Source organism: Gracilinanus agilis, chromosome 1 (assembly GCF_016433145.1).
Source record: "Gracilinanus agilis isolate LMUSP501 chromosome 1, AgileGrace, whole genome shotgun sequence".
Lineage (NCBI taxonomy): Eukaryota > Metazoa > Chordata > Mammalia > Didelphimorphia > Didelphidae > Gracilinanus > Gracilinanus agilis.
In genome coordinates this window covers 120,063,161-120,135,249 of record NC_058130.1, presented here as the reverse complement: position 1 = coordinate 120,135,249, position 72,089 = coordinate 120,063,161, and the positions used below count along the sequence as shown (strand labels likewise).

Sequence of the window (72,089 nt, the reverse complement as noted above, 5' to 3'; positions counted from 1 at the left end):
CTCCAATATAATTATTTCTCCAATATATTTCTCCAATATAATTATTTTGAAAACAGTCTAGAGATGATTTGTAGAATCCACAATAAAGGGTTATGACTAACAATTTAACATAAGAATATAAAATAATGGTATTGCATGAATCTAAGTGAGAACAGTTCTGTCTATTAAATTTTGTCAATATTTTAAGCACACATTTAACAAGATAAAATTTAGTAGAGAAAAATATAAAAATTATACATAGTTTCAGAAAAATTAGATATAGAAGTTACAAAGAAAGACTTCGTAAGAAAAGTATAAATATAAGTTAATAGGAAAATAAGACTTGATATATTGAACTTTATTTCATGGGTAAAACTTCAGAAATAGAAAACCTTCATATATCAATGGATAAAAATATATTCATCAAATCCAAGGAATAACAATTGCATAGTTAGTTTATTAAGCACTAACTAAAAACCATAGAGTTTTGTATAGCCTTATAATCTATTTCTTCTGAAACTGATGAAGAACACATACTCTGAGCCAGTAATTTAAATTCATTAATTTAAATCTAAAGAGATAAAGTCTTCAAAGGTAAAGCAAAGGAATACTGTTCAAAGTGTTGCATTAATAAGACATTTTTAAAGTATCACTTTGAAAATTCTAGATGCAATTCTTTTGGGAGAGTGCTTTTTCTTTTATTTTGGAAACCAGATTTAAAAAGAAAACTGTAACTCATTTATCATGAATGATATGTCTTCTAATTCCATAATATGACATTCATTTCCCTAAATATTATAGGCTTCCAAAGACTATTATACTTGAGTGTTTCATATCCACAAGTATATACAAACTTTCATAACAACGAGAGCAAGATAGTCAGCAAGTTGAATGGAGTCTCTGCATTTGTGGAAGTATAGGAGAACAGTTATAAGACTGACGGATAAGAATGGGTTGTAATCTACACTTTTAGGAATACCCACATTAATAACATCACAATTCTATCAAAATATACAAACATGAAAGCAAATGGAATAAAACTCCATTAATTGAAATAATTGAGACTAAGACCTAGATAGATTAAGATATCCAAATTATTTGATTAATGTGTTTAGAGTTTTTATACTTTAAAGCACTAAACAGAAACTCTGATCTCAATGGTGAGCACTTTCTCCCCAATGATGCTTATCATAATTCATGATCCTGTTTATTTTATCCAATTCTTATCCATTTCATCCCAGAAGTTTACTACAAGGTGTCCATTGACCTTTCTCCTGACATTGCAAGGATATAAGGAACACAGAAACTGTCCACTGCTTATCTCTCACTTGCAACATATGATTTTCCAATATTAATTTTTAATCATGCATTTCTAAAGACTGGCTTTAAAAAAAACTATTTTATGTGTTGTAGTGGCTTCACAACTACCACGTACCTCCCCATTCCTATAAATGATTCTGATTTTTAATTTTGCAAATACTTTAGTGTTCTATTTCTCATGGTCATATAACACCACCATCAGAATAAAACGATGGACCATTGTTTCTGGGAGAAATTTGGGGGCATTTGAGGAATATATTAGGCAATAATATGAATTAATAATGAGGAAAGAAGCTCAACCATATTATGTTTAGTGAATAAATAAGAATAAATCATTGTGAATATAGTGAAACTCTATATACAAAGATCATACTTTAAAATTTGGTCTACTTAGTAAGCTGACTATTTGCCTTTGATCTTACAATATTAATTTGCTGATAAAACCCATTTTTTCATGCATAACAGGGGATAAATTTCCCCTTAATTATATTTTAATTATAGAAGACTATATTTTAATTTTACTTTAAGAATATTGTTGATTTGCCAAAGTTAGTAGAAAAAATGTCTTGGCCTTAGTTCACTGCCATGATTTGAACGGTAATCCTTAAAGTTACCAAGTCCAATTTATAGTCAGTTCTTAAAGATATGGATTTCAACATCCTTCTAGAAGTTGTATCCATGAATTTTCTTCCATATAACCAATTCTCCAGATTTCTTTGCTGAATAGCATTCTTCCCTTCACTAGGCTTTTTCATTCTCGTCTCTATTAAAAAATAATAATATCATCTCAATTTTATAAGGATCCTCTAACGTAATCTACTTAGTCTTTTCCTGAGGAAGAAACTCCTCTATGGATTCCATGAAAATGGTCCTCTGATTACAATAATTCCAAGAACATTGCCAATTTTTCTATCAAACAATGGTGGGGAAGGAATGGGAAGGACATATATTTATTAAGATTATTTAGGCTTGAGTAAGAATGACCTGAAGATATTTAACCTGATAACCCTCTTAGAGTTTATAAAGACAGAGAAAAGCAAGATGAAAGGCGATTAGGTTATGTTATTTTTTCATATTTCTTCTAATTCTAAATTTCTAATGCCAAATTTCTACTAGAAATTCATTGTTTCTTAGGGCACGAGCACACAAATCTAGTAGAAATGCATATTTGCTTTATCATAATACATTTTTATTTTCTGTATTATATGGCAATACAATTTTTAATATTCATTTTCTGATATTTTGAAATCCATGTTCCCTCTTAACTTTTCTCTCTCCCCAAGAAAGCATGATAATATGATATAGATTGTATGTAAATTATTATACAGTATGTATTTGTATATGTGTTATGTTGTTAAAAAGACACATTGTTTACACTAAAGAAAACTTCATGGAAGGAATAAAGTAAAGAATTGAATGTTTCAATTTGCATTCTGACTATTCTTTCTAGAGCAGTAGAAAGCATTTTTTTGTCATGAAACTTTTGGAGTTGTCCTGGATCCTTGCGTTTTTGGTAATAATTAAGTCAATCACAGTTGATCATCACACATTATTGTTATTGTGTACACCATTCTAGTTCCATTCACTTGACTTTGCATCATTTCATTTGTCTTTTTAGAGCTTTTGATGATCATCCTTGTGTGTCATTTCATATAGCACAATAATATTACATGACAAGCATATACCACAGCTTGTTTGGCCATCCCTCAATTGATGAACATTCCTTTAGTTTCCAGTTCTTTGCCACCACAAAAAGAGCTGCTATCTTTGTTCTTTTTGAAATACAGACCTAGTAGTAGTATTCCTGGGTCAAAGAGTATGCACAGTTTGATGGCCCTTTGGGAATGGTTCCAGATTGTTCTCCATAATGGTTGTGTAAGTTCACAGCTCTATCAGCAGTATACTATTATTTTGTCCATATCCCTTGAACATTTACCATTGTCTTTTCTGTCCTATTAACTTGTCTGATGGGTGGGAGGTAGTACCTCAGAATTGTTTTCATTTCTCCAATCAATAGTGATTTGAACCATTTTTTAATATGGCTAAAGATACTTTTAATTTTTTCATCTGAGAATTGCCTGCTAATATCCTTTGATCTTTTGTCCTTTGGTAAATGCTTTGTATTCTTGCAGATCTGACTCAGTTCTCTACATATTTGTGAAATGAAGTCTTTGTCAGATAGACTTGGAAAAGTATATTTTCAGTTTAAGCAAATATATATTAAGCACTCACTATTCTAGATGCCATGGATACAAAAATAAAAATGAAAGAATCATTAAGAGTTTATATTTTGGTAGTGGTGGCATGGAGATATGTCACATGCCCATATAAATAAGAACAAGGTAACTTGAAGAAAAGTGGAGTTTTCCTGTATCAAAAAGTTTCTGAATTCAGGAAGAAGTCCTACATGAGTTGAAGTTTGAGACAGATCAAAATTTTCATATCCACAAGGGAAACTAGATGGCTCAGTGAGTTGAGAGCCAAGCTTAGAGATGGGAGGTTCTGGGTTCAAATTTAGCCTTGGATACTTCCTAACTATATGGGCAAATCACTTAACCCCCATTGCCCAGCCCTTACTGCTCTTCCATCTCAGAACAAGTACAGAGGATTGATTGTAAGAGGTAAGGTAAGGGTTTAAAAAAAAGATTTTCAAGAAACTTCTAGGGATGGAGCCAAGGTGGAGGAGTAAATAAGGCAAAAGTACACCATTTCACCATGAAAATCTTCTCTGAGGAAGAGTTAAATGTCACCAAAAAATGAATATAGGCATGAAAGAACCAACAGAGACATAAGGTAAAAACTTTCAAAAAAGAAAAACCCAAAAGGTAGTCAGAGATCATCTGGGGAACTGAGGTGAGAGAGGAGCAGGCTAACAGTAGGCATAGTTGGAAGTAAAGAGCAAGCCAAGAGAAAACCACACCCCTCACTGCACCACACATCTGCTCTCACTGGTTCCAAACTTAAGAACAAACTAAGTCAGATCCTGCGATCCTGCTGGACAATTAGTGGTCCAAGTCAGTTAACACCCTTTGAAATTGCAAAACTGTGGAGAAGTCCAGAGTCCCAGTCCAAGGCAATCTGGGATAAAGAGGGCCAATTCACATAGACCCAGAGCAAAGCCAGGAATCTCAGTCTGGGTTTGGGGTGAGGACATAATACATTGTTTGGGGTTAGGACACAGTTCTCAGGGGAAGCCTCCCCAGGATCTTTTTTCCCAAAACTAAGGGTGGAACTCCAGGACAGGGCAATCAGGGGTATGCATGATTGAATCCCAAACACCTTAAGTCCAAAAAAATAACCCAAAAAAACTTAACCCTAAGCCTGGGGCTAGAATCTAATCAGAACCTGACCTAATTAAGTTCAGACTGAGATCAAAAGCTTATACCCAAGCCTAAGGAAAGTCTTTAAGCTATAAGCACCTCAAGGGCCAATTGAATTAGCCAAGGAAGGGGACTCTCTGAGCTCTCAGCCATCAGACCATCAGATAACAACCCAGAAAATCAGCTGAAAATAACATCAAGGGAGGATTTAAACTTAAGAGAGTACCCCAACTCCCCAGAAAACAGAGCCTACTTATAATTAGATAGGAAAAATGAGCAAACAATCAAAAAAGCACCTAATTCTAAAGACTTTTTTTAATTTTGAAAATTTGTATTTAAATAATTTAGAATATTTTTCCATGGTTACATGGTCCATGTTCTTTCTCTCCCCTCCAACACTTCCCCCTGTAGCCAATGTGCACTTCTACCAGGTTTTACATGTATCATTGGTCAAGACATATTTCCATATTATTAATATTTGCACTAGGGTAATCATTTAGAGCAGTGATTCCCAAAGTGGGTTCTACCACCCCATGGTGGGTGCTACAGCGATCCAGGAGAATGGTGATGGTCACAGGTACATTTTTCTTTTCTATTAATTGCTGTTAACATTTTTAAAAAATTAATTTCCAGGGGGCTAAGTAATATTTTTTTCTGGAAAGGGGGCAGTAGGCCAAAAAAGTTTGGGAACCACTGGTTTAGAATCTACATCCCCAATCATATCTCCACCAACCTGTGTGCTCAAGCACTTGCTTTTCTTCTGTGTTTCTACTCCCATAGTTCTTCCTCTGAATCTAGATACCATTCTTTCTCATAAGTTGTCCTGGATCATTGCATTGCTGCTAGTAGAAAAGTCCATTACATTCAATTGTACCACAGTGTATCTGTCTCCTCATACAATGTTCTTTTGACTCTGCTCCTTTCACTCTGCATCAATTCCTGGAGGTCATTCAAGTTCACATGGAATTTATCCAGTTTATTATTTCTTTAATCACAATAGTATTGCATCACCAACAGATGCCACAATTTGTTCAGCCATTCCCCAATTGAAGAACATCCCTTCACTTTCTAATTTTTTGCCACCACAAAGAGTATAGCTATAAACATTTTTGTTCAAGTGTTTAAAGAATTTTTATGGAGACAAAGAGCAAAGTGCAGACACAGAAGGAGACAGCAAAAGCAAATGAAAAACACCCAAAGTACAAAAGAAAAATATGGTTTGGACACAGACTCTGGAAGAGATCACAAAAGACTTCAAAAAGTAATTATAAGAGGTAGAGGAAACGTGGGGAAGAGAAATCAAAGTGATTCAAAAAGAAATGGGTCAATTAAAAAAGGAGAACCACTGACAGAGGAAAATCAGGCCTTAAAAATCAGAAGTGACCATCTAGAAACTAATGATTTCATGAGAAATCAAGAAACAATAAAGCAGAATAAAAGGAATGAAAAAAGAGGAAAATATCAAATGTCTTATTGAAAAACCAACTGACCTAGAAAACAGGTCTAGGAGAGACAATCTGAGAATTATTGGATTACCTGAAAGCCATGAAGAAGAAAAAAAACCTTTGATATCATATTACGAGAAATTGTCAAAGTAAATTGCCCAGAGGTCCTTGAACAAAAAAATAAAATTGAAATTGAAAGAATTCATAGATTTCCTCCAGAAAGAAATCCTCAACTGGCAACATCCAGGAATATAATAGCCAAATTCAAGAGCCACCAAGTCAAGGAAACAATACTACAAGCAGCCAGAAAGAAACCATTCAAATACCATGGAGTTACAATCAGGATCACTCAGTACCTAGCAACTTCTACAATAAAGAATCAGAAGGCATGGAATATGATATTCAGAAAGGCAAAAGATTTGGGTTTACAACACAGAGTCACCTATTGAGCAAAACTGAGTATACTCTTTCAGGGAAAAAAATAATCATTCAATAAGATAGAAAATTTCCAAGTATTCTTTAGGAATAAACAAGACCTAAACGAAAAATTTTGAAGGTCAAATATGAGATACAATAGAAGCCTAGAAAAGTAAATAAGGAAGAGAAAATTTAAGGGATTCATTAAGGTAAAAATATTTATATGCCTACATGGAAAGAGGATTTCTATAATTCTCAAAAATTACTCTCAGTAGTAGAAAAGATAGAAAAAATTTACTCAGAAAGAGGGTGGAAAAGTAAGCTGATTATGATAATATGATGTATATGATGATATATGATGATATATATATAAATGTGATGATTTGTAATGATATATTTGTTTAATATGATATGTATGAATATGAATTACATTTAAAAAATGAATCAAGGGCTGAAATAGAAAGGGTTGCACTGAGAGAAAAGGGAAGAGAGAGATAGAATGGCATAAATTTTATAACATAAAGAGGTGAGAAAATTCAGTAGAGAGGGGAGGAAAAGGGTGGTGACAGGCAATGCTTAAACTTTATTCTCTTTGTAACCAGCTAAGAGAGATCAGAGAGAAAAAACGAGTATACTCAGTGGGGTATAGAATTCTATCGTATCCTATAGAGAAGTAGAAGAACAAGACAAGGAAAGCAGGAGGTAATAGAAAAGATGGGGAACTGAGGGGTGACAAAAAGCAAAATATTGGTGAGAAGGAATAGAGTAAAATGGAATAGAGCTGGATCTAAAGGGGGTAATATGATGGAGGGCACTACATAGTAATCATAAAGCTTAATGTGAATGGGATGAACCCACCTATTAAATGGAAATGGATAGTAGAGTGGATTAAATACCAGAATGCTACTATATGTTGTTTATAAGAAACACATTTGAGGCATGGTGACACACACAGATTCAAGGTTAAAAGTTGGAGCATAATATATTATGCATCATCTAAAGTAAAAAAAAAAAAAAAAAAAAAAAAGCAGGAGTAGCAATCATGATACCAGACAAAGCCAAAGTAGAAATTGATCTGTTTAAAAGAGATATTATAGGGGCAGCTGGGTAGCTCAGTGGATTGAGAATCAGGCCTAGAGATGGGAGGTCCTAGGTTCAAATCTGGCCTCAGATACTTCCCAGCTGTGTGACGCTGGGCAAGTCACTTGACCCCCATTTACTACCCTTACCAATCTTCTGCCTAGGAGTCAATACACAGAAGTTAAGGGTTTAAAATAAAAAAATTCAAAAAAAATAAAATATATTTTGTAAAAAGGTACTATAAACAATGAAGTAATATCATTACTAAATATCTTTGCACAAAATGATATAGCATGTAGATTTCTAAAGAAAAAATTGAAGAAGCTCAAGGAGGAAATAGATAGTAAGACCATACTACTGAGTAGGGGATCTTAACCTTCCCCTCTAAGAACTAGATAAATCAAACCAAAAAATAAATAAGAAAGAAGTAAGGGAATAAATGAAATGCTAGAAAAATTAGAATTAATAGATATCTGGAGTAAACTGAACAAGGATAAAAAAGAATATAACTTCTTCTCAGCAGTATGTGGTATACATACAATGATTGACAATGTACTAGATAATAGAAATATTGTAAACAAATGCATAAAAAGTAAATGCCACTTTTTCAGATCATAATATGGTATAAATTGTAATTAGTAAGGGTCCATGGAAAGGCAAATTTAAAGTTAATTGGAAATTAAATAATCTAATTCTTTAAAACAGGTGAGTCAAAGAAGAAATCATAGAACCAATTATAGATTTCATTAAAGAGAATGACAATGAGGAGACATCATATCAAAACCTATGGTATACAGCCAAATCAATACTCAGGAAAATTTATAACAGAGTGCATGTATCAACAAAATAGAGAGAGCAGAGATCAATGAATTGAGCTTGCAACTTAAAAAATTAGAAAAAGAACAAATTAAAAATGGCCAGATAAGCACTAAAGTGGAAATCCTAAAAATTAAAGGAGAAAATAATCAAATTGAAAGTAAAAGAACTATTGAACTAATAAATAAGACTAGGAGCTGGTACTTTGATAAAACAACTAAAATAGATAAAGTACTAGTCAATCTAATTTTAAAAAAAAGAAAGAAGAAAATCAAATTAACAGTATCAAAAATGATAGAAGCAATCTCAGCTCTGAGGAAATCAAATCAATTATTAAAATAACATGGCAATAAATATGATAATCTAGGTGAAATGAGTGTATATTTGCAAAAATGTAAATTTCCCAGATTAACAAAAGAGAAAAGAGAATTCTTAAACAATCCCACCTCAGAAAAAGAAATTGAACAAGCCATCAAGGAACTTCCTAAGAAAAAATGCCCATGGCCGGATGGATTCACAAATAAATTTTATTAAACATTTAAAGAACAACTAATTCCAATACTATACGAATTATTTGCCAAAATAAGCAAAGAAGGACTTTTACCAAATTCTTTTTATGACACATATATGGTGCTGATTCCAAAGCCAGGCAGACCAAAAACAGAGAAAGAAAACTATAGACGAATCTCCTTAATGAATATAGATGCAAAAATCTTAAATATAACACTAGCAAAGAGACTCCAGCAAGTAATTAAGAAGATCATCCACCATGATCAGGTGGGATTTGTACCAGGAATTCAAGGATAGTTTAATATTAGGAAAACCACCCACATAATTGACAATATCAACAAACAAACCAACAGAAATCACATGATTATTTCAGTGGATGCTGAAAAAGCCTTTGACAAAATATGACACTCATTCCTATTGAAAATACTAGAAATCATAGGAATAGAAGGGCCTTTCCTAAAAATAATAAACAGTATATATTTATAACCATCAGGAAACATCATCTGCAATAGGGATAGATTAGAAGCCTTCCCAATAAGATCAGGAGTGAAACAAAGATATCAATTATTACCTAGAGGAAAACCACTAGTGCCAAGAGAAAAAAATTAAATTTAAATAAATTAAAAAAAAGACTTTTCAGATTCTGAAAAGAAGGAGTGCATTCTAGACATTAAGGAGACATGATGCAGAGCAAGGCGGAGGTAGGATAGAGTGGAATTGGAGCAAACTGGAAGATGACCAATCACATCATAGGATTTAAGTAAGGTAGAGTTGCACAAAGTTGTCAGCCTAATTCTCTCTTCCTGAGTCACTGAAGTCCAATGACAAGAAAAAAAAAGTCAGGATGAGCAGTGATGGCCCAGAATGGAGTGGATGACCTTGGTTTCTTTGATTTGACCAAATTTCAAGCATGCCATAGAGCCTGCTTCAGGTCCCATCATGGCCAGCCATTGGAACAAATTATTCTCATCTTCCCATTTTACTGGAGGATCTTCACACACTTGGGGTAGACATCCCCTAAATCATCAATGTAGTTGAGGCTTGTCAGTTACCATTGACCTAATTTAGTCAGTTTGCTGAGTTGGTTTTACCTGAGTTTGATCACTGCATATGCTACAGCTTCAAAGCTATAGGGATAGGCTAGAGAATGGAATTGAAGCAATAACACTGATATAGAAGATGGAATAAGTCTAGGGAATAAGCCCAATTTGGTTGGCATATAGAGTGTCTGAAGAGTACTAAGGTATAATAAACCATCAAAGGTAGGTTGAAGTCTGATTGTAAAGGACCTTAAATGCCAGAATGAGGCATTTGCATTTAATATAGAAATAATGAGGAAGCAATGAGATTTTTAAGCAGGAGAGGGCAATGGAGTGTGTGGTGGCACCTTCCAAATTAAGTTTTAGGAAGATTATTTTGGTAGCTATCTGAAGAATAGATGGGAGATAGAGAATAGAATCAAGGAAATTGTAACAGTAGTACATGTGAGAAGCAATTTAGATTCAATAGAAAGAAAAAACGTTCCCTAAAAATTATTGCTGTTTCAAATAAAAATGGTCTGCTTTATGACTGGAAGTCTTCAAGAAGAGACTGCATCATCATTTTAGGTGACTATTATAGTATATTAAGGCAAAAGTTGTACTTAACAAATTCTAAGGTCCATTACAACTGTAAGGTTCTGTTTGTTTTTTATCACCACTATTTTTGGGTGAGGGAGGAGTCTGGCAAACATAATTTTATTGATGTAAGAAACTAAAACACTAAAACACACAGAATATTCTTGGTTTTCTATTGGTACTAAGCATTGACTATACTTTTAGCACATAAAAATAAATTGATGTATTCAATAAAGGCATTTTAAATTTTAATTCTATATACCACTTTTTTTCTCTGTACATCACAAAAATAATATTTGGTCTCCAGAATTGCAAATCCAGTGTTTTTGACTATCAATCTGACACTTCAAATCCAACTCGCACTTGCTTCCCACTTTGTAGTCAGTTAAATTTAACAAATATTTATTAGGAGTCTATTGTGTACAGAACATTGTGGAGAAGCAATTGTGAAGTTACAAGATATAGATAACGTCCAGTGCCCTCATGGAACTTCTAGTCTAATAGAGAGATAAGATAGCAATTCTCTTACCTATAATTGTGTCATTGCTATATATCCCAGCAGCTTTGAAGACACATAGAAAGTAATATGTTTGAGAAATATAACATAATTTGTATTTTATTCATATTTTTCTAATTGTTAAATTAGAAGTAATTTTCAAGTAAACATAATTAAAATACTCACAACTCTGAATATTTTTCGTAAAAAAAGACATATTGCTTATAGCAGGCACTGAAAATGTGAGAAGAAACTACCTGATAAACTTTCAGGTTAGAGAAGTGTAAATTACTTATTCTCACAATGCATGACACAACAATTCAAAAACATGTCTGTTTTTCATTTATTTCAGGAATTGAATCCTTTGAGAATTAAGAAGCTAGGAAAATGTTTGCGCAAAATAATGATTTCTTCCAACAAAATTAGATTCCTCTTTCATCTATGATTTTTTTTTTTGTTGGCAGACATTTGCTTATCTCACTTAACACCAGGAATGTTTGTATAAAAAAAATCAGTGTGCCATTTGTTTTGTTTTATAACACACAGGGTCTATAACTATATATACACAGATAGTTGCATATATATGTATTCATATCAGATTAGATTATGAAGCCTTTTGAAAATCTGAATTAAAAACAAGCTGTTTCAAAAACAAAAGATGAACAAAGTTTATAAAATGAGGCATTGGATTTTGTTGGCTATATATAAAGATGGAGTTTCCTGAATTACTTTTTATACCTGCCTCCATTCAGATTACTAATCCTTTATTTTTTACTATAAAACAACAAGAACTCAGCTGACCTTTTTTGCATAGTACATGGGTTCACTTTCCAAAAAGACAGATATTGCATTCTTGCTATTCAATGGTATTAAATTGGGAAAGTGTAACAGGAATAAGGATTCTAGAGAAAAGAAATGACAGGAGTTACCTTGAAGTTGGGAAGTCCCTTAAACTCTAGGGATCGCCTTGACCTCATATAAGAATTAGGAATGGAGGAATCATGCAATTTAGAGCTGTGGACTTCACAGTTCATCTCCTTTATTCCCTTCATTTCACAAATGAAGAAATCCAGGTTACAATCCTCAGATGAATGAATTCCTTCCAAAGTAATATAGAGAATACAGGAAGGAGAGCCAGAGTCTAGGGGTTCTTTCACTGGGCTGTATATGTTGCCCTGATAAATGAGACTAGATTTTCTCTAAGATTCTTTCTAGCTCTGAAATTTTAGTATTCTATGATATCCATTCCGAAATGACACCACTTCAATACAAACATAGGAATTCCCAAAAGGGGTGTTAAAATTGCTTCTGTGTATAAAAGGGGAGGATATTTTTATGCCTTGAAAAAGTTTGGGCAGAAGTATAAGTTGTGATTGGGGGAAAGGCAAGCATTTATCCTGATACTTTTCTTTCTGTTCCCTAATTCCACTAAGGTTATTTTTCTCATTTTTTATTGGCTTGTCTCTCTATTTTTATTTTTGCCTGTTTTTTGCTTCTCATTACTCATGTTCCTGATAATTTTCATTTTATCTCAAAAATCTCATATTAAAAAGCCCCTTTTTGTGACCTACATGTTTCATAAAACATATCTTAGACTATCAGCAACTGAAGAATCATTTCTATTATCAATAATATTATTTTGAAAATTTAGAACAAATTTCTAAAAAAATACAAAGCAATTAAAAACAAAAAGGTCATTTTATTAATCCCTCAATAGTCCCTCATTTATGGCACAAAATTGATTTTCAAATCAAAATATTTCAAATCATTATGAAATATTTTGGTGTTTCTCTGTTATTTGTAATTCCATTATTGGCTTTCCCCCATAATTATATGTTGTAGGTAAAATAAAAACCTCTTGCAATACAGCATCTAGGTCATATTAAGACCCTGATATAGCACAGTTATTGTATAAAGAGATAATTTCATTACTAGCAATACAAGTGGAAATACAATGAATATTAAGCTGTATCAACTCATATAGCATTATTCTAGGAGGTAAAAATAAAACAAAGGTAGAAGCTCTTATTCTGACATTCACTGTGTATGCAAGTAACGTCCATTTTTTAGATCCTCAATTTCTTCGTCTATAGTATGTAGAGGATAATACTTACCAGATATATTTGTTGTGAAAAGGATAGTTAGGAAAATGACAAGATGTGATATTATTTAAAATTTCCACAAAGCAAAGTTTAGTGTACCTCACAGTATAATCTAAATTCTCCAACTCAGATATAACTACAAAATATCACAGGAATACTAATGATAATTTTTATATAATATTTAAAGTTTTAAAGTGATGTCCCCAAAACAAAGCTGATATAATCAAATCCAAAGATCTCAAGTAGCCAGTTTCTATTTCTAAATGAAGTTACAAATTTTATTTACTTATTCAACCAAAGTTTAATCATTAATTGTAGATCCCTCCTCCTCAAGTAAACATTAAACCTAAGCAATACACCTAATACAGAATCATGGAATGTCAGAGCACGAATATTAGAGATAATTTGGTCTAACCTCTCCATTTCTGCTCACAGTCACATCCTACCAAGTGACAGAGCTAGGCCATGAATCCAGATCTCCTGACTCGTCATACAGTAAAACTATTCAATGCATCTTGATGATTAACTCCCCTGATGTAAAAATTAGTAAAAGAGTTTTAATTTCAATGCATTTTTCTATTTAGAGATGTATGTAAATTTTACATGATATCAGGGTGAAACAAGAAATCTGATATGCAAATATTATTTTCCATGCATATGTGTCAAAGAAGAAGGAAATCATCCCCAAAATTTGACTTTTGGGGACAGTGTTTTAGGATCAGAGATAGAATATGGAAAGGAAGACGGGTATCAAAAATGGGAACTGTTTTATTTGATTCATTCAGACTGCTACAAATCCGAAAGCCTGATAATCAATATGTTTATCAAAAAACATATGCTAACCCCACCATCATGTCAAACAAAATCCAAATCATTATGTAAAAAGTCTATAGAAAGTATTATAAAATAAACATAATATTTTAAGGTATCAAAATATTTTTGTCAGCTTAAATATGAGACTCCCCAAAGAAAAAAAAAGACATGAGGCAGGCATTATTAATTCCTACAAAGCTATTAAAATGCTGACAAATGAAGAAAGAAGTCAGATTTTAAGCCATAAATATTAAAGAAATCAATGATTAAATACTCTTCTGATGAAAATGAGAAAAATAATCGTGATACATTTTACTTGCTTATTTCATCTTCTTACCATGAAATTAATTTTAAACATATCAATAGCTCCTAGGGTAAGCCAAATTGTTTTATGAGAAGAATTAATTATATTCACTGGCAATATCACATATGTAAAATTGTCAGTAGGTATACAAATACTTCATTTGTTTTCTGTGTATGACAACATTTGTTTAGCAATGCCTTAATATCCATCAAAATACTTACGGGCTAATTGAAAATGCTTGATATTAAACTTTGTCTCCCTCACTCCCAAGGAAACTCCCAAATTGCAGGCAAATTTTTGTTTGTCTACTGATTGTTTTAGTTGTTTTAGGTCCTCATGCAAGTCAATAAAAAGACACAGTGAGCAACCCAAAAATTTGCTTTTGTTTCCAAAATTGAATAGCAGTTAATCCTTTGGATTAATAGTATTTTCCAACTCATGTTGTTATATTTTTGTTCCTGAATATTGGTAACTGCACTAAGTATATTACAAAACTAATATACATGCACATGTGTGTACTATTAATACATGACACAGAAAAGGTAAAGCGATTTCTCAAATAGGAGACCTTATTATCTCTGAAGAATATCTGAAAATTATCATCATATTTTGATTGTTCTTAATATGCATACATTATATATTTATTTGCATTGTACAGTTCTTTATAAAAGAAGAAAAAAGCATATAGATTATTTTCTTTAGGATATTTCCAAGTTAAGATGCTAAACAATTTCTTTAGTAAAATCTACCAGTTAAATCTGCGAATTCATGAAAATAAGTTGGTATTATGGAAACAACAAAAGAAATTCTTTCTTGACCTCCTTGGTTCCTACTAAGTTAAAGTTTAGGAAGACTCTAAGAAATATCTTTCTCTTCTTTAATATTCAAAAGACTGCCACAAATTTTAAAGTACAATGACCTTTTACAAGAAGACAAGGTATGGATGATTCGTCAGCATAAATATTACTAATGATTGATTTCTTTCCCCTTTGCACATTGTGGTTCTAGTGTTAGTGGATCAAGAGTGTTGATAGCCTTCCTTTTCCTTCCCTATTCCATATAAGCAATTTTCGACTTATCATAAACTAACATTTTTCACCAAGTCTAAGAGATGGGGTAGGAACAAAACAAGGACAAAGAGAATGGGGGTGAGGCATCATGAGTGAGATACCAAAAAATGTAGATGATGAGAAAAAGACAGAGAAAAAAGAAATAGGTAAAGGTGACATAAATAGAATTTAAAGTGAATTCTCTTTGTTATTGGCTTTAGAAACTCCTTTCAGAACATTATCTATCTGATTTCCATCTTTTATAACACTATCTCTTGTCACAAAATTTTAGAAGCTCTAATGTTTTCTCTTAAGGCTCTATCATGAATGAATTAATTTTAACATTCTACCAAGACCAAAATTATATTAAATACTGGGAAATAATTGATGATAAATATTACCACTAAAGCCTAGATGATTGGTAAAATATTTCCACTAAATTCTGATTCCTAGAGGTTTCCCACCTGATCCTAGTTTTGTTGTTTTGTTTTGTTATCAGAAAGAATGGATTTTTAGTAACCAATATTCAGGCTTATGAGATCAGAGAGCAAAGATAGAACATATGGGATAAAAAAAATGGTACAAGGTGTTACATTCACTGAAATGCTTTTCTCATATTTTTACCACTATGGGTTTGTAAAACATGCTTCCAGCAGATGGCGTTTTGCATAGGTAATAAAGATGTTCACACTTCAAGAGTTATTAATTGCCTAAGGAATCTTAAGGGAGAAGAAAGGGAAAGAATCTGGGGAAATGTCTGTATTCTCTGTTTCCATTTAGTTTTCTACTCTGTATACCATTTCAATTTTCTTTTCTCAGAGAAGGGCACACTCATTTACAACAGACAGATCAGCAACTAGAGTGGTCTGAATTGCAGAGACAATTTAATTGCTGTGCTTGAAAACATTTTATCATACAGAAAACATGGCTAAGCCCTTCTATTTGATCTTACAGCTCAAATGTCAACTATGTCTTACAATTTATGGGAGTTGAAAGAGTATAAAATGGAAGGAAGGATTTTAAACATTTCATTTGGCTTTGCTAGCATTTAATCCATTGAAAAATATCCAGTGGCATCTAACAAAGAAAAAAAAAAAACAGCCACCATGGACATGTCAAGGACTCTGAAAACCACTGTAGAATATGTGAAAAAATGTGATTTTACTTGCATCCTCTGACGGTATTATGGAAAAAACATTGAAAGTCTTCCAAACTCTGGATTGGAAAACACATGGAAAATCAGTAGTATGGCTACTATTGGTGCACAATTTACATATCAATACAGTGAATTCTTTTACCATAGTGACTTTATAGAAATGATGATGACTGAGCTCTAAGAATTAAATCGACAGGTTTGGACACACAAAAGGGTCACCTGAATTTTCTCTGCTTGCATGCCAACATTCTGGATGACTTTTCCCAGTAGAATGAACTCAGCCTTTCATTGTTCTGGGAACTGTAAGCTAGCATTTCAGAAGTCTGAATCAGGCCAAAGAGGCGTATTTTTCATTTAGAGGAGAAATTACATCCAACAAATTTTCAAAGAGAACAAATCTTTGCCAAAATTTCAAAGCCCAACAGCTTGAGGTCTCTGTCTTTTTTTCATTTTTGGTTTCATTACTTTTTTCCTCAACATGTTAAATAAAATATGAACATATTTGTTCAGGAAAGCCAAGATATGAGCAATAGTATGTGAAAATGGACATTTTTAAAATTTATATTTTCCTTATAATGATTCTCATAATGCCTATAGATCCTAAGTAGTAAGATAAATTAGATTACTCTAGTATATAAATAAACTTAAAAGAAACTGTTATAGATTGTATTTCATGGGAAAAGTAAGAAGTATGTTACTGAGTGATATTTTGAATGTTCTTATGATAAATTGACAAAATAGCTTGATAAATAAGAATATAACTTTAGTAAAAATTCCTAGTTATCAGTCTCATATCATAAAGATGAGGAAAGAGAGAGAGAGAGAGAGAGAGAGAGAGAGAGAGAGAGAGAGAGAGAGAGAGAGAAGAAGAAGAAGAAGAAGAAGAAGAAGAAGAAGAAGAAGAAGAAGAAGAAGAAGAAGAAGAAGAAGAAGAAGGAAGGAATAAAGGAAGAGAAAGAAAAGGCATTTTCTTATTTACAAAGCAATAGTCTGTCAAAATATGGCATACATATTTCTTCCATTTTCACTATTTGTTAGTGATATATTCTCTCTTAATAAACCACATCCAAATTATAGTATTAACATCTTTTTGTTACCTTTGTTCAGATGCCACCTGTCTTTACATATCCAGTCCTGAGGTCTTTCCAGAAATCCAAGTACTTATCAATTTCCCATTTGACACCACTTACTGGATAATTTTCTAACTTTGGGCTTAATGTGACAACTGTTTTGCTTATTGCTTTTTCTATAACCATATCAAAATCAGATTTTCTTATTTCCTTTGCTGGGTCAACAAGTGGGATGTCAGTCCAAAAAAGCCAATGTGATAATAGACTTTCCTAAAAGATACATAAGGTCCAGTATGAGGTTGATGACAATCCTATACTTTTCCTAATCAAAACCACTTCCAAAAATTTGTGTTCAGTGAACCCTGTTCCAAGAATCATCTTAACAAACTAAAGCTATTTCCCAGAAGAGTGTGCTAGATGTCATGGATACTTAAAAACACTTTATATGTCAGTTGTATGACAGTGAACTTACATAAAGGAAAGAAGAGAAAGAAGTGTAACAGCTTGTTTAAGACATTTAAAGGTTTTTGTGTAAAAGAAAGATTAGATTAGATTTGATTAATTCAAGATTGCAGAAAAAAAGAGAAATGAGTAAAAAGTTTTAGAGAGGCAGATTTTACCTCAGTATAGTTAATAGCTTCTTAAAATTAGAGTTGGCCCAAAGTGAATTAGTCTGCCTTTGGAACTAGGGAATTTAATTCATAAGAGATATTCAAGTGGGTCTGGATGACCATTTGGCAAAGCTGCTATAGAGGAGATTCCCCTTCAATTATAAGTTAAACTACAGATTTACCATTGTGGCATAGTAAAGAGTTGATACAAAATTCTCTCCTCCCCCCAAAAAAATCTGGAGCACATTTTTCCTTGAACATACAAGAGCCTTTGAGAAATATGGGCTCAAGCTTGTAGGGGAAGTTTTTTTTTTTATTGTATAAAGGTCTCCACCATTTCCAAGAGTTAGAATCTTCTAATTCTAAAGTTAACTTTCTTTGATGTATTTAGTTTGTCTTGGTAAGTGATGCCTACCTTATCATCAGCCACTGAAGTTGCAAAAATACTGATGCCAATAAAAAATCAAAATTTTTCTACCTTTTAAAGTTCACAAGCTTGTTTTCTAGACAAAGAAGGTAGGAGGGAAAAGCCATGCCTCTTTGTCCACAAACTGATTATTTCTCAGGAGCTTGGCTTGGAATACCAGATCCAAAATTGATTAGGTCTTTTATTCAAACCTCAGAGTATGACTTTTCTTCCCTAAACACCCACAAGTCACATCGGATTGATTAATCAAATGATCAGTTCAATAGTTGTCTTGGAATTGTTCAGGAAACAAAGTAAATTTCTTTTAATGAATTTTTTTTGTAACTCAATTAAAGAGGTGTTTCTACTTGAGAAATAGTATTTAGGAACAGAGCATGTTTGTTATAATTATTTATTGTGTATAAAGCAAACATATACTAACTTGCCATTTTACATTTGATATTTTAAGAATTTTTGTCTACATTTATTATTTTATAAGTTGATGCCACTGCTATTATAGGCATTTTTTATAATTATATGAAAAGTCAGAAATTCATGTGTACTCTTAGGCTTAGTGAACTTCCTGATCAAGGAGAGTTTAAGTAGCTTGCTTATGAATAGAGGGGTAGTATGTGTTTGAGGCAGAACTTGAAGCTTGACTTCAAATTAGACCATCAGTGCAATATACCACAATGTCTCAATGTTGGTTAACTTTTTAAGGGGGTTGGGAATACATTTTGCTTTTTATTGTATCCCCAGTGTTTAGCACAGTACATACAAATATATAAACATTGCTTAATTAATGATATTCCCAGTTTTTGTGATAAAATAAAATATTAGTACAGATTAGCTAATAAGAGACATAGTATATTCTATGAGCCAAAGAACAATTAATAATTTAAGATTATCTAATATTTGAGACACAATGAGTCACCTAATTATATGTAAGGGGGAAGTGTAATCCTAAAACCAGGATGTTCCTAAAAATGTTCAAATGATTCCTAAATAATTAGTATTAGTTTAGTCAATTAGAGAAGTATTAATTACTTGTCATTATTTGATGTGTCTATACACGAAAGTTTACATTCCTAATTTTATCTTTATATTAATGTATTTTATGAACCCAAATAAATTTAAGCCTTTATCTCTTTTGGATATGCCTTTCCTCTCAATATCAACATTTTCTAACTTTACTATTAGTAGATTTCAAATTTCTAGAGGGTAGAGTTATCTCTGCTTATTCTCTGCATTCTAGAAACTTTACATTGTCGGATAGAGGCATGCACTAGTTATATAGTACAAGCCATACTAAATGCTCTAGTCTAGAGAATTGTTTGATATTTCATAAGAGAAATATTTAAAACAAACACTGAGTTTCCCAAATTTAAACCCTTCTAGATCGAATCTTGGATTTGTTGCTGAAGAATATTTGCATTAAATCACTTTATAAATGTTTTAAATTTTGTTTAACAGTTATTTGAGTAAGTAGATGATCAAATTACTTTCAATTTACTTCTTGGATCAAAGTCAGGTCTAGTAGAAAATGGAATGAATACTAATTGTTTATCTCCAAGTAATTACAAGAGTTGCACTGAAATATATTTTAACAGTCTCAGCAGATTTTGAAATGTAGTTTGCCCAGTCAAATGATTCCCATTAAAATCTTGATTGTCTCCTATAGAAACTCTGATACCTTTTTTTCCAAAAATGTTTAATAAAGCTGTATTTTCAAGTTTTTATTGGTCTTATTTAGAACATAAAATGAACACATTTAGGGGAGGGACTGAGGGAAGGGAATATTATTTGCAACTACCAAGAACCAAAATTAATGACTAGTACCTCTGTTTTCTCAGTGGGATATAAAGAGCACAATACGAGGAAAAGCAATTTAAAAAATATCTTGGCATTTCATTAGTCCTGGTTTGATCAGCAAAACACAAAAGACTGTGTTGGATCCAACATAAAGTAAAGCAGGTAAGATATGATTTACTACAGCAACTTTCACATAGTCATTACTAGGCTATACTTAATGGACATTACTCTCTAATAATTCCCATGCTGTCCATTACAAAGATTCAGTGCATAAATGGTGTCCCAAAGTGTCCAGTTTGCTGCCTATGTAGAAATGTGGAGGTTGGGTGGTAGTGGAGAATGGTACCCTATAACACGACTATTAATAGACACATTCTATGTGGAGAAATAAAATAAGATACCACTTGTTCATATAACTCTAACCTATTCCTGACCTCATAGAGTACCTCTAGAATAGTTGCTAAACAATGTTGAGCAATGCTGTTTCTGGAAGCCAGTACTTTCATTCTCTTATATCTCTATGTCATGTCATACAGTGAAGAAAGAGTGCTATTTGGGGAAGTAGAGGATCTGGAGGCAAATCTTACTTCTAATGTTTATTGTCTGTGTGAGACTTCCTCCGTAGGTGGGACCTCAGTTTTCCCATTTGTAAAATGAGGAGGTGATAGGCTATTTAGTCTCTGATGTCTCTTCTATCCATAAGCCTGTAATTTCCATACTCTGATAATTGTTGGCTCTTGGAGTTTGCATTGTGGTCATTCTATTCACTGATACTATATATATATATAGTGATCTCTAAAAGTTGTTTTGCACTGAAGCCACTGTCACTGAGACTAACTTTTTCAGCTTGATAGGAACTTCCAAAGCTTGTGTTTCTCTAGCATAGCCTTTAAGAATCCTGGGATGAAGACTGATGCTTGTTTCTCTCTCATTAGGAGAAAAAATCCTTTGAATAGGGATTACTTCATTCTTTAAACATTCATCCCCTGTGCCTGGCACAGTTACTAGTACATAGTGAGCATTTAGTAAATACTTGTTCATTGATTAAGTAGAAGTAATATTTTGTGTTAATAACATCAAACTGTTATTTTCAGCAGACTTCCACTGTGAGGCTCCCTCCTTCTTATTGGTTATGGAATCCTTGGGACCCCCATTTTAGAAATGATGCTAGACATCTCACCTAACTGTTCATGGACTCTTCCCAAACCCCGTCCTTTTCTTTTTTCTTCCCTGAAGTATTGGACCACTCTTCTGCCCCATCACTAAACTCTCTTTCCAGAACCACATTATTTGTTGTCAAACCTAATGGAATATAAGTTAATTGAGGAATCTATCTTGGTTGCTTGTATATATGCACATAATAGCAATTGGAAACTTATAAATACTTAATATATACTCTATTTGACTACCTGAAAATCAATTGTCTTTAAACTTCTAACTTTTAATATAATGTTTACTTCTACCTATTAACTCTGCATTCATAGATAACAAAGAGGAACATAAAAATCAGAGTAGCTTAGTGGATAGGAGAATTGATCTCATTGGCTTTTCTTCTTACATTGAATTAGTTATTTAATATTTTGACAAGTTCTACCAAAGACCAGAGCATCCCACCTTGTTTTAGATAATCTTTGAAATACTCAACTCCTAGCACAATGCTTATCAAATTGGAGTTACAATAAATATCTGGGGAATGATGAATATTTGAAAATGATAAAACTGTGCAGGAAGCCATCAAAAACTGTGACGTTTAGCACAGATAGTCACCAGTTCTGAAAACCAGAATGGCAGGTGTCAGAAGGATGGATGTTCCACTCAATTTCCCCTATATGACTCTTTTTTCACTAACATTCCCTTTTACTGAAATTAGTGTAACCAATATCCTTATTCAGCCCCAGAGAAACACAGAAAAAATACAGGTTAATAGCAAAGTCCCCCACAGGACCCCTGTAACTCCTAGAAAATTCCCACCCATACATACAGTAATACAGAAATTCCCCTAGAAGTCACTTCACAACAAACCAGCATATAGTGAGTTAATGTTAGGGATTTTAAAACTCTAACTCAGATTCCCATATGCAGGTGCCTGCAAGAAGAGCCCAGAACAGTCTCGAAGTTTCCCGCCTCCAAGACCCAATTTGGTATAGTAATTTAACATAAAATAACAATGAATGAAATATGAAGAAATTGTCTCCCATGAAAAGTCCTGTACTTTCTCAACGCTGTGGCCCAAGAGATACGTCAAACACACCTAACACATTGTCTCCAAAGATAAGATGTATGGTGGGAATGGAATTCATGCCAACATTGATATAATCTTGAGAAAAATTATATAAAAATTAAAATTAGCAGATGGCTCTTCAGATCAGCCACTGCAAACCTACTGGGTCTCTGGCTCTTCTCACTCCATTTTTTCCCACCACCAAGGGGAATTGGACTGCTGATAACCCTCATTTACCCCCCAGCAGAACTGTTAGATGAAAATGTATGTATGGGTAGGACACAATAACTCCCTTCTAGCATAAAAGCTAATTAGTTTTCTACAATTCAAATTCTAGTTCTAATTATAAACTTACTTACTTATAGAAATTTTAAAAGAAGGTTGTACATGAAAGAATGGAAGTTGTTTTTTTCTGTTTCTTTCTTTTAATATAATGTAAAAAAACTCTAGTTCTAGAAAGAACTTTAAACATTATCTAAATCCAAGTTCAAGGATTTCTTAATGTTTTTATAGCATTGACAACACTAATTGGTGAAGCCTAGGGAACCCTTTTCAGAAAAAAAATTTTAATTTATAATTTAAGATAATGCTAAATTTTAAGTTGGTGAAAATAAAAATGTAGTTTTCCCATCTGAATTCAGGGAAAGGAGTTCTGTGGACCTCAGGTGAAGAATTTCTGACTAAATCAAGTCCCTATTTTACCAATGAAGAAAGTGAACTTCAAACCAGGTAAGTGTTTTATAGTGGCTAGTTTGGAGTGGAAACCTATGTTCCTTGACTCCAGACTACTACTATTATGCAATATTTTGGATAAAAATCAATAGATTTTCCCCACTTGTGTGGAAGTTACTGACCAATCTGTTTGAATTAAAGAGTTAAACTTTGAATATTTTGCAACTTTGCCTCTTTCCTTTGGGTGTGAACAGGGGCCCTAGAATAGAATCATATTTCTTTAGCAGAAAATAAGAAAATGCAAAATGTCTCCAAGTGTGCCTATGATAGAAGAAAAATGTAAATGGTCACACTTTAAGAATGTAAAGTTTAAAAGTTAATACAATATTTCAGGGTTTGTAACTGTTTCTCTCCTAGCGCTTTCCATCTTCCAAGCCTGAGGCAGTTTAGACTTCGCCAGCCTTGGCATTTTATGAGCACAATTTTACCATATCCCTGTCCAGAATCCAAGCATCATTCCCATTTGTGGAGAGAAGTAGGTCAAAAACTGTTTTTTTTAAATGTTTTGTTTATTTCTTTCTCAGGTTGCAGTTTGAAAGATAATTGATTTCTTTGAGCAAATTGAGCACTCTTTCTTTTTATACTGTTTTACATATGCATTTGGCTTAAGCAGGAATGGGTATTGTTTCTTAGATAGATTTTTATTTTTTTTAAATGTTAAGTGGTAATATCTTCTCTGTTGAAAATAATATTTTTCCTCTATCTTACAAAATTTCATTTTGGGCATGGAGACTCATAGCAATACATTTTCTGAACCCCTTGTTTCTATGGTTCCTTCCTTCTATGGAAGGCAATCATTATTATCAATTTAGTAACAGAAGCACATAAAATTTTAAAAATATGTATATTTATTAAGTTTATAACACTGTATAGATTCCAGTGTTAGGTGTTAGGAAGGTGTAAATAAAAAAATAGGGCTTCATCTAAAAAGAATGACTTTACAAACTACTTTTATGATACAAAAAGAAATCTGATGAGTTTGTTTGAGAACTATGAATGATTCTGCTTGGTATAATTTTTAGAAGTGCGTTGTATTATAAATAGAGAGCTGTACATAATATCCAGAATATCTTGGTATGAATTTTGTTTCAGCTGCTTATTATTGATGTGAACCTGAGAAAGTCACATAACCTTCTTGAGTTTCAGTTTCTTTATCTATAAAACTGAAATAATACAATGAGCTAATTCAGTATGCTTTGTAAGAAGAAAGTTACGTGTGTGTGTATATAACATGCATTCTATTATATGTACACACATATTAATCAATAAAGATGAATTAAGCACCTACTATGTGCTAGGTAATGTATTAAGTGCTTAGGATTAAAAAAGAGACAGTCACTGTTCTCAGGGAGCTCACAATTTAATGAGGGAGGCAATATGAAAACAAACATATACAAAGCATGCTAAACAGGAAATAATAGAAGGAAGTAAGAAACTAGAATTAAGAGGGGTTGGGGAAGGCCTCAAGTAAAACACGGAACTTTATATAGGACTTAGAAAACCCAGGGAATTCAGTGGGCAGAGTTGATGAGAAAGAATATTCTAGGCATGGCAGACAGTCAGAGAAAATGTCTTGTTCATGGAACAGCCATGAGGCCAATGTCACTGGATTAAAGAGTATGCATTGGAGAGTCAGGTATAAGAAAATTGGAAAGATGGGAAGTGATTAGACTATGAAGGGCTTTGAATGCCAAACAGAGCATTTTGTAATTGTTACTGGAGACAAAAGGGAACTACTGGAGTTTGAGTGGGGTTAGGAATGGCATGATCAAACATGCTCTTTAGGAAAATCACTTTATTAACCAAACAGAGGACAGACTAAAGTGAGGAGAGAGTTGAGGCAGTCAGATCCACTGACAGGTTAGAGAAATAAACTCTGTGAATATGTGTCTATGCGTCTATATATACATAAATACATATATATGTTTATAAACCTTAAATCACTAGAAAACAGAAAAACTAATTGTAACATGTAATTCAACTTTATACCAATTTAAAGAATGCCTTTCAGAAATGGTCTCTATTGTATGGTACTGCTAGAATGTGTCCCTCTATTTCTTCCTTATCATAATACTGATCATCTGTTAAGAATTCATGCTAAATAATACATAATAATTTCACAGGCAAAAAAAATCAGCAGCTGTCATCTTCAACTCTGGAAACAACACCCATGTAGATGAGAAGTTAGATCCATTAAGTATCAGCATTTTATAGTATTTCTTTGAGAAAAAATCAGCTGTTTTTTACATTGGTCTTAAAAAGAACCTAAGCACAGACATAAATAGATATTATACTGTTTTTTCTGAGCAGTGAAAATTGTTATGTTTATATGACCCAACAGAAATGAAATGGAAAAAAAATCTATTTTATCAAATTCTTCTCTGGTCATAGGAGATACGGAATGCCATGCTTAAGTGTTGGCATCACATTTTAAGAAAGTATATGCAGGAAATAGTGTCCAGAAGATATGCAGAACTTTCTTGTCTGCTTCAGGATAACAATGTCTGCTAACTCAGCATGTGTGATGACTCAGTGCTAAAGGAGGTTGAGCTGGTCATTGAGTTAGAAGAGTCAACAACTAAGTGGATTATTCACTTGAAGTTTAATGTTTGGTCACCTCTGCTAAGGAAATAAATATAAAACAGAAGCAGCAGCTATGGTTCTGCTATTTATTCTCAGACTTACCTAGACACAGTGTTTTCAACTATTATGTACTCATGTATGCATGGTGGTCTGGGGAGAGAAAGGGGCAAATCCCAAAGATATATGATGTTACTTAGAGTGTAGAAGGAAAAGAGGTATGTGTCAACTCACTCTCTTTATTAAGGTCTGCTGAACATGAGCTTTTCCTATTCAATGGGTAATAAGGGGATTGCTTCATCATTCCCAAAGCACTTGAGTACTGAACTAGGGCCATATAATCAACTAGAAGCAATAGGGAAGCTCTACATATTATCTGTACCACCTTAGGATCCAAAAATTAGAGACAAAGTGAAGTATTCCAGAAGATAAGGACCAATGGCTATAGAACTGGAGGAGTACAGATGAGAGGCAATAAATCTAGAATAATGGTTGTATCTATCTAGTGACAGAAATATCAGATACAAGAAATTTGCAGATGGAAATAACAATATTTTTTCAGTGCATTCAATATGAGAAATGGAAGAGTGCAAGGGCCCAAGATAAAGAAAAGATTATGAGCATTGTATACCAATCAGAATATTAATGTTATATTATGTGATTAGATTAAAGTAATAAAATGCATCAGAAAGAAAAAGAATCAAGAATATCGTGGAAGCATTGAAAGGAAAGTACAAAAGAAAGAGAAATTGCATTGTCATTGCAAATTATACTATAAAGCATTAATTATCAAAACTATCTGACATGGATAGAAACTAGGAAAATATGCCCTTGAAATAGATAAGCATTACTGAGAAGTAAAGATTAGCTCAGTATTTCTAGCCAAAAATGAGTAATGTCCAAACATATGTAGTGAGTAAAAGGGAGGAGTTGAGGATGATATATAGATTGTGAATCACAAACACTAGGATGTGAAGAAGACTGGATTTAAGAGGAAATATGAGTTTAGGTTGGGATAGGTTGACTTTTAGGGGGTTTTAAGACAAACAGTTTCAAATATCTAAAGACAGTTTATGATATATTATGGGACCCAAGGGAAGAGACTAGAATTATGTATGCATGTATATGAATACACATGAATGTGAGAATCATCAGACTACAGAAGATAATTTTCCTCATGTTAGCTGAAAAAGTCATCATGAAAGAGAATATGAAGAGAGGATGAGAGGACCTAGAACATAACCTTGACTTACACCAATGGTCAAGGGACAGAATAAGGGTATGATCCAGCAAAGGAAAATGAGGAGTAATCATTGACAGTGAAAATAGTCTCACAAAATTTCAGAAAATTGAGAAGAGGGTAGCCAGTTGTGCCAAACAGAAGAGGAGTGAAGAAGGTGGAAGATGGAAAGAAAGTCGACAGATTTCTCAGCTGAATAAACATTGTTGACTGGAAATAAAAGTAATAGTTTCAGTTGAGTCATGAGGTATGAAGCCAGATTTGTAAAAGGTTGAGAAAAAGTGAGAAAAGAGCAATTGGAAGCAACAAATGCCACATAATTTTTTCTGCCTGAGAAAAAATAAAGGAGTCATAAGCTAATAGCTTTAGGAGATTTCAGGGTTCAGGGAATAATTCAGGGCTGGAGTTTGAACCATGATATAATTGGAGAACAAGGAATTTGAGTGAAGGGGAAAATGGGAAAATATGGAACTGAACTGAATAACTAAAGGATTTGGAAAGAGAGCAAAGTGAAGGAAAAGGGGGAAGAAAGTATAATGAATCACTAAGATGTTGGGGTCATGATGAGAATATAGATTTGTGAGGAGTAAAACACAAAGAAAAATAGAAGGATAGGAGGTTCTGACTTGTGTGAAGTAATTTCACACAAATGAGACTTGAAAAGGGAGTGGGGTGATGAAAACATCTTGGAAGAGGCATGGTTTTGAAGTCCAGAAATGAGGAAGAAATCAAGGAGGGAATGAAGGACCTCTTGGATCCCTCTAGGAAAGGAAAGCTCCAGGAGGAACTCACCAATAAGAAGAGGAGAAGGTCTCTTGATAATCCGGTTTGAGAAGCCTGGGAGGGGGGTGGAAATAAATGGATATTTCGACAAGAAGACCATATATTCTGAAGGAAGTGTTTAAATGAAATAGCTACAGAAACATGGTGGTGAAAAAAAGAAAAGCTATAATGCAGCTACTGAACTCCTTGATAAAAATGAGAAAATGTATTGGAGTCTGGAAGATAGGTCACAAAAACTCAAATTAGGTGATGAATTTAGATAGGATGAATTTCAAAAGAAATTGTTGAATGTTGGCACCAAAGGAAGAATCTTAAAGTGTCAGTGACAGTTTGAGTTTTCTTTATATAGAATGGGCACTCTTGAGAGGTAATATCTTTCTCCTCATTGAGGGTCTTGAAGCAAAGGATTTTCCTAGGACATATTGGACTAGATGGAATCAAATATTTATATTTATATTTTATCAATCCCAAAATCTTTTGTCCAGGCATTTAGTCTCTTATTTTCAATGTGATCATTTAGTAAAACTTTTGAATAAATATTTATTAAACTGAAACTTCTTGCAGTGCACTGAGATATGTAGCATGAGAAACAACATGTAGGTAACACAAAGTCCAGATCTTCATTAAGTTTCTAATCTTGAAGTTATATACATAGATAGGAATCTATAATACACTATAATTCACATTAAGTACATCAGAGAAATAAAAAAGCAAAATTCAGTGTAGCAGTAATCAGTAAATGCAGTTAACTAAGACATCCTGGTAGAGATAAAGTTTGAATTGTTTAATTGAAGTTTAAGTTTTAGCTGGTTTCTCTTTAAGGAGGGGAAAGAGTTATTTTGAGGATGAAAGATTTGGAGGATTAGATCTCATATCATTGGTATAGCTTCCTAGTTACCCAAAGCATAGAAATCTATCCTACAGGGAGTTGATATAACTAAAATTTGGCAAATTCTTATTACCATAATATTTAATATATATTTCTGATCAGGCTGCTCTTATAGTGAACGTAGAGGCACAGGGGAGTCCTATCTATATCAACTAACATTGTATCCTTATTTATCTATTTTTACAGTTGAGTGAACTACTCTCTTTCAGATATTTTTGGCCCATAAGTGTCTCACTGAACTCTAATCCTGAGGCTGAACCACTGGATTGAACTATGTTAGGGATAGTCCAGAACAGATGGATAGGAATTAATCAGGTGAAAGAAAGGAATGATGGCATTCCAAGCATATGGCATAGCATAAGGAAAAGAAGAAAAGCTGAAAAAAGTAAATTATGTTCTGGGGGAAAAGAAAAGCCCAGTTTGGCTAAAATAGATGTTAGAGGAATTGTAAAAAAGGGTGGAAAAATAGGTTGATTCCAGACAGTGTAGAGACTTTTATGCAACAAAAAGGAATTTGAACTTTCCTTAGAAGACAATAAGGAGTAACTGAAGTGTTTTAGATGGAAGAAGAGTGTAGCCAGATGAATACTCAGGAAGATTAAATGTTTGAAAGTGGTCTGAAAGGTGGAATTGTGTCATGATGTGGGAAAGAAAGGAACAGAAGGAAGAATAAAGAAACTGCTGTAATAGTGTGGGAGAGAATAAATGGAGTCAAAATGGAGGCAGAATGAAGGCCTACAAAAGGCAGGTGGCAGTGAGAAGAGGCACAGATGTGATATGTTTTATATAAAATTTTTAGAGATAAGTTCAACATTGAGAATACTACTTCAAATTCATTCTGTTGAATAACAGAATGAATTTGTGGTGGCCATTAGATTGTTAGCTCTCTAAAAAAAAGAGGAAAGTATCTTATTTCATTTTTCTGTCTTTAGCACTGAGCATAAACAGAATACAACTCTGCACACAGTAGAAGTGTGATAAATGTTTGGTACATCAGAGTTAATGAATTGTTCTTGATCTTTTCAGAGGCTACCATGATAGAATATATTTGAATACTTTGCACATATTTTGTTTTAATATGCTAATTCCAAGTTCCTACCTTAATCCCCCCAAAAAATTCATTTTTGATTTTAGTTCTGTCTTCTCTGACTTCTCTGTACATTGGGGAATTATGATGACATTTGAGGATTCCTAAAGTCAAGTTTCTATTGAAGTTAATGAATAGACATCATCTTGAGAATGACTGCTTACCTGTAAGTGTGACTTAATGCCCTAAGGCACACAATGTGGCCTGAGAAGCAGAAGTGATTATTATTTTGGCTGATTTAAAATATACTCATGTAATGCAAATATTCCCAGATAATTCAAATGCAATACCAACAGAAGACAGTTTGCCTACAGAAAACTGCACAAATATAAGATGAGGAACAACTGACTATAGCAAAAAATAATCTAGAGGCATATCATACAAGCTGATTCAGTGATATGGCACAATTTTAATAAAAAGCCAGCGTGATGCTGTGTTGCAGAAATGGAAGAATTGCAAAGTAAGTCTTTTTGCTACTTCAGGAAATGGTCACACCTTGATCTCTAGGTTATTGGTCAGTGTCTTTTTACTTAGGTTGTATTCTCCAATTACCCACTTTAATAATACACTCTCGCCTCTGAGTCTGTTCTATATCCAATGGAGGCAAGAGCTATGGCTGTTTTTTATTATGTGTTCCCAAGAACTTATGTCATACCTTGTGAGTACAAAATAACATTTGCTCTTTCACTACTTTACTTTACACTACTGGTGAGTGTAGACACATACATGTGCAGAATTTTTTAAGAAGTATAAATTCTTCTCAAACAAATTTTGACTACAGGAATCCTAAAAAAAATCATACTTTTGCCTTTTTCAGGAAAGGTACCACAAGAATTTGGAAGAATTTCACTATTCATAATTAAGTCTCATTATTAATAACACAACTAACCCAGTTAAATACTTTCATGGCAATGGAAATTGCATTTCCAATTAGGCAAACATTTAAATTCTGACTATGTGAAAGATGTGCTCAAATCTGAGGATACCAGAATAAAAATACCATTTTTTCAAGGAGCTTATAATCTAATATACAATAAAAAAATGGCTTATACTGAAAGAAATATGACAACTATGTAACTAGCAGAAAAGTTTTCTAATGCTATGTGTTGAAGCATTTGAAAATTAATGATTCTTGTGAATTTTACAAATAAAGATATGAAAATTTTCAGATAAACTAAATAAAATTCCCATTAAAATTCCTTTAACTAGTAAAAATGTTGATCCCAAAACATTAATAAGTGAGACATGATCTCTATATCCATACAGTAATGTGAACAGCAATATTTAAGTAAAATTTTTATATTTACCATTTATATACAACTAACATATACTCTGGAATTTTACGAGACAACATTTTATAGATTCGGTATTATTCTCAGTTATAGCTACAGTCACATTTGTGTTATTTCATAGATATTTCCACCTAAATGGCTTAACATTCATTATTTTCAGTGTTAATGTAAGTTTATGAGATCATCAAAATAAAAATTTAAGACATTTTCTTTTTTCATTTTTCCTCTTTTCATTTGCTTTATTATCACCCTAAATGAAAAATGCATATGAGAGGGATGAAAGAAAAATGCAGCAAAAAGGAAAGGAATGGTTTTGCTTAAAGTATGGAGGCTAACATAAATAAGTAAAATGTGGTGCTGTTGGCCAAAGGAAGGGTAGGAAATAGTAATAAGATGAAAATAATAAATGAAGCAAAGTCTGGGAACTGATTAGAAATTATGTTGAAGTTTTCACCACTATGACTGATTTTTCTTTCCTGCTATGACCTATCATCTATTCTAACTACCAATTAAGAATTTTAGTCAGTTGAATTACAGAGTAAATATGAGATCATCATAGATACACAAAGTTAAGTCAATGGCAGTGATGTTTCCATTATACAGAGAAGCAGATGGTCCTTTCCTACATAAGTGGGAAATCTGAAGAAAGTTTGAAAAGATGTATGATCTGCCATCTTTTGAATGAAGTTTTCAACTGTAGAAATGTTCTCTATCTTTGAAAAAGCATCTAATAACATTATAAAACTGCATTCTATAACCAGATTGCTGTTGGCTTTGATAGCTCTTTGAACATTTGCATTAATATAACTTAGTATGTATGAACACATCTTTAATATTAGAAAAGTAATCTTAAGTGATTTTAAATCTTCTCTTGGATTCTCAGAGCCTTTTGACATTGAAAGTTGCACAGGAACACTTTACAGCTACTAGTTACAGAAGAAAAGATTTAGTGCTAGTCCCAGCAAAAATAAAAATAAGCAAAACTACCACATTCTATCTTTCATTAGGATTTTTTTAAAAGAAAGGTCGCTTATTTTAGGGCTTTTTACTAAGAGTCGTATATTTTTCTTAAGTAGTAAAAACCAGACAGGTGTGTGGGTAGAGGGAAAGAGAATCAAATTCTAACTTAAATAAGAGGTCCCTAACTTTTGATTGATGGATAAGGTCTGTGCCACTTTCAAAGTGAGAATACTCTCTTGAGTTATTAGATATAAGCATATGAAAAAGGTGTCTAGGAATCTTTCTAAAATCTAGTTCATGACATAAACATTTCTGCTTAAATAGCCTTATAACTTTTGTAATCATTTCCAGATAAATTTATTACATTCATTCACTTATTTATTTTTCCTTGTGTACTTACTTTTTAACATAGATTCCAAAATTAAGTTCTCTTTTAATGTTTCATTGTAGAATGTAGGTGATGCTGTGTTCTAGAAGTTTATATTAGGAAAATACATGTTCTATTCATTCTACTAGGTTGGAAAGATAGTTTAGGCCTACTGCTAGATTTCTAGTTCAAGGTTTAGCCTTCCTAAATTCAGAAGGCTCATCACAAAAAGACTTGTTATGGAGAGATTTGTTTAACACATTCATAAAACTATATAATAAGTCATGGTTAGGTTGCAATCTGACTCAATAGAGAAAAAACTATGCCGATAAAATCACGGATTCCAAAGTACTGAAGAAATTATTAAAGTCATTATGGGGAAGAGATGAATTTGAAGATATTTTTACTTTTGCTGAAATTAAGTATATTATGAAACAAATGTCTTTTTTTCCTATTAATTACAATTATACTTTCATGTTGTAATCAGAAATTTACTCCACCCAAATGACCTGTCATGGCTACCTTTTGGATTTATTGGTAACTAATCATCCAAAAGGCAACTTGGCTTACATACAGTTTAGAAAGAGAAACCTAAAGAAAAAAAAATTTAACGTTTTCCTTTAAATGTAACTAAAGACATATGCTCGCATGTGCTCAAATCTAAAATGCTTACAATGAATATTGGTAGGAATTTTCAATGAATGAGAATATATAAATCAGCACTTATAAATTAGATGAAAAATAGTCATGTTGGCAATTTTCCCCTATTTAATTTCACTTACTAACCCCTATTACATCTCTGTATGAATAAGCATGCTTAGTATATATTATTGGAGGATTATGATAGCTTTAGCACAGCATAAAATGATCATTTATAGTTCTAAAGCATTTTCTCCAAGAGACATAAGATGAAGATGCTGATAAAAGAGACTATAAAGAACTCAACAAGAGTGTAATTTTCTCCAGAGTCCATGATTTGGGTAATAAAATATATACCATGTATATTCTGTGACCTTTTCCTCATTTATATAACCAAATTTTAAATTAGCCTCAATAATTTTATAAAACACCTGAACAATTTCTGTAATTCTGAATGCCTGCCAGGACAAGATGCATCAAAACCCAATTTTGCAAGGTCAAGAAGCCCAGACACTCTCAATAAGGTGTAGATTAGCTTCTGAACAGATTTTGAGTCCCAATTGGAGTTCATATAACTTCACGTTTTACCACAAACACTGTTTAGTGAGAAAGCATTCCTACCACTTTTTTTAAATGAAATTTATACATTAAACCTTCATGACTTCCTAAAATTCTTTGATCAATCATTAATTCCTATACAATGACTTTATTTTACAGAACAGGTACTGCTTCTTTCATACACAAATGAAAATCACAGATTCAGTCATAATATATATACATATATATGCATACATATATGTAACAGAAGGGAAACATGTCAGTCACATAGAAGCATATGTTTGTTCACATGATTTTTAGTCTTTATTTGATGTCTAAGCATAATGCTCCTAGGTCTCATACACACAAATACGTACACAAACACTTACACACATAGGCACATGGAAGTAGAATCACTGAATCAACCATATTCAGCATGGGAAAAAAATATACCTATTAAATACATATTTGCACTGACCTCTTTACACATACCCCAATGTTGACATGAAAGAAAGAGTTTCAAGTCAAAGCTTTTGGTAGGACATAGGATCATAGGCTATTAGATTAGAAATGGTCCTTCCAGAACTTCTAGTCAACATTCTTTCATCCTATCTTCATTTTATATGAGGAAGAAAAGGTACTGTGTCATAGCTATTGGGAGAACCAACACAACCTCGCACCTCCTGATTTCCAAGCCGAGTGACTTTTCTCTATGCCATGAAACATGGCTAGAAATCATGTTTGTTTTCTGAGATGAGAAATATTTCTGAAATTATAAAGTCCTTAAGAGTTGTGAAATAAATGATACATTCCAATATAAGTAGAAGTAAATAAGCAAGAGAATAGTTGATTCTTTTGTACTTATCAGTGTTTGACCTTCATGAATCACTAATTCTTTTTTTCCCCTTCTCATCTAAGAAGCCAAATAATTGTATACACATAGAAATAATTCAAAGTTCCCTTCATATTTCATATTTTAGTAAGAAGTTTGAGAAAGAGGTTATTGAAATTACATTTTGAAAAAGATGATTTTATCATTTTCATAGCAGATACAATTAATTGATCAAGAAACTATATTTTCTGGTCCTTGATAAGATAATATGTATTTTTTATAAATGTAGAGAATTGTTGGAATTTTAGAGAGCCTGGAGTGAGTTGACCATACTTTGACCGTTTTCATACTCGCCTGTGGGCCCAGGTATCTTAGGTGAATTTTGCACACACGTCTTCTAGACACCAGGTACAGCATTCTATCAACTAAGCCTACCTGGTTCTCAGTAGAGCTCATAATTATTTTTTCCACAGTGTCTTCATTGTTCATGGAGGAAAGTAATCCTCTGACCACTTATAGAAAAACTCTGCAAGGTTTTCATTGATCTGATTTAGAATTGTAGAAAAATGTACAATTAAATTTCCTGTTTTCAAATAAATCAATCCATTACCATACATCAGAACAAAAATGAGATCTATGATGCATTAACCTTAAAGAAATACATATCTTTTTCTTATATTGGAAAATGTCAAAATTCACAGCCTAGGGAATACATAGCAAAATTATCTACACCAAAATATTGGATAAGGTGACTATCTACTCACAGCTTTGAAGAGTGATGAACAAAAACAAGATTTTAATCATTTTTTGTTTTATTAAAAGGTATCATGAAAATCTTTTCTTTCCTAGAAAATATATTATACTAATTAGCCCACAAATATTTTTGTCTGATATTTGGTCTAACATTTTGTTATTCATAGGCTGACATTGCAACTTATCATATAATCATACACCTTTCTCCTTCACTCTCTTTTGACTGTCAGTCATTTTAATAGTTACTGGCACCTCCCACTGTTGTCACTTCCACTCCCACCATGTGGGGTATGGTGAGTCAATAAAACCTACTTCTCTCACTATGGTGTATAAAATTTTGATGAAGGTAAAATTCTAGGAGAGTCTGTATATCTTGTGTTTATCAAAGTTGCCCTTATGTGGAAAGGGAAGGAAATGATGGGATCCTGCTGACTAGCCAATGTTTTAGGAATGAAAGAAAAGGGATGTCATTGTCTTCCTGGACACATTCAGATTGACATGATTCTCTTTTGTACCTGTGGGTCACCAGAACCCATCCTGGGACTAAAGCTGCTGAGTTCTCTATGTATTTTGTTATTATTATTATTTTACCACTTCCATGTGGTTACCCTGGATAAGTCAGCCTCAGAATAAAGGACTGATTTACCATCATAAGGCAGGTCATTCAATTGCCAAGAAAACCACAAATGGGATCACAGTCAGATGTGCCTGGCACAGACGAACAAAAATATATGCTATATTTTCAAATCAAATGTAAAATCCTTAAAGGCAAAGAATCTACAACACTGCTAGAATAATCTTCTAAACCCAGAGATTTAGTTCTTATCCCACTGTTGAAAAAATAAGTTGCCTGAATAGTCAATTCTTATGCCTGTCATTTGAGGCTCTATAATGACATTGTACTAGTCACTCTGCCTTTCCAGGCTTATCTCAGATTATCATTTTACTGAATTCTGATCTCCGACCCAATTAGTTTATTTATTTATTTTTGTTCTTTCTACACACTATTTACGCCTTCTGCCTCTGGTTATCGTGTCCCCATGCTTGGAATGTTTTCTCTCTCCTTTCTCTATGACCACAATTCTCTGACATAATGAAATAAATATTCACTAAACTTTTAAAGAAGCACATTTAGAAATTAGGTAGAAGTATATAAATTGTGAGTATGGGTTTTGTGATATCTTCAGTCTTCCCTAGAAGTAACCATTACACTGTTCTCAGTGACTATCATATGTTTCTGGGGCTGTTCTTAATTTCAACATTCCAGTCTTTAACTATATGACTCCAAGAAGTTCAGAGAATCCCTGAAGCAAGTAGGGAGATTATAATGGCTCAAACTGGGACCACCATCATGTTAAACAGATTTCTGTCAGCTTAAGAATTTCTGTTCTGGATTCTGTCACAACCTCTGAAGAGGTCCCATAGCTAAATTAAGGTTTATGGCATCATTTAGCAATGGTGAAGACTGATGATTGAAATTATCTAAGTCTTGTGGGGTACAATGGGAGATGTTTTTCTTTATCTAAGCACATCAAGTCAATGTTTGATTTATTGTTGGAATGATATGTCTCACGAATTCTACGAATTTCTCTTTTTTTGAGGATGTTAAGTTCTTTTGAAGAGCAGTATAGAAAGAGATATTATGTTACCTTTTTGGAAATTTCCTTTAAAGGGGGCATTAACTTTCACAAAATACTAAATTAGTCAGCAATATTAGCATCATTTCCCTTTTATTGGCAGTTTGTAAAATAAAATAAAATTTAAGTATAGTATCTTAGGTTATCTATTTAATTTATAGGCATTGAAAAGCATCATATTACTTATAGCAAATAAGCAAATATCTCTCTAAATAGCATAATCTTTATTGTTTAAATGGAGGTAATTATAATGCAGAATCATTAGAAATACATCACACTCTTTTAGGCATGCTTCTCAAAAAGTTGCCCTGACCAAGACCATTTGACAATGATATTATTAATATCATGAATCTAAGCCTTAATTTAACTATTATTCAATTAAGTCCCAGAGATAGGCATGTTCAGTCATAAATTCAGTTTGAATATTTCTTTCTTTCTCACTTGTGCTGTTAAAATCCAGGAGTCTGTGGTATAGTGGAGAGAGAACTTGACTTGGATTCAGGAAGATATTTTGTCTCAGGAATCATCTCTGGGATCTTGAGCAAAATATTCAATTTCTTTGGACCTCAGTTTCTTCAGTTTCTTCATCCATTAAATAAGGCTTGAGGTCCACTCTAGCTCTATATCTATTATCTTAAAATTCACCTAAAGCTTAAACTAGCATTTTGGAGATTCTTGCAAATGAATCTATCCTCTTCCTATCTTCCTTCCAAGTTGTCAATAAGTGTGTGTGTGTGTGTATGTGTGTGTGTATGTGTGTGTGTGAGTGTGTGTTTCTTTTACTATGCCTATTTTCTCTCCCCTCCAAAACTCACTTCTTAATTCCACTGGTAGCTAACTGATAACCTCAAGTGACTTAGTAAATCAAGTCTTTAAATCTTCAGTCTCTAAGAGTATCCAAGCAGCCTTGCCCAACTCAACTTTATAATAGTGTCAGGTTTCTGTAAATGCCTATTTTAAACTTTTTTCCTCCTGATTTTTGGTTGCCCAGGAGGATATATTCCATTTATAACACTGTTGCTATGATACTAACTGCCTCTTGCAATGTTGCTTGACCTAAAGTTGAGTTTTAACAGATCCAATTTAAGATATATGTGGGGGATGGGAGGAATGAAGTGGGAATGGATAGGTCTGTCACTTAATAGATATGTTAATTTAGAAGAATCACTTTCCTTCTTTTGGGACAGATGTTCTCATTTGTTATCTTTTTCCTCCTTTACTTCTCTCCCACTATCCCTCAATTCCCCTCTTTCTCTCTTCTAATTTATAACTATAATTTCATTTCCTTAAGTTACAAGATGAGAAAATTCCCCCTACTATTACAGATGAGCATCTTCTCTGAAATTTATTCTCTTGGATCCCTAGAGAGATTTATGGGGCACTGAGAGATTGTGTGTTGCCCAGACACATAAGGAAAGAGAAGCAGGGAAGGGTACAGGCAATTATTAAACCTGTACTAAGTACTAGAAACTATGCTAAGCACTTTGCCTGAGTCTAACAACAATCCTGAGAGAGAAAAGTTACTTGTATCCTCATTTTACAGTTGAAGAAACTGAATCAGGGAGAAATCATGGAACTTGCCCAGGTTTACATAGCTAGGAAATGTCTCAGGCTGGATTTGAACTTTGATTTTCCTGACACCAAGTCTGGCCCTCTATCCATTATACCACCAATTGCTTCTAGCATAGTAGAATGAGTGCTTAATGTATAACTAGTAGCAACTTGGATTGAAATCCAATCTCACACACCTACTAGTTTATTTCAAATTGGTGAGTTATTAGGGGGCAGCTGGGTTGCTCAGTGGATTGAGAACCAGGCCTAAAGACGGGAGGTCTTGGGTTCAAATCTGACCTCAGATACTTCCTAGCTGTGTGACTCTGGGCAAGTCAATTAATCCTCATTGCTTAGCTCTTACCACTCTTCTGCCTTAGAACCTATACACAGTATTGATTCTAACATGAAGATAAGAGTTAAAAAAACCAATCAGTGAGTTATGTGCCTCAATTCCCTAGATAAATTTGTAAGGTATATAACTACAAATTGTGAGACTCTGCTATATTTACTCTAACAAAGAGTAGTCAGTATATAAATGCTAATTATTATGATGAGGAGGATGATTAGCTATTTTTAAATAACACTGAGTTGAATTTGTGTCAACATTTGGATCTCTCCTCCATTTTGACACTGAACTCTGTATTTATGCTTATTTTTTCATTTGTGCATACTGTGCATTTAGGTTCCTCTTATTCCAATTCATTTTTCATTAAACATAATGCAACCAGATTAATCTTCCTGAAAAGAAACTTTCATTATTGTACATTCTTATTTTAAAAATCCTACCATCCCTCCCCCCAACATATATACAAATTATCTACAAGCTACAATTTGAACTTTTTAATCTTCTCTTCAAAATCCTCCAGAATCTGGCACCAACCCGCCTTTCTAAATTCATCTCATGTTAAACAATTTTTTAATCCTCTCCTGCAGTCAAATTACATTCTCACCAGTGTCTCTGAGCACTTCCTTAGCTTTGTTCACACTATCCTATGGCCTCCCCATCTCTAATGTCCTTATTTCTTCCACTTGATCTGAACTCTGTCCATATATCATGTTCCAGATCAAATCTACTTTAACCATGAAACTATACCTGACCAAAGAACTTATGATGACTACTCTTTTTCTCCCCTGAACTCTCATGGAATGTATTATGCATTTTTATACATTTGTATATATCACTATTTAAAGATTTATGTTGTCTGTCCAATAATTTTGAAAGATTCTTCAACACAAGGAGCAAATTATGAATTTCTCTCTTCTTTCACTAGCTACTTATGCAAAGTTCCTTACAAAAGAGATACTTAATAAGTTTGATTAGCTGAAAAAGGATATTACAAAAGAATGTCAAAATATTACTGAAAACACTAGATACAAATTCATATCATTAGTTTTATCTCTTTTTATCAAAGCATTACAATCCTATGATTATGGATTTAGAGATGGAAGGAAGATTAAAATCCAATTCCATTATTTTACAGGTGTGAAACTGAAGGTCAAAGAAGTTAAATGAATTGCCTGTGGTCACAAAGGAAATAAAATGCTATCTATGTCAAGTCACAAAGAATTTATTTAGAGTTTACTATTTACCAGGAGCTGTGCAAAGTGTTAGGGACACAAAGAAAAATTTAAAAAGTCCCTGCTCCCTGTCTAATGGAGGATAGAACATGCAAATATTATCTACAAAAGCGATGTGTATATGTAGATATGTATATTGTAATGGCCATGATTTTAAGTGGAGTGAAACTGCCTCACAGAATTCAACAGGATCCCCCAGAAATCCAGGAGAGAGGGCTGTTGGAGCATTTAAGAATGTGACTTTAAAAGCCAGGACTCCCATTTTGCAAGGACACTCTTTTGGTATTCAAGGGAGGCTGGAAAGAAGTGTAGGATTGCTCTGTTTGTTAGCTCATCTCTGACCTCAGGGAGCAGGGAGTTGCTTTGCTGTTTACTCCATACAGACTATACCAGGCTGTGTGCACTGGGATAATATCTCACTTGCAATATTTCAACTTATCTCTAGTATAAATAGGTCTTTAATCAAGATTACCTTCACCATATTAAACTTAATAACATTAGATTAAGAGAAAAGTTAGTTTGTGAGGGAGATAGAAGTTAAGTTATTCAAACACATTCCCCTCTCGCAAATATGTATCTAACAAGTTTCCGGAAGATACTAGGTAGCTTGCCTCACCACCAACCCTAAAATTTACCTCCCTTTTCCCGTTTTATCACTGCCATAGCCCTTGTCCTTTACTTCAACAATTAATGCTGCTTCCTTGGTTCATAAGCTAATACATGGTCTTTCTCCTTGGCTCACATACAGATAAACTAGAGGAACTATTGAAATTGGAGCAGTTATGGTCATAGCATCCTGACTTCACACTGTTGCTATATCTAGTGTTACTGTCCTTGTTGTTGTTATTGTTGTTGTATCTAGAATTATAAAAGGTGTGTCTCCTGTTTTTATTATAGTTGTTCCTGTTATTAAAATTAATTTGTGATTTGTAATGACAGTTCCTAACAATGTGGCCTAGTTTGTGACACAGGTAGCAACACTTAACATTGTTGTTGTTACTGCTATAGAATTGTCTTGGTCTACTGTGGCTTTTACGGTTTTGTGTTTGTAAAGCCATGCTTTTAATCTCTTCAATTTCTTTTGTCTTCTTTACCTCGTTGAGCTGTTTCTTCAACTCAGCAATAATATTATCTTTTTTTGGTCATAAGGGACTTTGGTTATTAGTATGTATTTAATTTGTTACTAAGCATAACATGTTATCTTTAATAAAATATGAAATGAATGTATCAACAAAAATAATAATATTATCTTTTTCTTTGTCCTCAGTGGTTTTTGATTGTTTGGGCTCAGTTTCTCTAGACTCATGTACGTAAGAAGCTGTTTTTCTAAGGTCTTCAATAGATAGGGATTCCCACTGTGGGCAATTCAAATGGAAGTATTTTTGAATGGGACTTGCACTTCCCTTTACAAATTGCCTCCTAATTTGCTGGATGTTATCTTCATTCATGTTCCTAAATCCAAGTATGGTCTCTCCAGGTTCTACAAGTCTATCCAAAAATAGGCTTGTGTGCTCATCCTCCTCCTGCCTCAGTTTCTCAAAAGAGATATAAGCATTTGAGTGATGTGCATGGATTCTCATTGTCTCAGCTAAATCTTCTCTACACCTTTTCAAATATATCATATTAGCATGGGATGAGAGTTCTAGGTCCTGGTGTTGCCCTGGCCAAGAGGCTAAGTTGGGGTTGCTCCTACTTTCTGCAATAAATTTTCGCCAGGGGTGTACAGCTCAGGCAAAAGTAGTTCCACGTCTTCAAAAGTTGGATTATAGAGATGCATGGCCTTTTTATAATTTTTGATTGACTTGTGTGGACTTAAATGATACTGTGGGAATCTCCTTTTTAAGATCTCTAGGTCTCTCCCAGAAAATGGCTTGTACCCCTTAACATGTACAATTCCTGAGTCAGGTTGGATAATGGTTCTGTCTGTTATTGGCAATATAAACACAGCTACAGACTCAGCCCCTTTTATCTCTTTTTCATTGTTTGTATCTTTGGCCTTATCTTTGGTATCACCTTGGATTGTCTCCTCAATTAATTCCAGCTGTAAAATGGTCTTAGCATCTAGTTCTTTGCCTTCCCTTATTTGCCTGTTAATCTCAATAAGTAGCTTCACTTGCTCTTTCAGTGTCTCAAGAACTGGGTTGTTGTCCTATGCCTTGCCAAAAGTATGTCCGATTAACATTCCCAGAACCCAATAAGGCTGAAATATTGACACTAATATTGCCCCACCATTTGGTATATATGCCAAGGCTTTCCCAATGGTTATAGTCAGCCATTGGTATGAATCATATATCCTAAACAGCTCCACAAAGAATTGGAGTATTAAAATCAGTCATAAATTATAAAAACATTTCCAAAGACTGTAAAGCAACAAAATACTACTTCCTTCTGTGACTAGCATCCTATTTAGGGAATTAGCCATGATGTAATCTGCTTCTTTAGGTTCAAAAATCTTAGGCTGACTAGCTAAGCTAATACGATGTATAGAAAGTTTTGTTTTGGCTCCACCTATTATTCTTTGGTCCCTAATGAAAAGAGTTCATGGGAAAGGTAAATGAAGTTGAGGTGGTGGACTTATGCTTTAAAATCATTAAAATTCTACTCCTATTGGGTTTCTTCACACCTTTATATACCTACAATAAATTATGTTTACTACAGTACTAAAAAATCTTCACATACAAACCAGTAGCTCTGCTGAGGACATGTAACATAGAACAGTGATCTAATTTTTGGACATTTTTTATTCAAATATTTAGGTAACAGTGACAGAAAAGACAAGTTTGGTTCTGCTTTAATTTTAGAGACTGGGCTATAAAGGGTTTTGTTTTCTGATATTTCAACTCAGTTATCACACAGGCATTTTGTTTTTCTGCTTCAAAGATATAACAGGTACACAGAGCTATGCAGGAAGGTTACAAGAGCTCTGTCTTTAAATTAAATGTTAAATTAACTGAAAATATTCCAGTCTAATCAGTCCTAGTGAACCTAACACAGTCAGGATGTCTAATGTAGACAGTCAGAAACAGGGCAAAAATATCTATGTAACTTGAGTATATATTACTGCCTTTTAAAAAAGTTTTATAATTCTGACTGAACAATAATTTCATGAGGATATCACTCCTTGGTCTACATTTCTCAGGTTTAATTATCCTTTTTATTTGTTTCTTGGGTACTATTTCATTTTTTAAAAACCCATCTTTATGACAATTAACTTGGTTCTTCTATATTTCAAAAGGTCTTTCCCAATAAGAGATTATCTAATGGTACAGTGGTAAAAAAGAACTGTTACAGATATGGCCATGCAGAAAGACAAAGGGTTCAGTCTTGCCCATGTCCTCACTTATGGCAATTAAGAGGTACGAGTCAGCATGGAATGCTATTGTTGTCCTGAGAGGTAGATAAAGTTCCTAAATATCAAGTCTATAACTAAGAAACACTAAGTTTCTCCTGTGTGGTAGAGAGAATATGCTTGCAGTGGAATGGCTTATGGCATTTGGCATTGGTCAGGGAAGGGTAATACTGCCTTTAGTTGTGGTAGGCAAAACAAAGACCAATCATGGATCCAACCAGCACGTCTTGCCAGTGGTTTTTGTAATCACAGGTTCAGGAAAGAGCAATGACCACTGCAAAGAGGAGAGGTGACAGAAAGGCACAGAGCTGCCAGGATTGTCCACAGCCTTGTGGACGGAAGCAATGCAACTTCCCCACCAGGTAGAAGGATGTGAAGGCCAGTCCAGCAAATGCAACTTCCCATGATCAGCTTTACTGTGTTGCTGAAGAATCCATTTAAAGCAAGGGTAAGGCTGACAGCCAGGCAGGCTTGCTTGGTGTCAGCCCCATTTGCTTTAAACATAGGCTTGGTGGGGAAGTGGTCATTCTCCAAGTAGGAGTTGTGGTAGAGCCACATCTCTTCAAGCTGGATGAGCCTCTGGAAAGGTGGTAGAAGTTCCATCACCACAAAGGCCATGAAGAGTACAATCCTCACACCAACTTTGGGTCCCAGAGTGGCCACTGCTGCTGCTGCTGTTATAGCCTTCCCCATTGAACTCTTTTCATTAGGGACCATATTTTTTTCACAAATTTCTCAGAATTCTTCAGGATCATTGTATTGCTGTTAGTAGCAAAGCCTTTCACATTTGATAATTCCCCTATATGGCTTAAACAGAAAAAAATTAAAGGAGCCTACAGCGCTATCCCTTAGTGCAGGGTTAGATGTGGTTTGGCAACTCCATTGTTTATATCCTCTCCTAAGTCATAGTTCAAAGATAGAGAAGAGTGCTTTCAGGAATGAGAGAAGAAAAGAAAGGAAAAGCCCCAGATGTAGATCTTAAAACAGCAATGTGAAAAAAACTAAAGTTTGGGATAGTACCCTGCCCATGCCAAGAACAGCTACCTACTTTAACATAAAAATCAAAGTAAAGAAATAAACTGACAAAAAGAGCAAACAACAACAACAACAACAACAACAACAATCTATTCTGCTGATAGGGAAGATCAAAATACAAATTCAGAAGAAGAAAATGATGTCAAAACAACTACATGCAAAGCATCAAAGGGAAATATAGGAACTGACAGAGGCCCAAGAAGAATTCCTAGAATAGGTAAAAAACATGATTTTCAAAATCAAATAAAAATTGGAGAGGCAAAATTGGCAAAGGAAATGAAAACAGTGCAAGGTAATTATGAAAAGACTATTAATAAGGGGGCAGCTGGGTGGCTCAGTGGAGTGAGAGTCAGGCCTAGAGACAGGAGGTCCTAGGTTCAAACCCGGCCTCAGCCACTTCCCAGCTGTGTGACCCTGGGCAAGTCACTTGACCCCCATTGCCCACCCTTTCCACTCTTCCACCTATGAGACAATACACCGAGATTAAGGGTTAAAAAAAAGACTATTAATAGCTTGGTTTTTTAAAAGGCACAAAAATGCTTAAAAAATTAACTCATATAAAAAACCAGAGCTGTTTAAGTGGTAAAAAAAAAGGTAAAAAAAACTACACTGACAAAAAAAACTTTCTTAAAAAGCAGAATTGTCCAAATTGAAATATAGGTACAAAAGCTTAATGAAGAAAATAATTTAAGATCAGAATTGAAAAAATAGAAGCTAATGACTCCATGAGATTTCCAGAAATAATAAAAAAAATTAAAGGAATGAAAAACTAAATAAAATGTGAAATATTCCATTGGAAAAGCATCTGATGTGGAAATAGATTGCTGAAAGGTATTTAATAATTATTGAACTACCTGAAACCATGATCAAAGAACCTAGACTTCACATTTCAAGAAATTTTCAAAAAAATCTGTCCTGATATTCAAGCACCTAGTAAAATGGAAAGAATCTGCAAATCTCCTCAGAAGCCTCTAAATGAAATCTCCCTGAAATATTACAGCCAGATTCCTGAGGATTACAATCAAGAATAATCTACCCAGCAAAACTGAATACAATCCTTCAGGGTAAAAATACATATTTTTTGAAATGGAGAACTTTCAAGGATTCTTGATTAGAAGACCAGACATGACTAGAAAAATAACTTTTAAAAAATAAGAAAAGAGAAACATAAAAAGATTTTAAAAAGGAAATCTTGACAAATACAATAGGATGAAATTGCATACATTCCTCTATGGGAGGATAACACTTGAAACTCCTAGATAGTGTATCATTTTTAGGTTTTTTTTAGGGTAGTGAAGACTTTATATACCCAGAGGGGAAAGGAGTGAGTCAATTACTTTGGGATGATCTCAAAAATGGACAAGTGAGATAGAGGGAAGCATTGTTATAAAAGGAAAAGGAGAGGAAGAATGTACTCTAAAATTGTCCATACACTTCAACCTGGCAATGTCATTAGTAGGTCTGTATACCAAAGAAATAAGGGGGAAATGTCCTCTTTGTTCAAAATGTGTATAAAAATATTTATAGCAACTTTTTTGTGGAAACAAAAAACTGGAAATTGAGGGGATGCCCATAAATTGGGAAAGAATTGAATAAGCTGTGATTAAGATATGATTGTGGTGAAATACTATGATTGTGATGGAATACTATTGTGATTTAAAGAAATGGCAAGAGGACGCTTTCAGAAAAAAAAAGCTTGGGAAGAAATAAGAACTGTTGAAAAGTTGAGTAAACAAAATAAGAGAATACTGTATATAGTAACAGTAATACTGTATGATGATCAACTGTGAAAGACATAGCTACTCTTATTAGACAATGATCCAAAGAACCTTAGATAAAATATTCTATTCACCGCCACAGAGAGGACTGATGGACTCAGTGCACATTGAAGTATACTTTTTTTGCTTTAGTATTTTTCTTACATTTCTGTGTATATGTGTGTCTTCCACATGACTGATATAGAAATGTTTTTTATGTATGACTTCACAAGTATAACTGATATATTACTCATCTTCTCAATGGATGGGGAAAGACAGGAAAGCTGAAAAGAATTTGCAATGCAACATTTTAAAAAATATGAATGTTAAAATTTTTTAATTAATTGGGCAATATTTAACGAAATATAATTGGAAAAAATAAGTAGTTAATGATTTAATTTATGGAATTCTAATTGTGGTAGTTATGCTATATAACAGTGATGGAGAACCTATGACACAAGTGCCAGAGATAGCATGCATAGACCACTCTGTGGGCACACATACCAAGGATCCAGTGCCCCAAGGACCCAGTGCCCCCAGGTCCCAGTGCCCCTGTCCCTGAAGCACTAAGTTTGCCAGAGCTCCTCCCCTCCCCCTCTCCCCAGTAAGAGTTAGTAAGCAGCTCTCTTCAAGACAGTATCCCTTTCAGGACAAGATTGTTTCATCCCATTCATAATACAATGGCCTCTTAATTACCCTTGGCCTGAATGAGACAGAAACAACTTATGTTTTTACTGTCAGAAGCAATCACTGTCTTTACTATACAAAGTATTTTGGAGATTTGTGGATGTGTCTTTTCAGTTTGTACTTTAAAATGTTCAAAACTGTAGTCTAGTGATTTAGGAATAAGTTTTAAGAACCCAAAGCTAGGCTAATAGCATCTTCAATGTTTTACAGATAGATCCCTTCCCTAGTTTCTTTCTCAAGGAAACTTGGCCTTAATTTGCATTCTTAGTCCCTTTACTTCTTACTAGCCTGTTCAATTTACATTCAAAGACCTGCTTGCCTGAGGGAGAAAAGGTGGGCTAGAAGCTATGGAAAACACAATAGTGACTTGTCAGAGGTAGCAATCTCCCACTCAGCCCTGCTTCCAAATTAAAACCATACTTCAACCCTTGACCACTTGTTAAAAGGTTAATTTGGAGGATACCCACTTCAGGAAGACTGCAACATGATGGGGTGAATGTGTCAGGATGATGTCATTTAATCTGAGTGCTATGTTTTCCACGGGATTTTCCTGTAAACTGGGGAATTTTTGCTTTTTTCCCCCCTAGGTCTAAAGGATCATAACTCACTTACTTAAAGGGGAGCAGAGTGCCTGCGCCCTTTACCTCTCCCTCTCCTCAAGCCCAAGCCTGACTCCATCACCTGTCCCCCTGCCCAGCAATCCAGTGGGAGTGCTCCCTCTCCTGGGTGTAATAAGGGGTGGGGTCAGGCACTCCATTTCTAGAAGGTTCCCCATCACTGCTATATTACACTCCATCACTGTGAGCTATCAATTAGTGAAAATTGAAATATTATTCCTAGTGGAACTGCAGGATCAAATTCCCAAGAGACTCTGGTCACAACTTTTACTTTCACAACACTTTCTAAAGAGACTTTATGTACAGATGGTCAAAATTTTTCTTCCTTCTTCTGGATGTACTATATTGTTGATTCATTAACATTAAACTTACAGCCATCAGCACTGTCATTCATGCCTGAATGAAGTTTACATGCATATATTTTCTCTGCCAGGCACATCACCACTTTCCTTCTTGTGCTAAGGAATACTAGACAACACTTAACCATTATGCTTGGGCACAACAAAATCAACAACAAAAAGCACAAAAATTTGAAAAGTGGTATAAATAGAATGGAAAAAGACATTTGTTTACATTGTGAGAGATGAAAAAAGAAAGCAGAGTTTTGCCTTGTTTGAATTAAGCTGGAATCATCTATTTCATGTAGCTGAAAATTTCACCCATTTTGATCATGTCTATGAATGACCACAAAAGAGCCATAAATATTTATTTCAGGTTTACAAAAATATTTTATCAAGTAAGTGAATTCACAGATACAGAATTCACAAATATTATCAACTACATTTGATTTTTACATGTCTATGTCTGGGATTATATAAATTAATGTAACAAATGAAATATAGATGTTGCATAAATGTTTATTTAAATAACATTATGGTGATTATTTCATACAGCCCCCCTCATTTTTATGTAAGTGGAAACTGAGACCCAAACAGATTAAAAGTCATTTTCAAATCTGAATTTCCAGATCAAATAAAGAAATGACTGAGTCAATGTGACATACTCTGGGGGTGGGAGGGATGCTTGCTTAGGATAGTGAAATATATATCTTGGTCTGAACTCTAAAATGTAAGTACTTGAGGGCAGCGACTATGTCTCTCAATGCAGTTCTCCTTTCTTTTGGTAAAAAAAAAATTATTTTTTATATGATTGATGAATATGCTGATGATCATTATAAAACTGATGATGAAAATCAAGTATATAATAAGCAATATTTATGTAAGAATTGTAAGATGATTTTTATATACTATATTAATTCATGTCAGGGTCCTGGATTAAAGAGACTCCAACCATTTTGTTAACCTTTACATTACGTTTGTTCTTAAGAACACCATGAAAATCTCCCCCCAATAAAACCTGATTAGTAGATAAGGATTTTCCTGCTGGATACATGACTACCTCCCTATACTTTATGGGAGGTAGGAGGTTTTGAAGTCTTAATGGACAACCTCTTTATCAATTAGAGATATCTTGGAATGTCCAAAGGAGAGATTGACTAATGAGCTCCCAAATTTTTTATATGGACCAACATGAAAAGAACCTCCTACTTTTTTATCATTGATAGTATCATTGAGCTATTGATTTATTGGTTAAATGCTAGCCTAATCAGTAAATTCATATTCTTAACCCAAAACCAGCCTTGTGAATATTTTAATCATCACAGAGTATTATGACAAGGGGAAGAGAGTTTTGCATTTTTGTTCCAGTAATCAAAGGAAGTGTACAATAGAACACTTTTAGAAACACATGATAAATATTATGGCAGTATACATTTTAATCTATCTAGTTACTTTTCAGTTATTTTCTTAATTTTAAATTGTGCTTTTAACAAATCATTGAAGCACATTTCTATGATGTGAACTTTGATTACAGTGAAATTTTATTCAAATCTTAAAAAAGGTCATATTATATAATGCTTTTAAATGTAGAATATAAGTAAGGAAATGCACTGTAAGTTAAAAGCCCTGGCACAACTAAGTCAAGGAAATGTAATTTTGGAATTAATTTTAAAGACTTTAAATCCAGACTAAATCTCTCTCTCTCTCTCTCTCTCTCTCTCTCTCTCTCTCTCTCTCCCCTTCTCCCTCTCTCTCTCTCACACACAGACACAGACACACTCTCTCACTATCTCCCTCTCACTCACACACACATACACACACACACTCACATACATAACGTTTTTCATAATTTACAAGACACTTTTATGTCAAAGAAGGATGTACTAAATATTAAGGAAACGAATTATCTGAATAAAAAGTAAAATGTGGAACTAACATCTGAAAACACTCCCCTCCCTCAAAAAAAGGACTCTACTTCACACACTAAATATATTATTTGATTTTCAATTCCTTAAGAAACAGTTCAGTCTTAATAATGCCAATTCTCAGATAGCATTTTCTAAACAACAAAAAAGTATTCTATGTCACATAAACAATTTCCTTTCTCAGCCTTTATTCTTATGAATTCACAAAACAAAATGTATCTATTCTTAAATCATGTTATTTTTTAGATATTACTTTGAATTTATATAAAACAAATAGTCTGCCAAAATATCTAGTGGCACATTTACTTAAACCACATTTCTCCATATTTAAAACTAAAAGCATCTCAAAAGCTACTATCCTGAATGAATTTTAAAATGCCTATTTGCTGAATTCTGCTTGGAATATACCATTTATACTAGGCAATGAATAAGCTTATTCCTCAATGGGTAAGTTGAACTAGATATAAACAAATAGTTATGAACAACAACTACAATTTCCAAAAGAATTGTAATTTACTAAAAGATAAAAGACTCCTTCATATCACTAATAATAAAACAAATGCCAAAGAAAAAATTCTCAGGCTTTGTCCCAAATCCAGCAAATTGCCAAAAATAAACAAAGTTGAAGGTAGTCAGTGTTTGAGGGGCATAAGGAAAAAAGTTTCTCTAAGGCACTATTGGTCCAACCATTCTAAGGAGTACTTTAGAATTGTGCCATAAAATGATTTAAATCTCCATTCATTTTTTGGACAAGAAACCCACTGATAGGCATATATCCCAGTGAAGTCTAAGATAAGAAAAACAGTCTCAATTCTGAAGGTATAGCCTTGGGGAGAATAGGCACTCTTCATTTCTATAGTAATATGTGAACAGATGATTTATTTTAGTGATAAATGTGTATATGAAAAAGGAAAATCAGAAAAACAAAAAAATCTAAAAATACATTTTAAAACAACTATATGAAATATATTCAAAATCATTAATATTGTAAAAAATGAATAGTAACTCTCCTAAGAGCTTTCACCTCATACCCCTCAGACTGGCCAAGACGAACTGAATAGAAAACAAAAATGCTAGAAAGGCTGTGTGAAAATTAATGCACTATTACAATAATGAACTTTTGCTGTTACTATGAATTGGTTTCACCAATCTAGATAGCAAACTATAACAATTGTTTAATAGTTACTAAATTCCACGTACCCTTTGACCCCATGATACCATAGTTTATCCTGAAGATAACAAAAAAGAATAAGAAAAATGACCCATGTAGATGAACATTTTTCTCATAGTGGCCCTAAACTTAAAATTAAGGAAGTGCATCAATTTCAGAAGGGCTGAAAAAAAAAGTATGGTCTATCTTTGTAATAGAATACTGCTGCCATATAAGAAATGGGAAAAAAGTATGGTTTCAAGAAATCTTGCATGAATTAATATGATATACAATGAATAGAAGCAGAATATTTTTGTAAATGAATATTAACTTTGCAAGGAAAAATGACTAACAGAATTAAGAACTCTGAAATTCTAAGAATTCTTTTTTCCCCATATGATTTTGTTAGTATTCAGCAAGAATGGATATTGACTGTTGTTATCTTTAAAGATGAACACGAATGCAGATGATGTCATGTGATTTATTACTTGATTATTTGGGTATATTATTTGGTGTTTTGTTTTTATAAGATTATTTACTTACAAAAATGAATTATATGGAAATACGCTTTGCTTGATAATATATTTAAAACCCAGACTGAATTATTTGTCAACTAGAGGAGGAGGAAAGAATAAGGTGGGGAGACAACACGGATCATATAATTTTGAAAAACTTAAAAAAACCGCATACGAAGTGGATGAGTAAAATGACAAATACAGCTATCCTTTACCAGAAATTCTGTGATGATTATTTACATAGTTCTTTCTTCTCCACTATATTTTCAAATATGATAGACTTGCCAATTTCCGAAGATTAACTCTTAACAGATGTAAACCTCATGCTAGCTACAAACACTGGCTAAAGAATGAAAGAACATAGCTGAGTTCAGCTCTATTACTCTAAAAAATTTTATTCTAAAAAATGGCCTAAAAGCAAAGGACTGCACTTGGATTGCCATTAGACAGATACTAAAAGCCAAAATTGAACACAGTGAAATTGGGCAAAGAAAAATTAACTAATGAAAACAGCACTAATGATGTAGTATGGTCTAGTAGAAAGAGGACTGGATATGGGAAAAGAAATAGTTTCAAATTTTGACTGACTTCATAATCTTAATGAGATACATAAATTTTCTAAGTCGCCATTTTACTTATAAAGTGAGATTCAGTTTATTAAGTTGTTTTTGAAGAAATCTCTCAGGAAAAGAGATTTAGAGCCAAAAATACACCTAACCATCCATCTACTATGTCCATATTATTTTACAGAAAAGAAAACTGAGATCTTTTGTGATTATACAAATTGTACATTTAAGTTGTACAGTTAAGTTAATGTGTAATTGTTTTTATCAATTGCAAACTTTATTGATTTATTCAAATTCCTCTTCTATATAGGGTTAATTATACTTAAATTATAAATCCTACTAATCAAAGGACCTTTGTCACCTTCCCTAAAGATGATCTTACTTGAATCCAACAGATTTTAATATAAAACCAAAAACACTTTTGACTGAAAAGGAAGTGGTAATCACAATGATTTGTCTGTTCCTATCCTAGGTATGAGAATAACTATATTAATTTAGATTAATGTGGAAAGAATAAGAGGGTCATTCAGTCATTTCAGTCATGTCTGATTCAGTGACCCCATTTGGGGTTTTCTTAGCAAACATTCTAGAGTTGTTTGCAATTTCCTTCTCCAGCTCATTTTATTGAGGAAACCTCTAGCAAACAGTGGTTAAATAACTTGACCGGATGCATGCAACTAGTAAGTGTCTGAAGTCAAATTTGAACTCAGAAAGATGAGTCTTCTTGACTCCAGGCACCGTGTACCATAAAGAAGGTTAGATAAGCAACAGTTGGGGAAAGAAATGAAAAAAAAGTCAAAGGATAACAATAAATTACTCTTGTTCATTTGGTCATAAAGTTTCCAAATTAAACATGCTAATACAGAGCAAAAATTTTCTCCTTGTAAATAAATTTGACTTTTGTGACAACAAGTTTCATAAAAAATGGACTATTTTTTGTTCCTGTGATATTAAGGAAGAAATTGGAATAAATATATTTATGGTGAAAGAACTTTAACATGGAAGAGACTTTGGAAATCCTCTAGACAAATTACACTCATTTATAGAAAATAAAAGTTATCCATAAGTCTTTCTCCATAACCAAATGGCTAGCTAGTGAGAAATATAGCTGGGGTTAGGATTGAGTTTCTTGACTATGATTTTAGTGATCTAGAAACTAAATAATATGGCCAACTGGTATATATCATTTTACCTAGATTCATGAACATTTACAAAGGTAATGTACCAAGTATTTTAGAACCACAGCACATATCCAAGAGAAAAAAATCCTTCTGCCCAAAGGTGCTACTGAAAATTTATTCTGGTCCCTGGAGTGTGATCGACGGCTGCCAAGTGGGAAAGTTAAATACTTCACAAATGTACTGCAGCTGTAGCTGAGAGGTAGGTTTTGATGTGTCTAAGATGCTAATGGATTTGGCAACTTTAAATTATTTCATTGCCATTTCACCATAATTACACTGGAGACTTTCTTAAGAAAGTTAGATTTTTTTTCCTTTCAAAAAATTCTTTATTTTTTTAGTATAATTTTTATTGTGCTTTTTAAAATTTCTATTTTACTTTTAACTTAATCATCATCAATAAAAACGTACATTTCAATATGCAAAAAAGAACAAAAAGATGGTAACAATAAGAAAAGCTAAACCAATCTTGTACATTGTGTTACTTCAAAGAGCATATTAAATTTTAGAAGATAGCAAAGGAATTGCCCTTTTTGAATCCTCTTCTGAACTTCTCATTTCATTTTGATATCATTTAACATTTTGTTGTTGCTCTTTTCTTTCTTAAAAGAATGTTTATCTCCCACTATGCATTGATTCTATCTTTTGTGAGTGCTATTACTATTCTGGATTCTGCTGCTGCATCCTAAGTTAAAAACATCAAGAATCACACAAGCATAGTGCAAGATGGCATGCTGGGAAACGTGCAGGATAAAGAGTCAGCAAAATCAGGTTCTAGGTCTGGCTCTGCCTCTATGCCTTCACAGCTTGCTGAACCTCAGGTGTCTGTAAAATGAGAACATCAGACTACTACATAAGTGTCTTCCATGCCCAAATATACTAAAGATGGGTAAAATGGTTAAATTTTCTAATGCATTTTATTCTACCCTCTGTAGCTCAGGAGCTGAAATCAAATATAAAAAAAATCAGGAGGAAGAATAGAGGGGTTTGCCCCATAGAGGGAAGAGAAAGAGCTAGGGCATGCATGTGTCTATGTGTGCATCCATGTGTATGTGTTTATGTTTATGGGGTTTAAATAAGGCAATTAAAACTTTGTACACCAGTTTGTTTTTAAATGTCATATTCTTCTGTGGATTCATAGATTAACAGTTGGGAAATTATTTATACATATATACATGTATACATACGTATGTATGTGTGTATGCATGCATGCATACACATATATGTGCATTGTATGGTATATATGTGCATGTGCAAATATACATAGATATATAGATATGTGAGTGTATATAGACATATATACAGGAGTGTCCCAGGTTGAATGCTAGCTGGTGCAACAGCAAGAGGGTTGGGTCTGGAGTTAGGAAGTCTCCTCTTCCTGAGTTCAAATCTGACTTCAAACACTTACTAGCTGTGTGACTCTGGGCAAATCACTTATCCTTGTCTGCCTCTATTTCTTCATCTGTAAAATTATTTGAAGAAGGAAATGGCAAAGCACTCTAGTATCTTTGCCAAGAAAATCCCAAATAGGGTCATGAAGAGTAGGTTGGATATGACTGGAATGATTGATCAACAATAAACAACAAATGTTTAACTTTTTGTTAATGTTTAACAAATGGTTAACTTTTTGTACCAAAAGCCATATTAATGGGAAGGTAAATTTTTGCAGTTGAGTACCTGGGAAGTAGGGTGTTAAATAAATAATGTCACAAGCTGGTGGGTTATGAAGTGAATAGATAGAAAGCAAAAAGTGAAGTGTGGGTCTTGGATACCATTAATAATAATTTTTCATTATGCATGTAGCTTCATTAACCCCAAAAGACAAGGTGTTAGGATGAGAATATTAATTGCATCCAATGTTGAAAGAAAAAAAAACACAAAATTTTCATTATGCACCCTTGTTAAAGAGATCAAAAAATAGAATTAAAGGACCTGTGGAGTAACCTAGTTCCAAACTTTTATTTTATAGTTGAGGAAACTTGTGCTCAGAAAACAAGAATAACTTGCTCAATAACATTGGTAGTAAGTGACAAAAGCAGGATTCATATTTAGATGATCTACATTTCTACTACACCATGCTAAACTACTTTTGCCATGCTGCTTGTCCGTGTTTATCTTTTATTGGCTTCTTTATTTAATTAATTAATTTAGAATATTTTCCATGGTTATATGATTCATGTTCTATCCCTCTCCTCCTGCAATCTCCTCTCCCATAGCCAACAAGCAATTCCACTGAGTCTTACATGTGTCATTGATTAAGACTTATTTCCACATTATTAATATTTGCATTAGGGTGATCTCTTAGAGTCTACATCCCCATCATAACCCCATTAAACCATGTGACAAAGCAGTTGTTTTTCTTCTGTGTTTCCGCTCCCACAGTTCTTTCTCTGGATGTGAATAGCATCTTTCTCATAAGTCCCTCAGAATTGTCCTGGATCATTCTTCTCCTGGGTCACTCCATGGCCTAGGTTGGTATTCTCTTCTTTTTTCTCTTGCTTTTTCCTTCACGAAACCCAGAAGTTAGATATCATCAGTGACCCCAGAAGTAGATGACAAAGACAGTGAGTACTACTAGCTTGGAGGCATCAGAAAACATTAACAGACTACTTAATACAATTCTGCACACAGCTTAAGGCTGGGACTCTGCTTAGATCGTATGTGGTAGAGCTATATTCTTCAGCTTCTCATCTCTCACATGTTGTTGCTCTTTCCTTCCGACTTAACTCCAATGCCAGAGACTAAGGGCATTTTCAAATGAGTAATTGAGGGATCAGAAGAAATCTTGGCAGACATTTTCAAAGCATCCATGCCCACAGCTAGTCCTACCACCTGTACTTGGCCCCTAGCTGAACCCATACTAGCTCTCAGCACGGACCACCTGGTGGCTCCAAAACGGTGAATTATCATATTCGACTTGGGTGATCAGTAAACTTTGCCAGCTGGGTGAATAACAACTACTGAAAAATGCATACTGCAGAAGAATGATTTTTTTTAAAAAAGACACCTTATAGAAGAATCTCATGAAAGCACATTTAACACATTCAAAGGCTTTTATTCCTATTTTACTTCTCATTTTCATTTGTATATTTAATTTTCTTTGGAAAATGCCATAGGTTCACTGTACTACCAAAATACCACATATAAATGCACAATGTCCTACTTCCTCTGCTGCTTCTGCTCATCAAGCCCTACAGCTCACCCCCTAGTAGCATCTGTTTATATTCTAAAAAGGCAAGAACAGAGGAGCCAATTTTCTCATAAAAAAGAAGAGTAGGTGAAAATGATAACTAATTCTAGCAACATGAAGAATGATCAGATCTCAGTGAACATAGTACCTTGGTAAATCAAGACAAAGCCATTAAAATTATTGTTAAAAATTCATTTGAGCAACAAATCTTTAGACACATTCATTGCATTAGCCTCTAGGTGCTTGTACAATCTAATATATAAAGCCATAACAGAAAAGAGGTATGAATTTTAAGCTTATAAAATGTGCTCGCATATATTATTTGCTTATTGAATTCATTAAAATTGCATATGTTGTATAGATCATAACCTGAAAAAAGTATATCCCTGTAGACATCATATACATATAATCTCTTATTTGTAGATTAAAAGAAACTTAAAGGCTTGAGATACAATATATTCCAGATATATGCAACTTTCCTATTGCTGAGAGGTTAAAGAGCTGAAGTCCTAACTTTGTCAAGATTGGAATCATAGAATCATCGCTTGACCGCCTGTATGACCATTGACAAGTCACTTTGCCTTGAACCTCAGTTTCCTCTTCTGTAAGGAAAGGATAATAGTACTTTTATTGTTAGTTTGCAAGGTTGTTGTGGGAAAGAACCTTTGCAAAACTTAAAGTGTAATATGAAAATCAATATGGTAGTTGTATTCAGAATTACTGCCTTTGGGTTAGTAGTAGTAGTGGTGGTGGTGGTGGTGGTGGTGGTAGTAATAGCTAAACATTTACATAACAATATGTGAAAGGCACTGGGATAAATGCTTTTCAAATAGAGCATTTGATCTTCATAACAACCCTGGGAGTTTAGGGGTCATTATTATTTCCATTTTACAGATTAAGAATCTGAGACAGAGGTAAATAAACTTCCCAGGGTCACACACACACACACACACACACACACACACACACACACACACACACTAAGCCATGTTAGTAATAATAGAAAAAGAAGAAGGAATAATGTTGTAATAGCAGCATCCACAGCATCAGCATCTGTAGAGCAAGACTCACCGATGCTTATAGGGAACAAGAACACAGTTTAAGAATAAGCAATATAGAAAAAAAAAAATAGAAGGTGATCATTAAGGACCTAACAGTACCCAAGTACCACTCGGTGGTATCTGAACTTTATGCTGCTCATTCCTTACATAACTGGTCCAATTGCTAACATCATAAGTATATCACAACATCGATAGAGCTAGATGGTTTTCTTGGCAGAGCATTTTACTTGGAATCATGAAGATCAGGTATTTATGAACAGTGTGCCCTTGGACAAAGTATTTAATTTGTAGCAGGAGCATAAAATGATAGAAATAAAACATTATACCTCACTGGATTAAAAAATGCTTTGCAAAATTTAGAGTGCTATATAAATGTTAGCTATTATTATCAGATAATAGGTTTAGAATTGTAGAATAAATCTTTAAAAGAAGTTTTTTCACCTTTCAAAAAAGGGAAATGATTGTCATGTAACAGTTGTTCATTTGCCATGCTTATTTAATTTGTCTCAAGCATCAAAGAAGCTTTTTCCTCTCAAACCCTACAAACTTAAAATGTCATTTTTAATGGTTATTTTATTATAAACCTTGTACCAGTAGCTCTTACATGATATGAAAGGCCCATATGTACATCTTGGGAAATTTCTCATTCCTTTAGTTTCTTGAATAATCAAATGATCTGGGAAATTAACTGCCTGATACAGCCACCCTTGAAAGGATAAGGTTCACAAGGCTCCAAAGGGGGTAGAGGAGGAGAGAAGAGTGTACTTATATATGCACAGAAAATCAATATATTTAATAGCAGAACTGTGAATGAATACTTGCCTATGAACAATCCTTCCTTGAAAACCTGAAGAGACTAATAGCATCATAGAACTCTTTTTAAAAGAGTAAACATCTCAAAGGCTACCTAGTTTTAGTCTCTACCTTGTCAGTACTCTCTCCAGTATCTCCAATGAGTGACTAACTAGACAGCTAGAAGATACCTTTCACATCCTCCAAGGTCCCTTTCAGATCTATCTCTATAATTCTGTGATCTCTCTCAGTAATTTTCAGGCACTAGTCCACTCAAGTTCATACTCTGATTAGAGTTCTCAGTAATTGCTTCCTCTAATGTATCTGTTATTGAGGTTCTCCAAAACTTCAGCATGAGGCACCAGTAGTCACTCTAGTGTACCTCTTGATGCAACAATCAATTAGTTGTGCCCAGGCTTTATTTCTCCCTGTCTAATTCACAGAACTTTTCCCAGACATCAGAAATATTCAGTCCGCTCTTCTTCTAGGTTGTCCTCCATTCCCAATAGCAGCTTCTGCCAGGATGAATTTCATGGTCTGATATCTTTCTCTGCAAATATATGGGTCAGTCTCCTTCCTATGTAAGTATTCCCTTTAGCTCTAGAATCTTGGCAGTGCCTGCTAATTACCCTCCAATTTTCCTTTGGATCTGAAATGTCTTTCAGGGGCCAACTGAATGGAGTTATTCCAAAGACGTGAGGCTACTTCCCTTTGTATCTAATGTAGGGAGGATGGGACTCTAGATGTGTGTCTGTGTAGTAATAGTATGCAGGGCAGGGTGAAGGATAAATGAGAGCAACCAAGAATACCCCTTTTCATTTCTTCATATTGTGGAGGAGAAAATGTTGATGTCATTGCTATACTATAAAAATATAACTATTAAACATTGTATATTTATAGATTAACTATTAAAATAAGTCTTGATTTAGCAAGTTTTAAAAGAAATAAACATCAAAATACAATCTGGTGTTTTTCTCAAGAAAGTTTTAATTTGTTCTAACAATAATGATCTTATATGCAGGCCTAGATTAGAATGGTATAATTGGATGGTAGTAGGAAAGAATGTCAGATATCATCTAGTTCAAGCTTTTCATTTTACAGATGAGGAAACTGAGGTCTAAGGAAAAGTAGCTAGAGTGTTAAAGCAAGAACATGGATACCTGTTTTTGACTCCCAAGCCCAGTGCTCTTCACATTATGATCAACTGACTTTCAATTCATCTTGTTTCTTTAAATTGGGACAGAGACTAGACCTATAAATTAATTAGGAAAAGTGAACTCCAGAATGAGGAAACTCTCAATCTGATACAACTTTATAGAATCACTGAGAGACTAAGTAAGTTGTTTTGGGTCACAAAACTAATATACTAACATGATAACAAATGCAAATATTAATGTGAATACTATGAGTAGAATAAATTACATAAACACCTTTTCTGAAGCAGGTAAAGCTTTACAAAATTCTTCACAGCTGTACCATCTCATTTGATCCACACAACTCTGTTAGGTAGGTACTATTATTATTTGCATTTTGTATTTGAGAAAACTAAAGCAGAGAGGTAGAGTAACCTGACCTGAGTTGCATAACTATTAATTATCTGTGGCAGGATTTAAACTCAGGCTACCTGACTCCAGGTTCAGTATCAGGATTTGAACTCAAATCTTCCTGATTTCGAGGCCTACTCTATAGCCATTGTCCTATTCTGTCTCTCTCTTTTAATTTAATATGGAATCAAAAACATCCTAGAGCTTGTATGTAATTTTGGATCATTTCAACATCTGAACTCCAATTGTTTTATCTTTTAGAGAATATGTATGGAAACTTTCACTTAAAGAATGTGTTCTAAAAATACCTTAATTCTCCCATTTGGCAAATGGTCAAAGGATATGAACAAGTAATTTTCAGATGAAAAAAAATTAAAACTGTCTTTAGTTATAAAAATGCTCTAAGTCACTACTAAATAGACAAATGCAAATTAAAACAATGCTGAATTACTATTTCACAACCACCAGACCATACAACATTGTAAAAAAGGAAAATGATGAATGTTGGAGAGGACATGGAAAAACTGGGACACAAATATATCTATGAACTGATATAATCATTATGGAGAGCAATTTGGAACTATTCTCAAAAGGCCATCAAATTTTACATTTTTACATATCCTTACGTAGTACAATTGCTATGTCTATATCCCAACAGATTAAAGCTAGGAGAGAAGGATCTACTGGTGCAAAATACTTATAACAACTCTTTTAGTAGTGGCAAAGAACTGGAAACTGAAAATATGTGCTTCAGTTTAGGAATAGCTGAACAAGTTGTCGAGGCTGTTTGTAATAAAATACTCTCATGCCAGAAGAAATGTCAAACAAGATGATCACAAAACAAATAAAAATAAGAACCTGGAAAAACTTAAATGAAGTGTGCAAAGTAAAGTGAGTAAAACCAGGAGAATGTTGGAAATGTTAAAACATTATCAACAAGGCATGGATACAGGACAAGTACAAGGCACTTGTGTTGAAAAAAATATCCACTGTGATAGAAAAAAAAATTAGACAGTTTGAAGGAAAGATTGAAACATACTAAATTTTTCTTTAGTGTAAGCAGTGTCCTGTTTCACAGCATGACAAAGATGTAAATGTGAATTATATGATAATATGAGAAAAATCTTTGTCATTGGGGAGAGAAAAGGGATGGGAAGGAAGGAAACATTGTTTACAAAATGTCAGAAAAATATTAAAATTGTATCAACATCTAAACTGGGAAAAATTAACAATTAAGAAAAAGAAAACGTTCTAATTCAAAGTGTTTCAGAAAAAAATTCACTAGAGAGATTGCTGTCTTCTTTATAAGATTCTTCTTCCAGTATTCATTTGATAAAGGGCTGAAAAGACACAAACCAGCCTTATAGGGTTTCATTCTACAAAGTAGAAATTTTCTAGTCTGATTTTTCCCAAAAAAGAGAAAGTAACCTTGGTCCTACCTATAAAAAAATAACAGAATTGTCAGATGAGAAAATGAATGAATAATTTGATAACTCAGTACTAATTTTCTTAAATAAAAGTTTTTCAATGATTTCCCCTAGTAAATATGTTAGCAAAAGATTCCTTCCATAAATATTCTTGAGAAATTATTTTCTGAAATGATCTTTAAATAAAGCAAAAAACATTTTAAAAGATGGAGAAATTGTCTTTATTAATTGGCATAGGATAAAAAGAGAAAAAATTACATGTTAAGAATATTCTTATATGAAAAGAAAGTATGGTCAAGTAAATAAAGGGCTGAACTTAGAGTGAAAATAAAAAAAAATGACTAGGTTCAAATTCACTCAAACAGTAGTTGTGTGACTTTGGATATTACCTTCATGCCTTTGGCATTTACTTAGGATTTATCTGTGAAATCATAAACATTTTTCTTTGGTACCAGTTCTTACACAAGGAATAACCTACATCCAGAAAATCACTCAGCAAGCAAAATGCATTCATTTTCATGGTTCACCATATATAAAGCAAAGCACAGTACTAGGTTCTAGGAATAAAAAAGGCATAGAGGAAATAGTACAAGTACATATGTAAGTATATATAAAAGTACATTTACACATATAGGTACATACAAAATATGTAAAAATTAATAGAAGATAATTTAGAGGGATAGGGACTAAGAAATACGGGTATGAGTCTTCACATTCTGCGAAGGCAATGATTAAGCTAAGCTGTCAAAGAAATTAGATATCCTAAAAAGCATTTTGTTAGATTAGTAGATAGCTTCCTAGGCTTGGAATTAGGAAGACATAAATTCAAATCTTGCCTCAGACACTTGTCATCTGTGTGACTTTGAACAAGTTCTTAAATACTCTGTGCTTCATGTTTCTCAACTATAAATTGGGTATAACAGTAGGACTGAATTGCCAGGCTTGTTATGAGATTAAAGTGATATGATATTTATAAAGCACTCTATAAACCTTAAAGAGTTATAGAAATGCTATTTATTATTATAGTTATTATTATGAAAGGATATAGTGCATTCCAGGTACAGTAAATACCCTGTATAAAGGCACAAAGAAAGAGCACAGTCTTCTGTGTATGGAGGTTTTATGGCTGGACTGCAGAATATGTGACAGGGTAGAATGTATAATAATTTTGAAAGGTAGATAAGGGCTGGATTGTGAAAGGGTTCAATTGCCGAGCAGTAGAAATTGCATTTGACAGAGACAATAAAGAACAATGAAGTGTGTTGGATTTGGGGGAGACATGGTCAGACCTTTTCTTTAGGAACCTTCCTTTGGAAGCTGTGTGGAAAATGGGACAGAGAGGGAAGAGACTTGAGGTCAGGAAACCAATTAGGCAACTATTTTAATAGTGCAATTTAAGTGCAGTTATATGATATTACATGCTTTTTGTAATAATTTTTCTACCTGAAAGTTTTGAGTCATCAGTCCTAACTCCTGTCCTCTTAACAAAAGTACAATGATTTTTTTATTAATAATAGGAAAATTTACAAGCATATACTTATGGACAAGAAGGAGAGATAGGGGCTAGACAATTTGGCAAATTTAAAATCAGCTGAAGTAATAAAATAGTGATATTACCTGCTGAGTGATCTTCCAGAAGAGATTCCCTATGTGGATAGTGTAGGGTGGGGGAACTTAAGGATGCCACAGAAGAAATAAAAATTAGGGTCCTGACTACATGTGGCCTCATTATGAGTATAACTTTGGACTCATGACAAAAAATGGCTATCTTTCATAGAAGGAACTGGTGGAGTCTGAATGCACATTGAAGTATGCCATTCTTCACTTCATCCCCCTGCCCCCTTAAGTTTTTTTTTCTCTATGTAAGCAATATGTGTCTTGTTTCACAACATGATGAACATGGAAATATGTACTGCATGATAACACATAAACAACCTATATCATATCATCTGCCTTCTTTGGGATAGTGGAAGAATGGGAGGGATGATGAAAACATGGATCACAAAGAGTCAAAAACCAATGATTAAAAATTTTATTGAAATGAACTGGAAAAAAAGTATAACTTTGTGCCCACTCTTCCCAATTGAAAATATATTTTATTGTGGAAAAACTTCCTGTTTTCTTACTGCATACTTTTAGTTATTATATACTATCATTAATCAGTGTCTATTTTTGATCAGAACTATTTTTGCTTTAGCTTTGTCTGAGGTCATTATTACTACCCTTGCTATTTTCTCAGTTGAAGCCCAATAGATTCTCCTCCAGTCTCTTACCTTTACTCTGTGTATGTCTACCTGCCTCAAATCTGTTTCTTGTAAACAACATATGATAGGATTCTGGTTTTAAATTCATTCTGCTAGCTACTTCCATTTTACGCGTGAGTTAATCACATTTACATCCAGAGTTATGATTACCATCTGTGTATTCTCCTTCATCTTGATTCCTTCTTTTAATCCTGCCCTTTCTCCTTTCACTCCTTCCCTCCACACCAGTGTTTTGCTCTTAATCACTCCCTCTCTTCCTCCTCCCTTTTATTACTCCCCTCCACACCACCCTTTTCTTGTTCCCTATCTATTTCTCTACAGGGTAAGGTGGAATTCTATACCCCAATAAATATGGATGTTCTTCCCTTTCTGAGCCAATTCCAATAAGGGTAAGGTTTAAGTATTACCTGTTGCCACTCTCTTCCTTTCCTCCATTTAAAAGCATTTCACTCACACACACACACACACACACACACACACACACACACACACACACACTTTGTTATGTGTTATAATTTACCATATTTTAATTCTCTCTTCCCATTTCTCTTAATTCAATCCTCTTTTTCACACTATTTTAATTTTTTATATATCATCCCTATACCACATTCTATGTCTATGTTTACTTCTAAATATTATGATAATGATAAAAAATGTAAGTTACAGATACAATCTTTACATATAGGAATATAAACAGTTTTACCTTATTGACACCTTTAATTTTTTTTCTCTTTCTTACTTACCTTCTTATGCTTGTCTTTTATTTTGTATTTAAACATCAAATTTTCTATTTAGGTATGATCTTTTCTTCAGGGATGCTTGGAAATCTTCTATTTTATTAAATGGCCACACATTTCCTTGAAAGAATATAGTCAGCATTGATGGGTTGGTGATTCTTGGTTATAAACCCAGTTCTCTTGCCTTCCAGAATTTCATATTCCAAGCCTTCCAGTCCTTCAATATAGAAGCTGCCAAATCATGTGCAATCCTGACTGCAACTCCAAGATATTTGAATTGTTTCTTTCTAGCCACTTACAATATTTTCTATTTGGCTTGGGAACTCTTGAATTTGGCTATCACATTTCTGGGAATTGACTTTTGGGAATTTATTATAGTATGTAACCTGTGGGTTCTTTAAATTTCAATTTTACGCTCTTCTTCAAAAACATGATGGAAGTTTTCTTTGATAATTTCTTATAATATGTCTAGGCTTTTATTTTAGTCAATGAATTTCAGGTAGTCTAATAATTCTTAAATGGTCTCTCTTGTATCTATAGGTTAGTTGTTTTTTGAATGAGATATTTCACACTTTCTTTTATTTTTCATTCTTTTGATTTTGTTTTAATTTTTCTTGATGTCTCATGAAGTCATTAATTTTTTTGCCTAATTCTAATTTTTAAAAAATGAATTTCTTACATGAACTTTTGATCCTCCTCTTCCATTTGGTCCATTCTACTTTTCCTGGAACACTTTTTTTCTCACTGGATTTTTTAGCTTCTTTTTTCAGTAAGAAAATTCTCTTGCTTTTCTTTTAACTTTTTTCTTCATCGGATTTTTATATCTCTTTTTCCAGTTGGCCAATTTGATTCTTAAGCTATTATTTTCTTTTTGTATTTTTTTCATTTCTTTATTCTTCCCATTTTTCCTCAACTCTCTTATTTGATTTCTGAATTCTTTTATGAGTTGTTCAAATCTTGAGACAATTTTTCTTATTTCTTTAAAGTTTTACATGCGGTTGCTTAGATCTCATAGTCCCTTATTAACTCTGTATTTCACTCTTTGTCACCATAGAAGTTTTCTAGTGTTGTGTTTCTTTTGCTTTTTGCTCATTTTCCCAGCCTTTTTTTGCCTGAGGCCTGGGAATTCTGAAAGATGATGATTCTGTCTCCTTTGTTGCTGGTCTGCAGAGCTCTATATTATGAGTTATTTTGCCCTTGGTCTATGTTTTCACTATAACACAGATTTGAGAGTACCACATGCTATGGACTTCCAGACCTCATTTCAGGCTAGCACCAGGGCCTGGACTTGGAGGGGTGAGTCTAGGATGTTCTATTGTTGTTTTAGCCCAGGTCCCAGGATCCTGAAGCTGGTCTATGTCCAGGTTCAGAACCAGTCAAGGCAGGTAGGGGGGCATGGTCAGCCAGCTCTCTTATGTATATAGTTTTGCTTTTGGTTCCCCCTTATCTCATGAAAATCAATTCCCTCTACCTACCTTTCAAATTGTGTTCAGCAAGAGAGCCCTCTCCCACTATGTCTTGCTGTTGGTTTTTGACTGCTATCATTTTGAGGTGCTTTTTAAAGACTGGTTTGGAAGAAGTGTCAGAGAGGTTTCAGCTTTCACTGCTACTAAGCCATCACCTTGGCTCTGCACCTCTACGTGTTGAGATAATTGTGTATTATATTTCACTGTTAAAATAAGAGGAATGGGGGCAGCGAGGTAGCTCAGTGGATTGAGAGTCAGGCCTAGAGACGGGAGGTCCTAGGTTCAAATCTGGCCTCAGACACTTCCCAGCTGTGTGACCCTGGGCAAGTCACTTGACCCCCATTGCCCACCCTTACCACTCTTCTACCAAGGAGCCAATACACAGAAGTTAAGGGTTTAAAAAAATAAAATAAAATAAAATAAAATAAGAGGAATGATATATATGTTTGAGCTGTAATTTTAGGAATTCCAGAGTACCTCTGAATCTAAAACAGAAGGTACTCAATTTCCTAGGGACTCAATGTACCAGCAAGGGAAGGCCTAATAGATAGGATACAGCAACTATTAATAAATTGATGTTAAATAGAAAGATGATATTTATTGGAATGTCCTCAGATCTACATACTTTAATATTAGTTTTAATCATTTGAATAAAACCACATAGATGTCAAGGTTACCAAATCTAGAGTTAGATATAAAGCTGGCAGACATAGCAAATGCCTTAGATTAGTGAGTGTTTGTGTCTCTTTTAACCTTAATACATTCTTCCATACAGGTTAATACATCTACAAATATTCATTAAGAATAAGAATAAATTGGCATTTATCAAGTGCCAAGGTATGTGACTACAAATGCATGAAAAAAGAAATAATTCCTTAATATAATGAGCATACACCCTATCAGGGAGTTAGCAAGTACATTGAAAAAGGAGAGTACTAGTAGTGGGGTGATAATATCAACTCAGTAGGAATTTACTAAGGAGTTACTATATTTTAGGTGCTCATACTTCCACAAAAATGAAGTAGTTCCTCCTCTGGAGGAAATTATTAGGAGAGGGCATTGTGAAGAAATGACATGGATATCCACTAATTATTAAAATCAATTAAAAACATATGGGAAGGCATTAGTAACTGTACACATTTCAATGTGGCATTAAGCTAAACCACTTTCTCTGAGGATGCCATGTATTGGAAGAGGTGGATGTGAAGAAGTGCCTTCTATGCATGGAGTCAGAGTATCTAGTATGTGCAATATCATGTATGCTCATTTGATTGGAACACAGAGGGCAAAAAGGAAAGATGAAGCTCAATAAATTAAGAAACCCTAGGTTAGAAAAAAAAGACATACTTATTGGTATGTGAATGGCCTTCTCTGATTAGATTTTAAGATATGGGCTGTGTGTGTGTGTATGTGTGTGCGTGTGTGTGAAATTTCAAACACCTTACAGACAGTAAAAACTAAGAAATTGTGGATGATTGGTGTATCCATTTGAAAGTATGAAAAAACTCTACTTTTCATATCTCATGAAAATCTTGAAATTCATATTGTAAAATTACTATTTCCTTTAAGCAGATTTACTCATCACAAACCCATCTGTGGAATTGATATGTATGAACTAAAATGTAGATTTACTTCATAGAGAGATCCAACTAAGCATAGCATTTTTGCCTTACCTAAAATACATGCAAATTACCAACATTTTTAAGTCCATTCTAATTTTGCTACTTATTCTGCTGTTGGTCATGTTTTATTTTGAAGAAATAAAGTACATGAATAACTGGAAAGATTTTAAAACAGGAAAAGTCATTGAATTATGCTCTATTATAGTTTTGTATACTTCATTATTTTGGGGAGATATGATTTCATTGAAATACAGACTCCACAAAGATCAGAAGAAAATGCAAAGAGCAGCCAAACAAATTTATGACCTGTATCCAGCCTTCTAGTGATGACAGTCAATTTTAGCTAAGCTGAATACTGTGCTTTACTTTTAGTTACAGTAGAACAGTTGGAATAGCAAGGATTCTGGAATCAGAGAATGAGTTCAAATTTCCAGCTCTGATATTTATGACCTGTATGACTCTTGGCAAAGCACTTAGCCATCTTTGGCTTCATTTTTTCATCAATAAAATGAGGACATAGACCTCAAAGGACTCTGAGGTCTCTTCAAATGTGCGTTCTATGCTCCCATGGGGAAAAATTCCCATTTTTATTTTAGGAACTAGCAGAGCATGATCTCTGGTGGTAAATCCTCTAAGAACCCAGGTTTCATTTCAGTACCATGATAGGTCAATGCCTGTTGGAAAGAGGAGGAGGAAAAAAAAGGAGGAGAAAGAGGAGAGTTAAAAAGAGGAAAAGGAGGAAGAAAACAAAGAATAGAAGAGGTGGAGAGGAAGAAAAGGAGGAAATATAGAGAAGGAAGAAGGGGAAGAAGAAAAGAAGGAGGAAAAAAGTATGAGGGGAATGAAGAGGAACAATAGGAAGAAGAAAAGGAAAGGGAGGGGAAGGAAGAGGAAGAGGAAGGGGAGAAGGAAAGAGGGGAAGAGGAGGAGAGAATGTGGAGGAGTAAGAAGAAAACAATGAAGAGAATGAGGAGGAGGTAAATAGTTCAGTTCTTTTTCAGTTGTATATGACTCATTGTGACTCTATTTAGGATTTTCTTGGCAAAGATATTGAAGTGGCTTGTCATTTCCTTCTCCAGCTCATTTTACAGATGAGGAATGGAGGCAAATGGGGTTAAGTGAATTTCCCAGAGTCACAAAGCTAGTAACTTTCCGAGTCCAGATTTGAACTCAGGAGAATGTGTCTTCCTGACTTTAGGCTCAGTACTCTACTTTGCCACCTCAGTTCTCCCTGGAGAATATAGACATACATGCATAGACATGAACATACATATATATATACATGCATACACCTCTGTACAGGGTTATGAGGTATTCATAGAAGATCAATAGTTCTGGTATGAGGGCTTGCTGAGTCACCCTTTTCAGGACTGCTCTCTTCTCTGGGTATCCACCTGCCATTCAACTTTCATCTGTGGCTCCAAGAAGCTGTAGTATGTGCAACAGCTGCATTCTAGTAAACTATCTCAGCAGACAGGCTAAACCATGTTGAGAGTAACTGACAGACCTCAAACCCATGGGTGAGTTAGGGGATATATATCCCAAGTATGTGAAGACCTTGCCAAAAGAGTCAGATAAGAACAACTTGTTCTGATGACCATGAAGGTAAGTGGAACAAGTGCTGTATAGGACTTCAAGCTTAGTCAGTCATCTAAAATATGTATAGTTAGAAATATCTTGAACCACTAAAACTATATTACCTAAAATTCCTTTCTGTATTACCTAGAGTAAAGCTTTTCACTTTGTCCATGTTGTGTGGTCACGTTTTTATAAATTCTGAGGCTCTGCCTCTCCTTCCTCTCTTCTTTCACAAGTGGGCTGGGTGGTTTAGGTAGCTTTTTACTCTAGTTATTATTAATAAAACTTTTAAAAATATAATACTTAGCTTTTGCATGTTAATTTTAATCTCTACAAATGCTGAAGTCATTCATTGCACCCTGGGCCATTGTCAGTCATCTTAATGTTGCCAGTGGACTTTGATGACCCCAGAAGAGAGAGAGAATCTGATGACTTTATGTAACTCTGCCATATTTAAATCCAATTCATGCCTGAGTCAAAAGACATCACCCTGTGATGTCATTTTGTTCCACTATTGAGTACAAAAGACAACCAACAACACACACAAACACACACACACACACACACACACACACACACACACCTCACACAAGATATATCCTTACTTGTGAGCTCCTTATCATATATTTGAAAAATGTATCTTACAGTTGGAGCAGAAAATAAAGGTCAATGATCAGCTTTTTGTGGTATATTTAAATTAGATTAAACAGACTTGCCCAATAGATAACAAATTCAGTGATCTGCTCCAAATACCAGCATTAGAGGGATAAGCTTCCAACCTGAAGCCCCAGAATCAAGCCAGTAGGCAGATGGTTGATGCTAGCAGCCTAGTGGCCTGCTAGCAGCATGAGTCAAAAATAAATGCAATTTTAAGCTGGGAGTATCCAGATTAAGCCATACATTTGTTATGACAATGTATTTTTGTTATTGAGGTAGCTGAAATTTCCTTTCTCTACTAAGTACTAGAAGCTCATCAATCTTTTGTTTATTTGTAATTTTGTTCCCTCAAAATGAGGATTTTCCTTCAAAGTTCAATCATTTTTATAAGTGAACTAAATAATTGAAGTATCTCTTATTTCCTGGGAATTGTTACTCCCTCTACTTCCACAGATTTCAAGCCCTTTGAAATATTGATTGTCTTTGGAAATACTTTGCCCCAAAATGCATTACTCTGGTGCCAGTTTTAGGGATGGCTCTTTCAGAACTTACCTAAGTTTAAGGGTATGCTAGAGCCAAATCAGACCAGTTGGTGATGGTTAAATTTTCAGTGTGAGCATTTACAACTCTGAAATCAGGTCTTAATTTTTGTTTTGTTGATTGACTAGACTTAGGAAAATATTGATATAGATTTAATTTAGAAGTGTGCATTGTATACATTTTTCTTCTGGAGAATCCTGGTAGTCTGGCCCTTAGAAAACATATATGTTCCACCACTAGGCAGCCCATGCTCAGTCTCTCCCAGTAAAAAAGGACTTATAGCTTATGCTTTACTGAAATAGCCTTTGAAAATCCAACATTATTACCATATTTCTGAACCTTTCTGAGGGGTCTCTCTGTATGGAAACTCTTCCCATAGAGCTATAATATGCATTTGCATTTGAGATAAAAGAGGCTGATCCTATGAGTTATATTTATGTGGTAAGGTGAGAAAAAACAATAAGATCTATATAAGGATAGAAGGTATATCTTGCATATAATCTGTTAATAAATATATAAATGTCAGGTAACCTACCATAGGTTAGATTATCCTTTCCCAAAAAATTGAGACCCCAAGAAGCACTAAAGCTTAGGTCAGGAGTGGGAATTCAAAATAATTCCTTGCAGGGGTTTGCAATGAGAAGTATGAAGAAAATGATGGGACATTGAGTTTATTGGCACTGAGTACACATGTTGAACTTTCTGTCCTGGGTGAGATCCAGGGGAAGCAATTCCTGGGAAACCTGGCCAAAAATATGTCAGGGGGCCAAAGGAAGGCCCACCTGCCCCTCAACAGAACTCAGTACCCCCAATTTAAAAATAAACACAACTTAAAAGAACATGAAATCTAAGGTCCCTTTCCCCAACATGATGAGACATTAGATAAGTCTGCATATGGTATTTGACTCTAAGTCATCGAGTTGTCTTTTAATTATCAGAAAGTTAGATAATAAATTCTTTGAGAGGGCAAGCAGTCTGCATTACTTTATTTTTTCCCCTAGAGCCAAACATAGAATATTATGCACATTAAGTGTTGTAGAAGCTTAATAACCGTTTTTAATCAAATTTTAAAATCTGAATTGAGTCCATATCCCACCAAAAATAAATAAGAATGAAAGAACTTGTCTTTTGCCATTTTAGAACTCACAACAATATATAATGATGAGCGTGCTGCAATTTCACACAATGTATTTGTGATCATTTGTCTGAAAAGCTGTTAATTAGTAAAAAGGTTTTTAATTATCTAAAAGCCTTACATTGGTAGCTACTTAGAAATGCATATTGGTTCTTTTTTCTTTTTTAATGTTTCACATCCTCAGTTCTTTATATTTTTTTCTTTTTTTTTAGAAAAAAATTTTCCCTGGTTACATGATTCATGTTTTTACTTTGTCCCCCGTTCGCCCAAACCGCCCCCTCCATAGCCTATGCACATTTCCACTGGTTTCTTCATGTGTCATTGATCATGACCTATTTCCATATTATTGATAGTTGTACTAGGGTGGTTGTTTAGGACAAATCATGTAAACATCAACCCATGTGTTCAAGCAGTTGTTTTTCTTCTGTGTTTCCACTCCTGTAGATCTTCCTCTGAATGTGGGTAGCGTTCTTTTCCATAAATCCCTCAGAATTGTCCTGGGTCATTGCATTGTTGCTAGTATAGAAGTCCATTACATTCTATTTTACCATAGTGTAGCCATCTCTGTATACAATGTTCTCCTGGTTCTGCTCCTTTCACTCTGCATCAATTCCAGGAGTTCATTCCAGTTCACATGGAATTTCTTTTGAGCACAATAGTATTCTATCACCAACAGATACCACAATTTGTTCAGCCATTCCCCAGTTGACAGGCATACCCTTGTTTTTCCAGTTTTTTGCCACCACAAAGAGCACAGCTATAAATATTTTTGTACATGTCTTTTTCCCTATGATCTCTTTGAGGTACAAACCCAGCAATGGTATGGCTGAATCAAAGGGCAGGCAATCTTTTAGTTCTCTTTGGGCATAGTTCCAAACTGCCATCCAGAATGGTTAGATCAATTCACAACTCCACCAGCAATGCATTAATGTCCCAATTTTGCCACATCCCCTCCA

The 72,089-nt window shown here is 33.9% G+C and overlaps 1 pseudogene; it reads right to left on the bottom strand.

Annotated features, from left to right (window-relative positions):
- Positions 1 to 43,429: 43,429 nt before the first annotated feature.
- On the bottom strand, positions 43,430 to 44,045 carry LOC123248327 (annotated as a pseudogene).
- Between the last annotated feature and the right edge of the window lie 28,044 nt (positions 44,046 to 72,089).